We start from the raw sequence: 72,089 nt of genomic DNA on the forward strand, positions 1-72,089 counted from the left end.
AAGTCGTGTCTGACTCTTTGTAAACCCATGGATTGCAGCACACCAGGCTTCCCTGCCCTTCATTATCTCCCAGAATTTGCTCAAACTTATGTTCATCGAGTTGATGATTCCATCCAACCATCTCATCCCCTGTTGCCAAATTATCCTCCTGCCCTTAATCTTTCCAACTATCAAGATCTTTTCCATTCTAGCTTACTATTTCTGTCCAAATTCATGTGGTGTATTTCCACTTCTGGAAGTTTGCACATGCTACTCCATCTACCTATTCTTCCTCTTATATTTCAGTTGGTTGGTATCTATTCATATTTCTGGGGATTTTCCTGATCATCTAACCAAAATATATCACAAAATTGCTCTCCCATATTACAACTAGTTTTTTCTCCTTCCTAGAATATGCTTACATTTTTATTTTCCTCTTTTTCATGGCTCACTCCCTCACTAGACTCTATTTTCTATTATGGTTAAAAATACTCCCCCCCCCAAAAAAAATATCTCTAGAACTTTAAAATTACTTGGTACAAACTAGATTCTCAATAAATGTTTACTGAAGTGGGAAAGGATACTTGAAAGAATATATAAACCATAAGGAAATAAGATGGATTAGCATGGGGGGGTTGGGAATCCTAGAGGGAAATCATCTCATAGTGAGAAAAAAAAAAAAGGCAAACAAAAGCACAGAGAGGAAGGTAGGACATTATCTAAAATATACAGTTTTTGACCAGTGTGGATGGAATGAGGGGAATAGTGAGAACAGATATAGTAATGTTTAAGAATGGAGAGTCAGCTTGAGGCCAAATAGTCTTTGTTCCTATATATATCATAAGAATATGTATCATATGTGAATGAGTGATAGTTGCTCAATCATGTCCAACTCTTTGTGACCCCATGGACTGTAGCCTACCAGGCGATTCTGTCCATGGAATTCTCCAGGCAAAAATACTGAAGTGGGTAGCCATTCCATTCTCCAAGGGATCTTCCCAAACAAGGGATCAAATCCAGGTCTCCCATATTGCAGGCAGATTCTTTACCACCTGAGACACCAGGGTAGCCAAAGAATACTGGAGTGGGTAGCCTGTCCCTTCTCCAGGGGTTCCTGACCCAGAGTCTCCTGCATTGCAGGCAGATTCTTTACCAGCTGAACTACCAGGGAAGCACATGTATCACATGAAATATGTATAATCTTAAGACATACATAATAGGATATACTACCTTCAGACTACCTATATGCAGATTAAAGGCAGGAGGAGAAGGGGATGACAGAGGATGAGATGACTGGATGGCATCACTGACTGGATGGACATGAGTTTGAGCAAGCTCCGGGAGTTGGTGATGGAAAGGGAAGCCTGGAGTGCTGAGGTCCATGGGGTGACAAAGAGTCGGACATGACTGAGCAACTGAACTGCACTGACCTTCAGACATCAAACATTCAATCACAAGTTTTATTATCATTATATCTACTGTTTATTCCACTTGCTCATTTACCTGTTTACAAGCTTTCATTTTTATGTTTTAAAATACCTATAGTGAGTTATACACTTTTGAAGATTTTACAGTGTAATGTTTTCATCATCAAAAACTGTATGGGAGAGAAAATGTGACAATTTAATGCTTTGTAAATCCCCGTGGCTATAAATGAATAGTGAGTTTTTTCATAGCAGATTTATATGATTTTTTTTTTACTCCTACTGATTTCTAGGGTTGATTTTTGAAGATGCTGGGAGTTTAAGTGATCCTTCTTTGAAAATTTCTATTTTGAAAGCAAGCATGGGCAGTCTTAGCAGTTTTACATGAAGGAAGGCCATCTTTCATTAAAACAGAAAAATACTGAGACTGCTTTCTGCTGGTGTTCCCAGATACACAATGTTTAATCAGTGTCCCAGGAGCAAAATATATTAGAGTCCTCCTGTTAAAAAGGAATTAGGGAGTTCAAATAATCTAGCCACCAGCTCTCAGGTAAGATAGCATTTAACTGGAATTATCTATTCTATTATTAAACACTATAGAGCAAGGGGATACTTGGAATATACTATTTTCTTACTGTCCTGTAAAAGTGGTATATGGTTCTATTTTTAGGTGTATGTTTTAAATTAGCTTGTTCCACTCATCAATTTGGCATAGCATATATTTCCATTGATTGTGTCATCAACATTTTTCATCAAAATAGTTTTCATTTTTCAGAGTACAGGTCTTTCACCTCGTATAAATTTATTCCTAAGTATTTATTCTTTCTGATGCAATTGCAAGTGGCACTGTTTCTTAATTCTATTTTTGATAGGTGTTATTAGTGCATAAAATGACTTCAGATTTCTGTATGTTAATTTTGTATCCTGCAACTTTTCTGAATTTATTAGTTCAAAATTTTGCTGGTATATATATATAATCCCGTCATTTGCAAATAGTGACAGTTTTACTTCTTCCTTTCCAATTTGGATTTTTTTTTTAATCATTCGACTGCTATGGTTAGGATTTCCAATACCTTGTTAAATACAAGTGGCAAGAGTGGACATCCTTGTCTTGATCCTGATAGGAAATACCTTTCAGATTTTTATCTTTGAACATAATGCTAGCAGCAGATTTGTGATATATAGCCTTTCTTATGTTGAGGTGCATTCCTTCTGTTCCCACTTTGCTGGCAGAGATTTTATCATAAATGAATGCTGAATTTTATCAAAAGCTTTTTCTGCATCTCTTGAAATAATCATAATTTTTATCCTTTATTAATGTGGTTTATTACATTGATTCATTTATATATATTAAAACATCCTTACATCCCTGGGATAAATTTCACATGATCATGGTATATGCGTTTTTTAATATATTTTTTAATTCAGTCTGTCAATATTTTGGTAAGGATTTTTGCATCTATATTCACCAGGGAATATAGCCAATAGGCTTGCCATTTACTTTTTTTTTTCTTTTTTTTTAGTGTCTTTGATTTGATAATCAGGTAACATCACCCTTGAAAGTAAGTTTTAAAGTGTTCCTACCTCTTCAACTTTTTGGAATAGTTTGAAAAGGATAGGTATTAAGTCCTCTTTATATGTTTTGGTAGAATTAACCCATGAATTCATCTAATCCTAGATTTTGTTTGCTGTGAATTTTTTAATTATTCAATTTCATCACTAGTAATTAATCTGATCAGATTTTATATTTCTTCCTAATTCAGTCTTGGAAGATTCTATATTTTTAGAAATATATTCATTTTGTCTAGGTGGTCCAATTTGATGGTGTATAATATTTCATCATAAAATCTTAGGATGACTTTCTTCAGTATTATGTTTGTACTCCTTTCTCTTTTATGTGTATCTGTTATCAATTTTTGTTTTTAATTTTGATCAGAGTATAGTTGCTTTACAGTGTTGTGTTTCTGCTGTACAGCAAAGTGAAGCAGTTACTAGTAAACATATATCCCCTCTTTTCAGGATTTCCTTCCCATTTAGGTTCCCACAGAGCACTGAGTAGAGTTCCCTGTGCTATATAGTAGGTATCTATTTTATACATAGTAGTGTATATATGTCAATCCCAATCTCTTGATTGATCTCAACTGCCCTCCTCCCTGATGTCAATATGTCCATTCTCTACATCTGTGTCTCTATTTCTGCTTTGCAAATAAGTTTATCAGAATCATTTTTCTGGCTTCCACATATAAGTGACATATAATATTTTTCTATTTCTGACTTACTTTACTCTGTTTAATAGTTTCTAGATCCATGAAACTATGTCTTGAAAATGACACAATTTCATTCTTTTTTATACCTGAATAATATTACATTGTACATATGTACTGTACCTTCTGTACCCATTCCTTTGTTGATGGACATGTAGATTGCTTCCATGTCCTGGCTGTTGTAAACAATGCAGCAGTGAACGTTAGGGTGCATATATCTTTTTGAATTATGATTTTCTCCAGGTATATGTATGAATTTACATCCCCACCAACAGTGGAAGAGTGTGCCCTTTTCTCCACATTTATTATTTGCAGATTTTTTGATAATGGCCCTTCTGACCATCATGAGGTGATACCTCATTGTAGCTGCGATTTGAATTTCTCTTAATAATGAGTGATGTTGAGCATCTTTTCATGTGTTTGCTAGCTATCTATATGTCTTCTGGCTGTGCGGCACTGAGCTGGCAAGCGGCAGAGAGGAGATACCCCACGTCCAAGGTCAAGAGCAGCAGCTGCGCTTTGCCGGAGCAGCCGTGAAGAGATACCCCACGTCCAAGGTAAGAGAAACCCCACTAAGATGGTAGGCGCTGAGAGAGGGCATCAGAGGGTAGACAGACTGAAACGATAATAACAGAAAACTAGCCAAACTGATCACATGGACCACAGCCTTGTCTAACTCAATGAAACTAACCAAAGCCGTATAGGGCCAAACAGGTCATGGTGGAGAGTTCTGACAAAATGTGATCCACTGGAGAAGGGAATGGAAAACCACTTCAGTATTCTTGCCTTGAGAACCCCACGAACACTATGAAAAGACAAAAAGATAGGACAATGAAAGATGAACACCCCAGGTGGGTAGGTGCCCAATATGCTACCAGAGATTGATGGAGAAATAACTCCAGAAAGAATGAAGAGATGGAGCCAAAGCAAAACCAGCACCCAGTTGTGGATGTGACTGGTTAAAGAAGCAAGGTCCGATGCTGTAAGAGCAACATTGCATAGAAACCTGGAATGTGAGATCCATGAATCAAGGCAAATTGGAAGTGGCCGAACAGCATATAGCAAGAGTGAACGTAGACATTTTAGGAATCGGCAAACTAAAATGGACTGGAATGGGTGAATTTAACTCAGATGACAATTATATCTACTAGTATGGGCAGGAATCCATTAGAAGAAATGGAGTAGCCATCATAGTCAACAAAAGAGTCCGAAATGCAGTATTTGGATGCAATCTCAAAAATGACAGAATGATCTCTGTTCGTTTCCAAGGAAAACCATTCAATATCATGGTAATCCAAGTTTATGTCCTGATCAGTAACACTGAAGAAGCTGAAGTTAAACGGTTCTATGAATACCTATAGGACCTTTTAGAACTAACACCCAAAACAGATGTCCTTTTCATTATAGGGGACTGGAATGCAAAAGTAGGAAGTCAAGAAACATCTGGAGTAACAGGCAAATTTGACCTTGGAGTACAGAATAAAGCAGAGCAAAGGCTAATAGAGTTTAGTCAAGAGAACACACTGGTAATAGCAGGCACCCTCTTCCAACAACACAAGAGAAGACACTACACATGGACATCACCAGAGGGCCAACACTGAAATCAGATTGATTATATTCTTTGCAGCCAGAGATGGAGAAGCTCTATACAGTCAGCAAATCAAGACTGGGAGCTGACTGTGGCTCAGATCATGAACTCCTTATTGCCAAATTCAGACTTAAATTGAAGAAACTAGGGGAAACGACTAGACCATTCAGGTATGACCTAAATCAAATCCCTTATGATTATACAGTAGAAGTGACAAATAACTTCAAGGGACTAGATCTGATAGAGTGCCTGATGAACTATGGATGGAGATTTGTGACATTGTACAAGAGACAGGGATCAAGACCATCCCCAAGAAAAAGAAATGCAAAAAGCAAAATGTCTGTCTGAGGAGGCCTTACAAATAGCTGTGAAAAGAAAGAAAAGCAAAAAGCAAAGGAGAGAAGGAACGATATATCGATTTGAATGCAGAGATCCAAATAATATCAAGGAGAGATATGAAAGCCTCCCTCAGTGATAAGTGCAAAGAAATTGAGGAATATAATATAATGGGAAAGACTAAAGATATCTTCAGGATAATTAGATATACCAAGGGAGCATTTCATGCAAGATGGGCACAATAAGGACAGAAATGGTATGGACCTAACAGAAGCACAAGATATTAAGAAGAAGTGATAAGAATACACAGAAGGACTATACAAAAAAGATATTCACAACCGAGATAATCATGATGGTGTGATCACTCACCTAGAGCCACACATCCTGGAATGTGAAGTCAAGTGGGCTGTAGGAAGCATCACTACGAACAAAGCTAGTGGAAGTGATGGAAATCCAGTTGAGCTATTTCAAATCCTAAAAGATGATGCTGTGAAAGTGCTTCACTCAATATGCCAGGAAATTTGGAAAACTCAGCAGTGTCCATAGGACTGGAAAAGGTCAGTTTTCATTCCAATCCCAAAGAAAGACAATGCCAAAGATTGCTCAAGCTACTGCACAATTGCATTCACCTCACACACTAGTAAAGTAATACTCAAAATTCTCCAAGCCAGGTTTCAGTAATAGGTGAAACTGTGAGCTTCCACATGTTCAACCTGGTTTTAGAAAAGGCAGAAGAACCAGAGATTAAATTGCCAACATCTGCTGGATCATCGAAAAAGCAAGAGAGTTCCAGAAAACATCTATTTCTGCTTTATTGACTATGCCAAAGCTTTTGACTATGTGGATCACAATCAACTGTGGAAAACTCTGAAAGAGATGGGAATACCAGACAACCTGACCTGCCTCTTGAGAAATCTGTATCCAGGTCAGGAAGCAACAGTTAGAACTGGACATGGAACAACAGACTGTTTCCAAATCGGGAAAGGAGTACATCAAGGCTGTATATTGTCACCCTGCTTATTTAACTTATATGCAGAGTACATCATGAGAAATGCTGGGCTGCAGGAAACACAAGCTGGAATCAAGATTGCCGGGAGAAATATCAATAACCTCAAATATGCAGATGACACCACTCTTATGGCAGAAAGTGAAGAAGAACTAAAGAGCTTCTTGATGAAAGTGAAAGAGAAGTGTGAAAAAGTTGGCTTAAAGCTCAACACTTAGAAAACTAAGATCATGGCATCTGGTCCCATCACTTCATGGCAAATAGATGGGGAAACAGTGGAAAGAGTAGCTGACTTTATTTTGGGGGGGGCTCCATAGTCACTGTAGATGGTGACTGAAGCCATGAACTTAAAAGAGGTATACTCCTTGCAGGGAAAGTTATGACCAACCTAGATAGCATATTAAAAAGCAGAGACATTACTTTGCCAACAAAGTTCCTTCTAATCAAGGCTATGGTTTTTCCAGTGGTCATGTATGGATGTGAGAGTTGGACTGTAAAGAAAGCTGAGCACCGAAGAATTGATGCTTTTGAACTGTGGTGTTGGAGAAGTCCCTTGGACTGCAAGGAGATCCAACCAGTCCATCCTAAAGGAGATCAGTCCTGGGTGTTCATTGGAAGGACTGATGCTGAAGCTGAAACTCCAATATTTGGCCACCTGATGCGAAGAGCTGACTCATTTGAAAAGACCCTGATGCTGGGAAATATTGAGGGCAGGAAGAGAAGTGGACGACAGAGGATGAGATGGTTTTATGGCATCACCAACTCGATCGACATGAGTTTGTGTAAACTCCGGGAGTTGGTGATGGACAGGGAGGCCTGGTGTGCTGTGGTCCATGAGGTCCAAAGAGTCACACATGACTGAGTGACTGAACTGAACTGAACTGATCTCTTCTTTAGAGAGATGTCTATTTAGGGCTTCTTCCAAAGAGGATTATTCTTGAGCATTAAAAATCTAGTGAATTTGCTTTGCTAGTGGAATTTGGACTTGCTGGAGCTTTGTTCTATCTTTCATCGACTGGTTGCTCCATTCCCTTATAATCTCCCAAAGGTCCCTTTCTGCCTCAGGTGATTTCCCCACCTCCATAAGCCTTTCTGAGTGCAGAAACCTCTCCTTATCTTCAGTTCCCTGACAGGGGTGCTGTTCCTTTCCCATTCCCTCTTTTTTTTTTTTTTTCTTTCTTTCAGTATAGTTCATTGTGTGGGGGGTTTTCTTGTCTTTTTAGGTGTCCAAGGTCTTCCACCAATGTTCAGTAGGTGCTCTATGAGAATTGTTCTATTTGTAGATGTATTCTTGATGTACTTGTTAGGAGAATTCAGCATCCTCTTATTCTGCCATCTTGATGTCTCCCCCTATTATCAGTTTGTTTTGTGGTTACCATGAGATTCTTATATAACATGTGTATATAGCTGTCTAAGCTCATGCTTATATTTGAGTGCTTTCTAAAAGCACTACATTTTTACTCCCAACACAACATTTTACACTCCTGATGTTATTTTTTTATGTCTTTTTATTTTGTGTATCTCTTAACTAATTGTTTTAGATATATACATTTACTAATTTTGCCTTTTAATGTTCATACCCTATAGTTGGTTCATCCACTAACTGTATACTATATTTTTGCTTTTACTGGTAAAATTATTTACCTTTTATAATTTTTAATATTTCTCCCTTTCGTGTTTTCTGTTTAAAGATGTTTTAAACAGAACATTTTTAACATTTCTTGTGAGGTCAGTTTAATATTGATAAGCTCCCTTTCTCTTTTGCTTACCTGGAAAACTCTATCTCTCCTTCAATTCTGAATGATAACCTTCCCAGAATATTCTTGCTTGCAAGGTTTTTCTTTTTTTTTTTCCTGTTTAGTACTTTGAATATGTCATGCCATTCTCATCAGGCCTGTAAAGTTTCAGCTGAAAAGGCAGTTGGTGGTCTTAGAAGGGCCCCTCTATATGAAACTAGTTCTCCTTTTCTTACTGCTTTTAAAGTTCTTTCTTTAGCTTTAAGTTTTGACATGTTAATTATACTGTGTCTAGGTGTTGGAATTCCTAAAATATAATGTGAATATTAGTGCACTTGCTATTGTTCAAGTGATCCCTTAAATTATATACATATATTACTTTTGCTGTTCCAATGCATGATTTCACTAGCCTGTCTTCCTTACTGCTGGTCCTTTCTTTTGCATCATCTAATCTTCTGTTGGTTCCCTCTAGTGTATTTCTTCATTTCTTTTTTAATTTTTTAAAATATTAATTGGAGGCTTATTACTTTACAATATTGTGGTGGTTTTTGCCATACATTCACATGAATCAGCCATGGGTGTATATGTATTCCCCATCCTGACCCTCCCTCCCACCTCCCTCTTCATCCCATCCCTCAAGGTCATCCCAGTGCACCAGCCCTGAGTACCCTGCTTCATGCATAGAACCTGGACTGGTAATCTATTTCACACATGATAATATACACATTTCAATGCTATTCTCTCAAATCATCTGACCCTCGCCTTCTTCCACAGAGTCCAACAGTCTGTTCTTTACATCAGTGTCTCTTTTGCTGTCTCACATATAGGATCATCATTACCATCTTTCCAAATTCCACATATATGTGTTAATATACTGTATTGGTGTTTTTCTTTCTGGCTTACTTCACTCTGTATAATAGGCTCCAGTTTCATCTACCTCATTATAACTGATTCAAATACATTCTTTTTAATAGCTGAGTAATATTCCATTGTGTATATGTACCCCCACTTTCTTATCCATTCTTCTGCTGATGGACATCTAGGTTGCATCCATATTCTGGCTATTATAAACAGTACTGCGATGAACATTGGGGTACACATGTCTCTTTCAGTTCTGGGTTCCTCAGTATGTATGCCCACCAGTGGGATTTCTGGGTAGTATGGCAGTTCTATTGCAAGTTTTTAAAGGAATCTCCACACTGTTCTCCATAGTGGCTGTACTAGTTTGCATTCCCACCAACAGTGTAAGAGCATTCCTTTTTCTCTGCACCCTCTACAGCATGCATTGCTTAAAGACTTTTTGATAGCAGCCATTCTGACAGGCATGAGATGGTACCTCATTGTGGTTTTGATTTGCATTTCTCTGATAATGAGTGATGTTGAGCATTTTTTCATGTGTTTGTTATCCACGTATATGCCTTCTATGGAGAAATGTCTGTTTAGTTCTTTGGCCCATTTTTTAATTGGGTCGCTTATTTTTCTGGAATTGAGCTGCGGGAGTTGCTTGTATATTTTTGAGATTAATTCTTTGTCCATTGCTTCATTTGTTATTGTTTTCTCCCATTCTGAAGGCTGTCTTTTCACCTTGCTTATAGTTTCCTTTGTAGTGCAAAAGCTTTTAAGTTTAGTTAGGTCCCATTTGCTTATTTTTGCTTTTATTTCCATTAGTCTGGGAGGTGGGTCATAGAGGATCCTGCTATGATTTATGTCAGAGAGTATTTTGCCTATGTTTTTCTCTAAGAGTTTTATAGTTTCTGGTCTTACATTTAGATCTTTAATCCATTTTGAGTTTATTTTTGTGTATGGTGTTAGAAAGTGTTCTAGTTTCATCCTTTTACAAATGGCTGACCAGTTTTCCGAGCACCACTTGTTAAAGAGATTGTCTTTTCTCCGTTGTATATTCTTGCCTCCTTTTTCAAAGATAAGGTGTCCATAGTTGTGTGGATTTATCTCTGGGCTTTCTATTCTTTTCCATTGATCTATGTTTCTGTCTTTGTGCCAATATCATACTGTCTTGATGACTGTGGCTTTGTAGTAGAGTCTGAAGTCAGGGAGGTTGACTCCTCTGGTTCCATTCTTCTTTCTCAGAATTAGTTTGGCTATTCGGGGCTTTTTTTAATTCCATACAAATTGTGAAATTATTTGTTCTAATTCTCTGAAAAATATGGTTGCTATCTTGATAGGGATTGCATTGAATCTATGGATTGCTTTGGGGTCATATACTCATTTTCACTATATTGATTCTTCCAATCCATGAACACGTTATATTTCTCCATCTATTTGTGTCATCTTTGATTTACTTCATGAGTGTTTTATAGTTTTCTATATATAGGTCTTTTGTTTCTTTAGGTAGATTTATTCCCAAGTATTTTATTCTTTTTGTTGCAATGGTGAATGGAATTATTTCCTTAATTTCTCTTTCTGTTTTCTCATTGTTAGTGTATAGGAATGCAAGGGATTTCTGTATGTTAATTTTATATCCTGCAACTTTACTATATTCATCAATTAGCTCTAGTAATTTTCTGGTGAAGTCCTTAGGGTTTTCTGTGTAGAGGATCATGTCATCTGCTAACAGTGAGAGTTTTGCTTCTTCTTTTCCAATCTGGATTCCTTTTATTTCTTTTTCTGCTCTGATTGCTCTGGCCAACACTTCCAAAACTATGCTGAATAGCAGTGATGAGAGTGGACATCCTTGTCTTGTTCCTGACTTTAGGGGAAATGCTTTCAGTTTTTCACCATTGAGGATAATGTTTACTGTGGGTTTATCATATATGGCTTTTATTATGTTGAGGTATCTTCCTTCTATGCCTGCTTTCTGGAGGGCTTTTATCATAAATGGATGTTGAATTTTGTCAAAGACTCTCTCAGCATCTATTGAGATAATCATGTGTTTTTTATCTTTTTTTTTTTTTTAATTTGTTAATGTGGTGTATCCCATTGATTGATTTGTGAATATTGAAGAATCCTTGCATTCCTGGGATAAGGCCCACTTGGTCATGATATATGATCTTTTTAATATGTTGTTGGATTCTGTTTGCTAGAATTTTGTTAAGGATTTTTGCATCTATGTTCATCAGTGTTATTGGCCTGTATTTCTTCATTTCTGTTATTGTATTTTTCAGCTCTGATTGGCTCTTTTTATATTTTCTACCTCTTTGCTATAATTCTCTCTTCCTCCACTCTTTTCCTGAGTTCACAGAATATCTTTATGACCGTTACTCTCAACTCCTTATCTAGAACATTGGTTTTCTCCATTTAGCTTTTTTTTTTCCCCTGAGGTTTTATCTTGTTCATTCATTTGGAACATATTTGTTTCCTTATTTGGCCTGTGGTCAGGAGCCACTTTATGGGGAGGCTGATATGGGCCAAGAGCATACACTAGGTCTAGCAGGGTAGGTGGCTATTTTAGAAGGGCTCCACTGGTAGCCAATGTGGACAACTGTGACTGGTGAGGCACAGGGATGCTTGGCAGTGTGGGGTGGGTCCACTGCTGGCTAAATATGGCTGCTCGGTTTTGCAGGGTGAGGGGGCCAGTTTGGAGGAGCACTAGGTGTGTCCAGATCTGTAGTTGAACTCAGGGCAGCTCAAGTGATGACATTGGTTAGATGGTGAGAGTCAGAAATGATTCTTGCCAGTACTGAGCTGACTAAGCAGAGGATGAGCCACAAATAAACAACAACAAAAACTGGTGCCCACCATCTCTTTACCCATAGAAATTTCCAACAGAACTCTGCCTTTCATGCACACACTCTACAATTAGTCAGTGAATCTCCAAGCATGATCTAGATGCTTTACAAAGAGGTTCTTCTATGCTAGAAACTCGGAGCAAATGAGTTTTTGCATGTGCCCTTTAAGAGTGGAGCCTCCTTTTCCTATAGCCCTCCAGTTCTCCCAGACATAAGCACCACTGGTCTTCAAGGCCAAGTGTTATGGGGGCTCATATTCCTAGTGCATGTTTCCTGGGCTGAGTAGCCCAATGTGAGGTTGGAACCCTAGGCGTTCATGGGCACCTCCAAGACTATGATCTCTCCTCCAACAATGGGCCACAGTGGTGACTGATGGTGTGGGTCCTGGCCAGACTATATTTCTGTCCCTCCTACCCACTTTAGAATGACTTTTCCTTTTTATCTTTAGTGATAGAAAACCTATTCTTCTAGTCTTCAGTTTATTCTTGGGCTTCCCTGGTAACTCAGTCAGTAAAGAATCTGACTGCATGCAGGAGAGATCCCCTCAAGAAGGAAATGGCAACCCACTCCAGTATCCTTGCCTGGAAAACCTCATGGACAGTGGAGCTTGGTGGGCTGCAGTCCATGGGGTCGCAAAGAGTTGGGCATGACTGAATGACTAATACTTACTTAGTCAGGTCATTCTCAGAATTAGTTTCTCTGTAGTTAGTTAGTTGTAGTTTTGGCACGTCCAGGGGAGGATGTGATCCCAGGATCTTTCTACTCAGCCATCTTGTTCCTTAGCTCAGATGTTATTAACCATGGTTTATGATGAGTCCTAGTTACCACTCCCATTATGGGCTCTATGACTTCCACCCTCAAAATTAGATATTTATAATTGTGTTTGTGTGTGAATTATTCTTCTAAAGAGAGGAGCCATAACTCTTCCAATGATTGAATCAAAGATGTTAAATCTATGCTCTAACAGGTTTTTCCCAAGATCACATAGAGAATTACTGGAAAAGCCTATACTAGAACCCAAGAAACCAGTCATCCCAGTGTTCTTTGATTAATACCTGCTGCCTCTAGTTAATGTGCTTTGTATTTTGTTACTCTATTTCAATCCATGGCTATTATTTTGCTTTCAATCTAAAGTTGAAACTTTAATGCACTGCTCGTGGGAGTATAAATTGGTACAAACACTGGAAAACCAAGAATGCTCTACAACTACATAAAACATAGATGTATCTCACAAACATGACTTTAAGGCAATATAAAGTCAAACACAGAAGAATATGCACTTATTTACATAAAATACCCCTGAGGATTAGTGAATAAAAGAGGGCATGGGGGTGTTTTCTGGGATTCTGTTTATTAACCTAGGTATTGATTACCTAGATTTGTTTACCTTTTTAAAATACAGCACACTATACACTTATAATTTATACTCTTTATGTTATAATCTTGCATGCATGCTAATTGCTTCAGTCATGTCCAACCCTTTGTAACACTATGGGCTGTAGCCCACCAGGCTCCTCTGTCCATGGCATTTCCCAGGCAAGAATATTGGAGTGGGTTGCCATGCCCTCCTCCAGGGGATCTTCCTGACCCAGGTATTAAACCTACATCACTTTACATCTTCTGCATTGGCAAGCAGTTTCTTTACCACTATCACCACCTGGGAAGCCCATGTTATAATCTTAATATACATAAAATATTTTTAGCAAATGGGATGTTACTATCATAGACACTACCCTTTTTGTAGAGAGTATTATCAAGAAAATGAAGAGAAACTGAAATTTACTGAATACTAATGTGCACCCTGCTTATTTAACTTCTATGCAGAGTACATCATGAGAAACGCTGGGCTGAAAGAAGCACAAGCTGGAATCAAGATTGCCAGGAGAAATATCAGTAACCTCAGATATGCAGATGACACCACCCTTATGGCAGAGAGTGAAGAGGAATTAAAAAGCCTCTTGATGAAAGTGAAAGAGAGTGAAAAATTTGGCTTAAAGCTTAACATTCAGAAAACTAAGATCATGGCATCTGGTCCCATCACCTCATGGGAAATAGATGGGGAGGCAGTGGAAACAGCGTCAGACTTTACTTTTTTGGGCTCCAAAATCACTGCGGATGGTGACTGCAGCCATGAAATTAAAAGATGCTTACTCCTTGGAAGGAAAGTTATGACCAACCTAGATAGCATATTAAAAAGCAGAGACATTACTTTGCCAACAAAGGTCCGTCTGGTCAAGGCTATGGTTTTTCCAGTGGTCATGTATGGATGTGACAGTTGGACTATGAAGAAAGCTGAGCACAGAAAAATTGGTGCTTTTGAACTGCGGTGTTGGAGAAGACTCTTGAGAGTCCCTTGGACTGCAACGAGATCCAGCCTGTCCATCCTAGAGGAGATCAGTCCTGGGTGTTCATTGGAAGGACTGATGCTGAAGCTGAAACTCCAGTACATTGGCCACCTCATGTGAAGACTTGACTCATTGGAAAAGACCCTGATGCTGGGAGGGATTGGGGGCAGGAGGAGAAGGGGACGACAGAGGATGAGATGGCTGAATGGCATCACCAACTCGATGGGCATGAGTTTGAGTAAACTCTGGGAGTTGGTGATGGACAGGGAGGCCTGGCGTGCTGCGATTCATGGGGTTGCAAAGAGTCAGACACGACTGAGTGACTGAACTGGACTGAACTGAATGTGCATTGTGAAGTAAGTACTTTTTCATTTGTGACATCTCAGATAATACTGATAAATAACCTTGTGAGAGAGGTATTATCCTGATTCTCAAGAAAAATGTCTTCCCAAGGCTACACAGCTAATAACTCCATTTAGCAAATCTAGTGATCAGATTACACAGTCCTTAGAAAAAATAAGGTAAGTCCTTTGGAAATTTCAATGGACAGAGCAACATGAACCTTGAGTTCTAACCCTAACCTTATTCACCCACTGATTTATTTGACCTATATTTAAGTAGCCACTATAAGCCTGTATCTTGAAGAGATGCATGTTATTTCTCATCAGACTTTGTCTCCTTTCAAAATATATGTATTGGTCTAAATGATTTCAGAGCTCTCTTTCAACTGTAACATCAAGTCTGTCATTTCCTCACAACAGTTTTTCACAAAATGGCTTATGTGTGACTCTACTGTGCAGCATTACTTAATTATGTAACCCTTAGCATTTCTTGGGTTCTGGTGAGAACCCTCTCCTGGGTTGCAGACTGTGACTTGTATCCTCACATGGTGAAAATAAGGCTGACTAGATTGCTGGAATCTTATTGGATACAGTATATGTATATGGATATATCTTATTGGATATAGTAAGCACAATATATTGGAATATATTGTACTTACTAAGGAAAAGTTCTTTGGAGAAAGAACTAAGTACAAATTTGATCCACAGGAAACTTACCTGGAAGTTAAGATATTTCATGCTAATAATTCTTTGTGAGATGACTGCAAATGTATGTTATTATCCCCTTTTACAAATCAATTTAATTGTAGCTCTCTGCATATTCATAGAACTAGTATATGTTATATGTATATATGTTTCATATATATAGTTATATGTAAAACTATATTATCAGTTATATATATTATATATCAGTTATATATATTAGTTTTATATATATACTATACATCCATTTTATATATCAGTTTCATATATATATATAAAATATTATAACATTCTGTTCTTCTGACTACCAATGAAACATTTTGAGTTTTACTTCTTCACTATTTCAGAAGCTATAATTAGGACAATCACCCTGTATATCACAAGACAAATCTAATAAAAATACCAAAGTGAGACAATTCCCTTCATTTGTTTATCTAGACAATATTGTTAATAATTATAGAGATACAATAATTTTACTATTTATATTTTTAGGCAATTCATAATAATTAAAATAAAGGTTTAAATTTATAATTGGTTAGTAGTTGAGTGGTCAAGGTGGCACAGTGTTTTTCATCAGGAAATCATGAGTGAAAGCTTAAGTGTATCGATTTCAATTGAAATGTACATGTAATGACATTTTAGTTTTTGAATGAAATATTAAAACATACATTAAAGCTTGAAGCTCTTATACTAAAATTAATTGAATTACCATTCATTTATCTTTTAATAATTCATACTCAGATACAATCTATTCATATTAATAATATTTATTTCAGATGGTAGAAAAAAATAAGGATCACATTATGAAAATAAAAATAAGTAAGAGCTACTTCACCTTTGGATCATCAGGTAAATTCCCCTGGTCAAAGTGACCAGAAATAATTACAATGTACTTGTGATTATAAAAACTAAAGCCCAAATGTTTCATATATTGACACCTTAATCTCAGAGTGATAGTATTTGGAGCTTTGGGTAGCTCATGAGAGTGGGACCCTCATGAATGGGATTAGTGCCCTTTAAGAAGATTCCAGTGATCCAGTCAGCTTTATTTTCACCATGTGAGGATACAAGTCACAGTCTGCAACCCAGGAGAGGGTTCTCACCTGGTTCTCACCATGGTTCTCAACCATGCTGACCTCCTGATCTCAGACTTCCCAGTCTCCAGAACTGTGAGAAATATTAGTAATACATTTCTGTTCTTTATAAGCCACCTAGTCTATGGTACTTTGTTATAGCATCCTGAGCCAACTAAGCCATGGACTGTGACTTGCCACATTAGAAGGCCAAGTTGCACCATCTTCAAATTGCTAAATAATTTCTTCCTTTTCATTCGCCACTCCAAGGAACATGTTTTGCTTAGTCTGTTAAACTGAATTTGCAAGAGCTTTCCCTGTTCCCTATACCAACAGTCAGATATGTTAAGAGAGTATTCTTTTTTTGTTGTGAATTTGTCCTGATTTAATTTGGTATGCCATCTTTTACAGAAATTACCATATTACTGATTATGGTACTATGCAAAGATTAAACACAAATATTTCTAATTTATCTTATCTCCAAGGCTTTTGTACAGTTATTAAAAAAAGGCTTCACTAAATACAGAGTCAGGTACTAGCTTATAGTATGGTACTTACTAAATCCTTTTGCTAGAAATTCTTAAAATTCCATTTTATTTCTCACCGTCAATTTCACCACTAACTTTACAACATTTGATTATCTATCCTAATATTCCTTGGTTGGAACTACAATTGAAAGTCTCTCTTTTGGTGGTGAGGATAATAAGTGTTGTTTAGATGTCTTTAAGTTTCATAGATAGTCTGATCAGATTATAAAATGAAGAGTGTTTTTATTTCCTTTATGATCATAATGGAAACATTTTGAAAATTGGAAAAGATATAATTAAAATTGATATATAATTGGATTCAAAGAACACTAGGAAAACCCACCTAGTGTTAATATAACATCAAAAAATTCCCCCAACTGTTAAGTAAACATTTTGTATCCTTGGAGCTAAAGTGATTTGTTGCATAATTGGAAAGCAATACTTTGTTTTGTTTTTGTTTTAACCAATGTTCTGTTACTCAAATCCACATTCAACCTATTAGATGACGCATACAGCAATTTACTTACACCGACTGGAAGAACAAGGACAGAATTAATACCCTATCTGAAGGCCACTGACTTAAGAGAATATATATTCCCTTGCTTTGGGAGGTCTGGAACAATAATCTCAACAGTTAATAAAGAAAAAAAGAACTCCTTGTAGAAATTAGGAATTTTTTAAAAGACAAGAAAATGAAGAAATCTAAAATTACAATGGATTTCAAAAAATTAAACTTTAATCAGTTGCTTGGAAATGCTTTGAGGTTTATTCTTCATCTTCTTCTTTCTCCTATATGTAAGGTAGTTAGATAACTGCCTATGATACCCTGCACTGAGACAAAATAAGTTGAAGATGGAAGTAGTTGGAGATAACTTTAAAACTCTGAATGGTATTTAAATCAGCATGTCCTAATGATCAGCAACAAAGGATTCTAAAGGCAGTGGTGCATATTATTGCAAAGCTCTTTGCAGCTATTTTGAGAAAGTTGCTCAGAAGTGCCAGAAGTCTGAAACAGAGTTCAATGCTCAATTTTACTAAAAGGATGATCTTGTAAAATTGTAGACTTGTTAGTTTAACGTTAGTACCTGGGATAATAGTGGAAAAAGTCATTATGCTATCAGTTTGAAAATGCCTACAGACACACAAAATGCTGGCTAATGAACAACATGGCTTCACAAAGAGCAAATAACCTCAGATACATTTTATTTCCCTCTATATTAAATTGATATTATTTATAGAAAGGGGATAAAGGATCATTATTTGGCTGCAACTACCATTTAAATGTTTATATATTATTGAATCTTTATCTTTCCAATACTTTTCTCTATGGCTAGTCACTAGAGTAGGAGGTTATGGTGTTATTTCAGAGATTCTGGAAAGATTTTGCTGTCTTCCAAAACAAGCTACCAATATTTAGTACTTTTTTCTTTGATTTATGGCTCTTTGACACTACTAAAAAGCTGTGTGACTTTGAGAAAGTTAATAAATTTTTCTGAGTTTGTTTCTCTATCTATAAAAGTTGAAGCTCTCTTTCCAGCCTTCTGGATCTATCACTGAAATGAGGTACAGATTCAAGATAACATTTCAAACTGATTCATTAAGCACAAGAAGTTTCTTAAAGTGTAAGGTAATATAAACATTGACACAAACACAAATAAATTGAAGTAAAAATTACATTAGAAAATGTCTTGAGAGGAAGATCGTGATGATGAGATGTATAATAATGGCTGATATGATATAGTGCCCACTAGACATTAATCAGAACTGTATACATTAGCATTAAAAAAAAAAACAAAATAATGTTACAAAGAAAATGACTCAAGAATATGGCATGTAGGGAGAAATTGGCCAAGATGGTGGAGTTGAAACAGTACAAGCTAGCCTCCTCTCACGAGCAAACCAAAATTACAACCATCTGCAAAACAATCATCCACAGGAAAGACCAGAATCTACCAGAAAAGATTTTCTACAACTAAAGACATAAAGGAACCACAGTGAGATGGGTAGGAAGGACAGACTCGCAATACAGTCAAGTTGCATACACCCAGGTGGGAAACTAACTGAAGAATAATTACAATGCAGAGCTTCTTCCACAGGAGTGAGAGCTCTGAGCCCTAGGTCAGGCTCCGAACCATAGGGGTCCTGCACTGAAAAGATGACCCCCCAGAATATTTGGCTCTGAAAGCCAGCGGGGCTTATTTTTAAGAGTCCAAGAGGGCTGGGGGAAATAGAGACTTCACTCTTAAAGAGCCCACAGAAAACCTCACATACTCTGGGACCTAAAGCAGAAATATTTTGATAGGAACCTCGATCAAACTTACCTGTTGATATTAGGTACTTGCCCAGACAGGCAAGTGGCAACTACAGTTCACCATGGGGACATAGACACTGGTGGCAGCCATTCTTGGGAGCTCCTTCTACCATATGAACACTGGCACTGGAAAGTACCACTGCAGAATACTCCTTCTAGTTTATTAACACTAGGACACAGCCCTGCCCTGGCCTGAAAGCCTGCAGGTACCAGTGCTGGGATAATTCAGGCTAAGCAACTAGCTGGTTAGGAGCACAGCCCCAACCATCAACAAACAGGCTGCTTTAAGACCATCTGAGCCCTGAATCGCCACCTCTGGACGTGGCCCTGCCCACCAGAGGGCCCAGGATCCAGCTACACCCACCAACAGCATGCACTATCCCCGCAATCCCCTGGGCCCCAACCCTGCCCCCCAGGAAGCCTGCCATAGCCTCTAGACCAGCTCCAACTATCAGGTGGCAGACACCAAATGCAAGGAAAGCATAAGCCCTCAGTCTATAGACCCAGCCTGCCCACCACTAGGCCGGAATCTGCTCTGGGACCACAATAAGCAGTTAAGGGATATACAAAATAATTAGTATAAAAAATGATATGAAAACAGTAATGTGAGGGCAGGGGAGTATAAATACAGGGTTGTGAAAATGCGTTGACTTATATGTGGAATCTAAAAATGGTATAAATGAACTTATTTACAAAACAGAAATAGAGACACAGATGTAGAGAACAAACTTATGGTTACCAGGAAGGAAGGGAAGGGATAAATTGGGAGATAGGGACTGACATATACATACTGCTATATAAAAAATAGATAACTAATAAGGATCTACTGTGTAGCACAGGAAACTCTACTAAATACTATGTAATGACCTATATGAGAAAATGAAGAGTGGATATATGTATATGTATCAATATAACCAATTCATTTTACCATACACCTGAAACTAACACATTTTAAATCAAATGTACTGCAATAAAATTTTTAATGGATTTGAAATTAAGAGATCAGCATGTTAAAACAATCATATCCATATCTATATTACAATAGAATAACCTCATGTTAACCACAAAGCAAAAACCTTGCTAGGCACACACACAGGAGTTCAAACATAAAACTAAAGATAATCACCAAATCACAAGAAAAGAGAACAATGGAAGAAGCAAGGAAAAAAAAATCTACATAAACAACTGTCAAGCAATTAACAAAGTGGCAATAAGAACATACAATTATTTTAAATGTAAATGGATTAAATATTCCAATTAAAAGTCACTGAGAGGCTAAATGGATTAAAAATCAAGACCTGTATATGTGTTGCCTACAAAAGACTTGCTTCAGATTTCAAGACACACAAAGACTGAAAGTGACAGGATGTAAAAAGATATTCCATGCAAATAGAAAGCAAAATAAAGCCAGGATAGCAATGTTCATATCAGAAAAAAAGAGACTTTAAAATAAACACTGTTAAAAGAGATAAGGACACTACCTACAGATCAAAGTATCAATCCAAGAAAAAGGTATAACAATTGTAAATATATATTCACTCAACATAGGAGCTCCTAAATACATAAAATAAATACAAAAACACAAAAGGAGAAACTGAGAGTAACAAATAATAGTAGAGGATTTTAAACACCACTTACACTAATGGACAAATAATCCAGATAGAAATTCAGAAAGGAAACACTGGTCTTAAAGGACACATTAGATGAGATGAACATAATAGATAGATGCAGTACTTTCCATCCCAAGGCAGAATACCATTCTCTTCAACTGCACATGGAACATTCTCTAGTACAGATTGCATGTTATGACACTAAACAAGTCCCAGTAAATTTAAGGAAGCTGAAATAATATCAAGAATATTTTCCAACCACAATGCTATGAGAGTAGAAATCAAATACAAGGAAAATGTATGACAGAATGTGGTCCACTGAAGAAGGGAATGACAAACCACTTCAATATTCTTGCCTTGAGAACCCCATGAACAGTATGAAAAGGCAAAAAGATAGGACACTGAAAGATGAACTCCTCAGGTTGGTAGGTGCCCAATATGCTACTGGAGATCAGTGGAGAAATAACTCCAGAAAGAATGAACAGATGGAGGCAAAGCAAAAACAACACCCAGTTGTGGATGGGACTGGTGATAGAAGAAAGGTCCAATGCTGTAAAGAGCAATACTGCATAGGAACCTGGAATGTTAGATCCATGAATCAAGGCAAATTGGAAGTGGTCAAACAGGAGATGGCAAGAGTGAACATTGACATTCTAGGAATCAGGAAACTAAGATGGACTGGAATGGGTGAATTTAACTCAGATGACCATTATATCTACTACTGTGGGCAGGAATCCCTTAGAAGAAATGGAGTAGCCATCATAGTGAAGAAAAGAGTCCGAAATGCAGTATGTGGATGCAGTCTCAAAAAAGACGGAATGATCTCTGTTTGTTTCCAAGGCAAACCATTCAGTATCACAGTAATCCAAGTCTATGCCCCAACAAGTAACGTTGAAGAAGCTGAAGTTGAACAGTTCTATGAAGACCTATAAGATCTTCTAGAACTAACACACCCAAAAGATGTCTTTTTCATTATAGGGAACTGGAATACAAAAGTAGGAAGTCAAGAAACATCTGGAGTAACAGGCAAATTTGGCCTTGGAGTACAGAATGAAGCAGGCCAAAGGCTAATAGAATTCTGGTATGAGAATTCACTGGTCATAGCAAACACCCTCTTGCAATAACACAAGAGTAGACTCTACACATGGACATTACCAGATGGTCAACACTGAAATGAATTTGATTATATTCTTTGCAGCCAAAGATGGAGAGGCTCTATACAGTCAGCAAAAAAAGACCAGGAGCTGACTGTGGCTCAGATCATGAACTCCTTATTGCCAAATTCAGACTTAAATTGAATAAAGTAGGGAAAACCACTAGACCATTCAGGTATGACCTATATCAAATCCCTTATGACTATACAGTGAAAGTGAGAAATAGATTTAAGGGACTAGATCTGATAGACAGAGTGCCTGATGAACTATGATGGAGGTTTGTGACATTGTACAGGAGACAGGTATCATGACCATCCCCAAGAAAAACAAATGCAAAAAAGCAAAATGTCTGTCTGAGGAGGCATTACAAATAACTGTGAAAAGAAGAGAAGTGAAAAGCAATGGAGAAAAGGTAAGATATACCCATTTGAATGCAGAGTTCTGAAGAATAGCAAGGAGAGATAAGAAAGGTTTCCTCAGCAATCAATGCAAAGAATAGAGGAAAACAATAGAATGTGAAAGACTATTGATCTCTTCAAAAAAATTAGAGATACCAAGGGAACATGTCATGCAAAAATGGGCTCAATAAAGGACAGAAATGGTATGGACCTAACAGAAGCAGAAGATATTAAGAAGAGGAGGCAAGAATACACAGAAGAACTCTACAAAAAAGATCTTCATGACCCAGATAATCATGATGGTGTGATCATTCACATTCACCTAGAGCCAGACATCTGGGAATGTGAAGTCAAGTGGGCCTTAGGAAACATCACTAGGAACAAAGCTAGTGGAGGTGATGGAGTTCCAGTTGAGCTATTTCAAATCCTAAAAGATGATGCTGTGAAAATGCTACACTCAATATGCCAGCAAATTTTGAAAACTCAGCAGTGGCCACAGGTCTGGAAAAGGTCAGTTTTCATTCCAATCCCAAAGAAAAGCAATGCCAAAGAATGCTCAAACTACCGCACAATTGCACTCATCTCACACACTAGTAAAGTAATGCTCAAAATTCTCCAAGCCAGGTTTCAGCAATATATCAACCATGAACTTCCAGATGGTCAAACTGGTTTTAGGAAAGGCAGAGGAACCAGAGATCAAATTGCCAATATCTGTTGGATCATTGAAAAAGCAAGAGAGTTCCAGAAAAACATCTATTTCTGCTTTATTGACTACACCAAAAGCCTTCGACTGTGTGGATCACAATAAACTGTGGAAAATTCTGAAAGAGATGGGAATACCAGACAACCCGACCTTCTTCTTGAGAAACCTGTATGCAGATCAGGAAGCAACAGTTAGAATTGGACATGGAACAACAGATTGGTTCCAAATAGAAAAAGGAGTGCATCAAGGCTGTGTATTGTCACCCTGTTTATTTAACTTATATGCAGAGTACATCATGAGAAACACTGGGCTGGAAGAAGCACAAGCTGGAATAAAGATTAGTGAGAGAAATATCAATAACTTCAGATATGCAGATGACACCACCCTTATGGCAGAAAGTGGAGAAGGACTAAAGAGCCTCTTGATGAACATGAAAGAGGAGAGTGAAAAAGTTGGCTTAAAGCTCAACATTCAGGAAACTAAGATCATGGCATCTGGTCCCATCGCTTCATGGCAAATAGATGGGGAAACAGTGGAAAAAGTGGCTGACTTTAGTTTGGGGGGGCTCCAAAATCACTGCAGATGATGACTGCAGCCATGAAACTAAAAGACACTTACTCATTGGAAGGAAAGTTACGACCAACCCAGATAGCATATTAAAAAGCAGAGACATTACTTTGCCAACAAAGTTCCATCTTGTCAAGGCTATGGTTTTTCCAGTCGTCATGTATGGATGTGAGAGTTGGACTGTGAAGAAAGCTGAGCACCGAAGAATTGATGCTTTTGAACTGTGTTGGAGAAGACTCTTGAGAGTCCCTTGGACTGCAAGGAGATCCAACCAGTCCATCCTAAAGGAGATCAGTCCTGGGTGTTCATTGGAAGGACTGATGTTGAAGTTGAAATGCCAATATTTTGGCCACCTGATGCGAAGGGCTGACTCATTTGAGAAGACCCTGGTGCTGGGAAAAGATTGATGGCAGGAGGAGAAGGGGACGACAGAAGATGAGATGGTTGGATGGCATCACCGACTCAGTGAACATGGGTTTGGGTAGACTCCAGCAGTTCTTGATGAATAGGGAGGCCTGGTGTGCTGCAGTCCATGGGGTTGCAAAGAGTCGGACCTGGCTGAGCGATTGAACTTAACTGAACAAGGGAAAAATGCAAACAAACAAACAAAAAGACTGACAAACACATGAAGGGTAAGTAATATGCTAATAAACAGATGTTTCACTGAAAAAATAAAAGAAGACATCAAAAAATTGTGGAAACAAATGAATATGAAGACAAAATCATCCAATACTATGGGACACAGTAAAATCAGTTCTAAGAGGAAAATTTATAGTGATATAAGTTTACCACAGGAAACAAGAAAAATATCAAACATGCAACCTAGCTTTACAGTTAAAGGAATTTAAAAACAACACAAAACCCGACATTAGTATTAATAGAAAGAAATATAGCAAAAGTAAATGAAGTAAAGACCTATAAAAAAAAAAAAAAAAGGAAAGATGAATGAAACTAAAAGCTGGTGCTTTGTAAAGATAAACCTTTAGTGAGATTCTTCAAGAAAAAAGAGAGGTTCATATCAATGAAATTAGAAATGAACAAGAAATTACAACCAACACCACAGATATACAAAGGACCATAAGAGACTACTACAAGCAACTATACACCAATAAAATGGACAACCTCAAAAAAATGGACAAATTCTTAGAAATGTACATTCTCCCAAGACTGAACCAGGAATAAATAGAAAGTAAGAACAGAGCAATTACCAGCAATAAAATTGAACCAGTAATTAAAAAAACAAAACAAACAAAAAAAACAAACAAACATAAGTCCAGGACCAAATGCTTCACATGTGAATTCTACCAAGCATTTAGGAAAGAGTTAATATCTACCTTTCTCAAAATATTCCAAAATATTGTGGGAGATAAATGATTCAAAATAATCGCCTAAACCAGACAAAGATATCACACAAAGAGAAAATTAAAGGCAAATATCACTGATGAACATACATGCCAAAAAAAAAAAAAAAAAACTGCAAAAAATGCTAGGAAACTGAATCCAACAATATATTAAAAGAGATCAAATTGCCAACATCCACTGGATTATTGAAAAAGCAAAGGAGTTCCAGAAAAACATCTATTTCTGCTTTATTGACTATGCCAAAGCCTTTGACTGTGTGGATCACAATAAACTGTGGAAAACTCTGAGATGGGACTACCAGACCACCTAGCCTGCCTCTTAAGAAATCTGTATGTAGGTCAGGAAGCAACAGCTAGAACTGGACATGAAACAACAGACTGGTTCCAAATAGGAAAAGGAGTACGTCAAGGCTGTATATTGTCACCCTGCTTATTTAACTTATATGCAGAGTACATCATGAGAAACGCTGGGCTGGATGAAGCACAAGCTGGAATCAAGATTGGTGGGAGAAATATCAATAACCTCAGATATGCAGATGACAGTGTCCTTATGGCAGAAAGCAAAGAAAAACTAAGACTAGACATGACCAATTTCATTCTTTTACAAGTGGTTGACCAGTTTTCCCAGCACCACTTGTTAAAGAGGTTGTCTCTTTTCCATTGTATATCCTTGCCTCCTTTGTCGAACCTAGATGCCCATCAGCAGAAGAATGGATAAGGAAGCTGTGTTATACAGCTTGGAATATACACCATGGAATATTACTCAGCCATTAAAAAGAATTCATTTGAATCAGTTCTAATGAGATGGATGAAACTGGAGCCCATCATACAGAGTGAAGTAAGTTAGAAAGATAAAGACCATTACAGTATACTAACACATATATATGGAATTTAGAAAGATGGTAACAATAACCCTATACACAAAACAGAAAAAGAGACACAAATGTACAGAACAGACTTTTGGACTCTGTGGGAGAAGGCGAGGGTGGGATGTTTCAAGAGAACAGCATTGAAACATGTATATTATCTAGGGTGAAACAGATCACCAGCCCAGGTTGGATGCATGAGACAAGTGCTCGGGCCTGGTGCACTGGGAAGACCCAGAGGGAGCGGGTAGAGAGGGAGGTGGGAGGGGGGATCGGGATGGGGAATACATGTATATCCATGGCTAATTCAAGTCAATGTGTGACAAAAACCACTACAATATTTTAAAGTAATTAGCCTCCAACTAATTAAAAAAAAAAAAAAAAAGACATGACCAAGCTTCTAGAAAAAGATAGCAGAACACTCTGACATAACTTGTAGCAATACTTTTTTTGGATCTGTCTCCAAAGCCAAAGAAATACAAGCTAAAATAAACAAATGGGACCTAATTAAACTTAAATGCTTTTGCACAGTAAAGGAAACCAGTGACAAATTGAAAAGACAACGTATTGAATAAAAGAAAATATTTGCAAATAGTATGAGTGATAAAGGGTTAACATCTAAAATATATAAACAGCTCATGTAACTCAACATAAAAAAAGACAAACAACACAATTAATAAACGGCCCGAAGATCTGAGTAGAAATTTTCCCAAAGAGGACATTCAAATAGTCAACAGGCACATGAAAAGATGCTAAACATCATTAATCAGAGAAAAGCATACTAAAACCAAAATGAAATATTATTTTACATCTGTCAAAATGGCTATCATCAAAAAGGACACATATATAATAAATGTTGGTGAGATTGTGGAGAAAAGGGATCCCTCATAAACTGTTGGTGGGACTGTATCAAAAAATTGCTCTAGCCACTGTGGAAATCAGTATGGAAGTTTCTCTAAAAACTAAAATTAGAACTACCATAGGACCCAGAAATGAAATTTCTGGGTATGTATTTGAAAAAAAAAAAATATGTACCCCAATGTTCATAGCAGTCATATATACAATTGCTCTAGAGTCCAGGAACTGCAAGTACTGAGCCCATGCGCCATAATTACTGAAGCCCACACCTTCTAGAAACCACATGAGAAGTTCACACACTGCAACAAGAGAGTAGCCCACACTCACCACAACTAGAGAAAAGCCTGACTTGCAACAAAACCCCAGGAGAGCCAAAAATAAATAAAATTATTTTTAAAAAAGAGTATGGAATGTCACTATGAACAAAGCTACTGGAGGTGGTGGACTTCCAGTTGAGCTATTTCAAATCCTAAAAGATGATGCTGTGAAAATGCTACACTCAATATGCCAGCAAATTTGGAAAACTCAGCAGTGGCCACGGGTCTGGAAGAGGTCATTTTTCATTCCAATCCCAAAGAAAGGCAATGCCAAAGAATGTTCAAACTACCGCACAATTGCACTCATCTCACAGGTTAGGAAAGTAATGCTCAAAATTCTCCAAGCCAGACTTCAACAGTACGTGAAATGTGAACTTTCAGATGTTCAAGCTGGATTTAGAAAAGGCAGAGGAACCAGAGATCAAATGGCCAACATCCGTTGGAACATCAAAAAAACAAGGGAGTTCCAGAGAAACATCGATTTCTGCTTTGTTGACTGTGCCAAAGTCTTTAACTGTGTGGATCACAACAGACTGTGGAAAATTCTTCAAGAGATGAGACTACCAGACCACCTGACCTGCCTTTTGAGAAATCTGTATGCAGGTCAAGAAGCAACAGTTAGAACTGGATATGGAACAACAGACTGGTTCCAAATTGGGAAAGGAGTACATCAAGGCTGTATATTGTTGAAGGGGACCACAGAGGATGAGATGGTTGGATGGCACCAATGACTCAATGGACATGAGAATTTGAGCAAGCTCCAGGAGTTGGTGAAGGACAGGGAAGCCTGTTGTACTGCAGTTCATGGAGTCACAAAGAGTCGGACATGACTGAGCAACTGAACTGAACTGATTCAATGTACAGCTTTCATAATTTACAAATATAAAAATGGTACATAATGATAGAAACAAGCAATATGTAAAACTCAGTAAGCAATATCCTATCTGTACTTGACATTGATTAAAACCTTACTATGGAACATGGACCCGTATTGAGTTTAGGATTCTGTATTGAGAAAATAATTTAGGTATTATATAGTTGTTTTAGAAGAGTATAAATAAAAAAAAGCTTAAATAAAAAAGATTGAAAGTTTAAAGCACTTTTTTCTTTGCTGTGTGTGTGAGAGAGTGAGTGAGAGGAGAAAGTAGAGAGAGGGAGCAGGAAGGGGGGAGGGAGACAGAAAGTTGAGAATCTTGACCAAATTAATTCAGTAAATTAATGCAGTTGGACATGACTGAGCAACTGAACAATACCTCTAATACACATATGGAAACTCACAGAAAAGTGTTAAGTACTATACCATATTATCTCTGTACTTAGGATCTATGCTGGTTCCATGAAAGATAGGATTGAGAATGAAAGAGGGCAGAAAAGCATCCTCACAAAATCCTTACTATGCAACATGACATGAGCTGAAGAATATAATGATGTGCAAAAACAACATTAATAGAATAATATAGTTGATACTGTTTTGAAAGTTTTTTTATTGGGAAGTAGTGGCAGACAGACTTGGATAGATAAATTATAAGATTATAGTAGAACTGAATGAGAAAATATAGAGTTTAGGCTAAACAAGAAGAGTAGGAGCACAGTAGATTTTTGAGTGAGTGACATGATACAATAATTTTTGGAAAGACTGATGTCAGGGTATGTGCACAATCAAAAAGGGTACAGAGAACTTCTAACCTGCTGGGGTTTTAAGGTCAATATTAATTCGGTAATTTCCCTAACACCCAAGATCCACCTGTTACATCTAAACATGTAGAAAATCTCTGGGCTTCAATATTAAGGATGAAGAAGAGAAGGGTTCCAAGTAGAAAAATGTAACATTTCAAAAGGATTTGAGATGGGAGAGCTAGTACTATGTTCAGAGAACTGAAAGTTCTCTATTACTGGAACAGAGAGGGAAAGTAACATGAGATTATATCAGAGAAAAGACTACAGCTAGATTTCAAAGATCCTAAAAAACATTAAAAATATTTTTATTCTAAATGTTATCAGAAATTATTGGAGAGTTTTAATAATTCAGTGATCAGTTCATATGATCAGTTCATGTGATTTGCTTTACTATGTTTAAAAACACTTCTCAGACATACTCTTCCAATAGACTGGTGGACTGTATAAGTTTACTTGTTCATCATGCCAATTAAAATTGCTGAACTACATTTTTTCTATATGTATTGGTGAGGAATTAAGGAATACACAGTAAAATAAATAAATAAATAAATAAAAGGGGGGGGGAATTAAGAGGCAGTCCAGTGGTTACGTCTCCACACATGCCATTTACAGTAACATGGATGGACCTAGAGACTGTTCTACTGAATGAAGTAAGTCAGAGAAGGAGAAATATCTTATGATATCCTTATATGCAGAATCCTAAAAAATGGTATAAATGAACTAGCTTACAAAACAGAAAGAAACCACATATGTAGAAAACAAACTTATGTTTACCAAAGGGGAAAGGTAAGGGGAGGTATAAATTGGTAGACTGGGATTGTCACATACACACTCAGTTCAGTTTAGTTGCTCAGTCCTGTCCAACTCTTTGCGACCCCATGGACTGAAGCATGCCAGGCTTCCCTGTCCATTACCAAATCCCAGAACTCACTTAAATTTATGTCCATAGAGTTGGTGATACCATTCAACCGTCTCATCCTCTGTGTCCCCTTCTCTTCCTGCCTTCATTCTTTCTCAGAATCAGGGTCTTTTCCAATGAGTCAGTTCTTCACATTAGGTAGCCAAAGTATTGGAGTTTCAGCTTCAGCATCAGTCCTTCCAATGAATATTCAGGACTGATTTCTCTTAGGATTGACTGGTTGGATTTCCTTACTGTCCAAGGGACTCTCAACAGTCTTCTCCAATAGCACAGTTCAAAAACATCAATTCTTCAGCACTCAGCTTTCTTTATAGTTCAATTCTCACATCCATATATGACTACTGTAAAAACCACAGCTTTGACTAGATGGACCTTGGTTGGTAAAGTAATGTCTCTGCTTTTTAATATGCTATCAGCTTGGTCATAGCTTTTCTTCCAATGAGCAAGTTATTTAAACTTCATGGCTGCAGTCACCATCTGCAGTGATTTTGGAGTCCAAAAAAATAAAGTGTCTCACTGTTTCCATTATTTCCCCATCTATTTGCCATGAAGTGATGGGACCAGATGCCATGATCTTAGTTTCCTGAATGTTGAGCTTTAAGCCAACTTTTTCACTCTCCTCTATCGCTTTCATCAAGAGGCTTTTTGGTTCTTCTTCACTCTCTGCCATAAAGGGGGGGGGGTCATCTGCATATCTGAGATTAGTGATATTTCTCCCAGCAATCTTGATTCAGCTTGTGTTTCATCCAGCCTGGAATTTCACATGATGTACTCTGCATATAAGTTAAATAAACAGTGACAATATACAGCCTTGATGAACTCCTTTTCTGATTTGGAACCAGTCTGTTGTTCCATGTCCAGTTCTAACTGTTGTTTCTTGACCTGCATACAGATTTCTCAGGAGGCAGGTCAGGTGGCCTGGTAGTTCAAGCTCTTTAAGAATTTCCCATAGTTTGTTGTGATCCAAACAGTTAAAGGCTTTGGCATAGTCAGTAAAGCAGAAATATATGTTTCTCTGGAACTCTCTTGCTTTTTCATCTCTGGTTTCTCCGCCTTTTCTAAATCCAGATTAATCATCTGGTTCACTTACTCTTGTAGCCTGGCTTGGAAAATTTTGAGTATACTTTACTAGTGTGTGAGATGAGTGCAATTGTGCAGTAGTTTGAACATTCTTTGGCAATGCCTTTCTTTGGGATTGGATTGAAAACTGACTTTTTCCAGACCTGTGGCCATTGCTGAGTTTTCCAAATTTGCTGGCACATTGAGTCGAGCAGTTTCACAGCATCATCTCTCAGGATTTGAAATGGCTCAACTGGAATTCCAGTTGCTTTAGATTCAGCTCCACTAGCTTTGTTTGTAGTGATGCTCTGTATGTCCCACTTGACTTCAGATTCCAGGATGTCTGGCTCTAGTTGAGTAATTACACCATCGTGGTCATCTGGGTCATGAAGATCTTTTTTGTATAGCTCTTCTGTGTATTCTTGCCACTTCTTCTTAGTATCTTCTGCTTCTGTTAGGTCCATAACATTTCTGTCCTTTATTGTGCCCATCTTTCCATGAAATATTCCATTAGTATCTCTAATTTTCTTGAAGATATCTCTAGTCTTTCCATTCTACTGTTTTCCTCTATTTCTTTGCACTGATCACTGAGGAAGGTTTTCTTATCTCTCCATGCTATTCTTTGGAACTCTGCATTCAAATGGGTATAGCTTTCCTTTTCTCCTTTGCCTTTCACTTCTCTTTGTTTCACAGCTATTTGTAAGGCCTCCTCAGACAACCATTTTGTCTTTTAGCATTTATTTTTCTTAAGGGTGGTCTTGATCCCTGCCTCCTGTACAGTGTCATGAACCTCTGTCCCTAGTTCTTCAGGCACTCTTTCTATCAGATCTAATCTCTTGAATCTATTTCTCACTTCCACAGTATAATCATAAGGGATTTGATTTAGGTCAAACCTGAATGGTTTAGTGGTTTTCCCTACTTTCTTCCGGAGAAGGCAATGGCAACCCACTCCAGTATTCTTGCCTGGAAAATCCTATGGATGGAGGAGCCTGGTAGGCTGCAGTCCATGAGGTCGCTAAGAGTTGGACACGACTGAGCGACTTCAGTTTCACTTTTCACTTTCATGCATTGGAGTAGGAAATGGCAACCCACTCCAGTGTTCTTGCCTGGAGAATCCCACGGATGGGGAAGCCTTGTGGGCTGCCGTCTATGGGGTTGTACAGAGTTGGACACGACTGAAGTGACTTAGCAGCAGCAGCAGCAGCAGCTACTTTCTTCAATTTAAGTCTGAATTTGGCAATAAGGAGTTCATGATCTGAACCAGTCAGTTCCCAGTCTTGCTTTTGCTGACTGTGTAGAGCTTCTCCATCTTTGGCTGCAAAGAGTATAATCAATCTGATTTCAGTATTGGCCATCTGGTGATGTCCATGTGTAGAGTCTTCTCTTGTGTTGTTGGAAGAGTGTGTTTGCTATGACCTGTGCATTCTCTTGGCAAAACTCTACTAGCCTTTACCCTGCTTCATTCTGTACTCCAAGGCCAAATTTGCCTGTTACTCTAGGTACCTCTTGACCTCCTACTTTTGCATTCTAGTCCCCTATAAGGAAAAGGACATATTTTATGGGTTTTAGTTCTAGAAGGTCTTGTAGGTCTTCATAGAACAGTTTTAACTTCAGTTTCTTCAGCATTACTGGTCAGGACATAGACTTGGATTACTGTGATATTGAATTTCGGATATGAACAGAGATCATATTGTCGTTTTTGAGATTGTATCCATGTACTGCATTTTGGATTCTTTTGTTTACTATGATGGCTACTGCATTTCTTCTAAAGGATTCTTGCCTGCAGTAGTAGATATAATGGTCATCTGAGTTAAATTCACCCATTCCAATCCATTTTAGTTTGCTGATTCCTAAAATGTTGGTGTTCACTCTTGCCATCTCCTGTTCGACCACTTCCAATTTTCCTTGATTCATGAACCTAACATTCCGGGTTCCTATGCAATATTGCTCTTTAGAGCATCGGACTTGACTTCCATCACCAGTCACATCCACCACTGGTTGTTGTTTTTGCTTTGGCTCTGTCTCTTCATTCTTTCTGGAGTTATATATCCACTGATCTCCAATAGCATATTGGGGGACCACCCTTAAGACCACCTACCAACCTGGGGGAGTTCATCTTTCAGTGTCCTATCCTTTTGCCTTTTCATACTGCTCATGGGTTTCCCAAGGCAAGAATATTGAAGTGGTTTGCCATTCCCTTCTCCAGTGGCGCTCGATTTGTCAGAACTATCCACCATAACCTGTCCATCTTGGGTGGCCCTACATGGCATGGCTCATAGTTTCTTTGAGTTAGTCAAGGCTGTGGTCCATGTGATCAGATTGGTTAGTTTTCTGTGATTGTGGTTTTCAGTCTCTCTGCCTTCTGATGAAGAAGGATAAGAGGCTTATGGAAGCTTCCTGATGGTAGAGACTGACTGAAGGGGAAACTGGGTCTTGTTCTCATGGGTGGTGTCATGCTCAGTAAATCTTTAATCCATTTTACTGTTGATGGGTTGGACTGTGTACCCTCCCTGTTGTTTGACCTGAAGCCAAACTATAGCGGAGGTAATGAAGATAGTGGTGACCTCCTTCAAAAGGTCCCATGCATGCACTGCTGCACTGAGTGACCCCTACCCTGCAGCAGGCCACTGCTGACCCACGCCTGTGCCAGAGACTCCTGGACACTCACGGGCAAGTCTGGGTCAGTCTCTTTTGGGGTCACTGCTCCTTTCTTCTGGGTCCTGTTGCACACAAGGTTCTGTTTGTGCCCTCCAAGCGTCTGTTTCCCCAGTCCTGTGTAAGTTCTGACCGCTCCATGATGGGGATACTGGTGACATCCTCCACAAGGGCTTATGCCATACCCTGGTCTGCTGTACTCAGAGGCCCTGCCCCTGCGACAGGCCACTGCTAACCTGTACCTCCACAGGAGACACTCAGGCACAGTTCTGGCTTAGTCTCAGGCTATCTATTTTATAGATAGTCAACATTAACCAACTCCATAGCACAGGGGACTCTACTCAATATTGTGTAATGGCCTATATGGGAAAATAATCCTAAAAAGGAGTGTATATATGTATATGTATAATTGATTCACTTTGTCACACACCTGAAACTAACACAACCTTGTAAATCAATTATACTCCAATATATTTTTTTAAATTAATGATAGTAGGAAACAGATGAGTAAAGCACAGAATAAACTTAAACATGAGGAGGATCTTCCAAATATGATGAACTTGAACTTTAGTTTTCATGGCCTCATGGGGCTTAAGAAACAGGTCATAAATCTCAGTTCAGTTTGGTCACTCAGTTGTGTCCGACTCTTTGCAATCCCATGGACTACAGCACGCCAGGCTTCCCTGTCCATCACCAACTCCTGGAGCTTGCTCTAACTAATGTCCGTCAAGTCGGTGATGCCACCCAACTGTCTCTTCCTCTGTTGTCCCCTTTTCCTCCTGCCTTCAATCTTTCCCAGCATGAGGGTCTTTTCCAAAGTGTCATTACTTCACACCAGGTGGCCAAAGTATTGGAGTTTCAGCTTCAGCATCAGACCTTTCAATGAATATTAAGGACTGATGTCCTTTAGGATGAACTGGCAGGATCTCCTTGCAGTCCAAGGGACTCTCGAGAGTCTTCTCCAACACATTTCAAAAGCATCAATTCTTTGGCACTGAGCTTTCTAAACTTCATATATCTTATAAATGTAAAATGCCCAGTCTTTAGATTTCACAAATTTCAATATAAAGACTGTTATAAGAACCCCACAGAAACTGTTAATGCCAAAGAAATAAAGCGATTCTGAGAGATTTAGAAATAAGCCAGTCTAGAATATTAATTTAACCTCTAGATTGTACTTCTGGAAATGACTGAATAGAATATGTTAGACTAATCATCCTGAAAATTAAGAAAAAAGAAACAGCTATAAACTCTAGAAAATACGTTAAAAAAAAAAAAACTACTTGAAGACATTGGCAAGTGAACAAAAAAGATAGAGTTGACAGTTGGATGGAAGGAGTAGTAATGAATATCGCATTTTGTATGGCATTTAGCCTAAAGAGAAGAAGTCCCAAGTCTAGTACTGGAAGACCAAAATACACATAGGAACCTGACAATTTTCCTGGCTTAACCAGAAAACAAAATCTGGGATAATTACACCAGCTGAAAAATAGGGGAGGAAATTCCATGAAAGATAAATCCATAGACAGGGAGCTTTAATTCTGTGTATAAGATCAACTTAAAACTCTGGCTGACTTTTGAACAATGTGTACATAGGACAGAGTTCGAGCAGCCAAGCTAAGCTAGAAGAACTAAGCAAATGTTTCTGAATTTAGGCTTTGAGTTCAGACAAATCAAATAAACAAAAATTAGTGACCGTCAGAGAAGAGACAATAAAATCCAGAATTTCTATAGTATTTCAACCATAGAGTACAAGATACAATAAAATATTACTAGTTATAGGAAGAAACAGGAAAATAAAACCCTTATGAAAAGAAAAGGTAGCCAAAGAATCTTAAAACCAAGACAATCAGAAGTTTTAATTATCAGAGAAAGATTTTAAAACAGCTATTATAACTATATTCAAGTACATAAATAAAAATATGCACCCAATATATGGAATATAAACAATCTTAACCAAGAATAGAAACTATTAAAAAGAATTAAATGGAAAATCTAATACTTTAAAATACCGTAAATGTTTACTACAAGATTTAACAACAAGTTAAAGATTATTTAGGAAAGACATAGTAAATTTGATAGATCAGTAAAAATCTAGTCTCGAGGAGAGGGAGAGAGGAGATTGAAAAACTGATTTTTTTACTCAGTGATCTTCAAGGATAAGTATATTGTAAAAGAAGGAAATAACTTCTTTTAGAATTTATAACCATGAGCAAGCCATGTGTGGGCTTTTATCCAGAATTTGATTACCTTTCTGGTCCAAAAACAATTCATTACTAGAATTAAAGTACTCTACAACTGTTAGTGTTCACAAAAGAATGACCCGACCAGAAGCAACCATAAAAATTAATCTAGAGGAATTCATGTTCACTCATGCCCCCAAGAAATGACAATGGGTACCTTTTTAAGGAAAAACCACTAGTACCACAATACATGCAAGGTAAAACACAAAAATTTAAAAATCGAACAAGATACTAAGACCAAGGGTCAGCAGAAACAAACAGCAAATCACACATGCAATGTCTTCAGATAGCAGAATTCTCAGGTTCAAAATATGTGCTGTATATTTGAAATTTTAAATAATTTTTTAAACTTTTGAAAATGTTATTACCAAGTAAAAGACTATAAAATTAGTTAAGCAGGCTGGAAAATATATGTATAACTAAATATAATAATATAAAATAATCACTCATGGACAGGATATCAGATTTGACTCAGCTTAGGAGAGAATCAGTAAGCTCAAAGATATATGTCAAGAGATTATCCAGATTTGGAACACAAAAGACAATAAGGAAAAAGGGATATGAGGATGATATAATCTCTAATTCTCAAGAGTGGAAAGGAAGACAGAGAACATTTGCTACTGACTGAATCTAACTAAAGGAGATTCTGCCAAATATAGTTCAGTAAAAGGATGACAGCTAAGAAAAGTGGTAGAACAGTAGAGAGATTACTGAATAAAAAGATGTTCAGGTTATAAATCGTACATAAAAGTCTTGCCCAACATGGTGACAAAAAGTAGACACCGTTTTTTATGTTCATGGATTCTGTGGGACAAGAATTCAGACAAGGCACAGTAGGGATGGCTTAGCTTTTCTCTGAGATAGCTGGAGCCTCAACTTGAAAGACTTGAATGGCTAGGATAACTTGAACAATTGGGGACTGAAGTTATCTGAAGTCTTTTTCATTCATATCTGTTGCAAGAACTGTTTCAACTCAAAGACTGGTCTCACCGAGGACTGTCTTTCAAAGAGAATGCATAGAACTTCACATGTCATGAACTTTTCACAACATGTCAACTGGATTCTGAGAGGAAGTGTCCTAAGAGAGAACAGCAAGAAAAGGAGTATGTCAAGAGGCAAAAAACAAACTAAAACTCCTCAAGACTTTTTCAAAACTAAGCTGATTTGTCACAGAATGTTACTGCTATCACATAATGGTTCAGCAAGTCACAAACACTAGTCCATCATCTAAGGGAGGGTAAAGAAACTCCACTTATTGATGGCAGGGTAGTAATATCACAGTCTGTAATAAACAAAAATAAATGAGAGGAAATGACAAACTCAAAATTCAGCATAGTAAATTACCTCAGAGTTAGGAGAACAAGGTATGAGATCAGAAAAGAAACTACAGAGACACTGTTTTGTTTTCTTAACTTGTGTAGTAGGTACATAGGTGATACTCTTGCATGCTTCTTTATAATTTACATATATTTATTTTTTTATCTGCCAAGTATTTACTAAAAGAAATTTTTAAATGTATGTAATTCTGCCTACTTTGTGAAGAGTAGAACAAAGATGATCCACAGTAGAAATGGGCAGACTTCTACAAGAAGATGTTACAGTACTCAAGGTGAAAGATGTTGTGGCTTGATGATGGGTAGGTGTAAACACAAGTATTATGTTCAGGATTCATTTTAGAAGTAGAAGCAAGATATTCAGTTGAATGAAAGAAGAAAGAAGTCCTAAAATTTTCCTTAACAAATAGATTAAAGTAGAGTGATTTACATGTGTTCCCCATCCATGGTTGATTCATGTCAATGTATGACAAAAACCACTACAATATTGTAAAGTAATTAGCCTCCAACTAATAAAAATAAATGAAAAAAAAAAAAAGTAGAGTGATTTAAGGGATGGGGGTATAGTGAAAGGAATGTGTTCAAATGGGAAATGGAAGCTTCCAGAAATAGGCTATAAACAGAGGTATCATGTACTGGGGATGGGGGTTAGGTGTGAAGTGGTAAATCTTTCCACAGTTAAAGCTTATGGTTTACAAAACTCTGAGCCCTCTGTGCAGCAAGCCTGCATCGTTTTATATTCAGGTAGTGATTTTGGATGTTATGCAACTTGAAAATTTGAACAGAATTTTCTGGGTTGTCTATAAGCTATAGGAAGGGATATTGATGGATAGTGAACTTGCACTGAAAAAAAAAAAGAGGAAAGGAAGAATTCTGTTTCTGACCTTACATTTTGAGGAGTCTATGGAAATATCACTTTTGTTGCTTAGTTGCTAAGTTATATCCAACTCTTTGTGACCCCAAGGACTTGTGGCCTGACAAGCTCCTCTTTCCATGACACTTCCCAGGCAAGAATACTGAAGGGGGTTGCCGTTTCCTTCTCCAGGGGATCTTCCCAACACAGGGATCTAACTCAGATCTCCTGCACTGCAGGTGGATTCTTTACTGCTGTGCCACCCTCACTAGGCAGTTGCTATTTATGTGTTTACTACATCAATGGAAACATAGGAACCAAAATATCATTGATCCAGAAAAGAATTCTGAATCCATTCCTCACTTTAAACTTGGTAAAAGATAATTAAGATGGTTTCTTAGTACCCACACCTCTCCAGTAACTATTGGTCTGTTTGGGAATTGCCAGCAGCAATCTTTTCTTTCAGGCAAGTCTCTGCTTTTTTCCACTAACCTACCAAAGCAAAGGTTTCGTCTACTGAGATTTTTCTCACCTGAGTGAAATGTATTTCCTGCCTTTATTCAGAATGCCCTGTCTCTGACTTCAATACTGTTTCAATAAGGTTATGGTGAAGAAAGATGATAGAGTAGACAGCTGGATAGAAGGAATAGTAATGAGTATCCCATTTTGTATGGCATTTAGCCTGAAAAGAAGTCCAAGTCTAGTGCTGGAAGACCAAAATACACATAGAAACCTGAGAGGTTTCTTGGCTTAACCAGAAAACAAAATCTGGGATAATCACAGCATCTGAAAAGTAGGGGAGGAAATTCCATAAAAGAAAAAAAAAAAAACATAAATAAGGAGGTCTATCTAATTCTATATACAAGGTCAACTTAAATCTCTGACTGACTTTTGAACAACTTTTGAACAATAGGACAGAATTCAAGCACCCAAGTGAAAGTTAGAAGAACTAATGTTTCTGAATTTAGGTTTTGAGTTCGGACAAATCAACTATTTACCCATATAAAAAAAATTAGTATCCTTCAGAGAAAAGAAAATACAATCCAGAATCTCTATAATATTTCAACCATAGTGTACAAGATAGAATAGAGTATTTTAACTGTAGAGCTGAAATCCCCTTATGTTAGGACTGTACTTTGGAGAACACAATATGCTTTCTCATACATCACTTCATTTACACCTTCTAATACTTTTGTGAGATAGTTTGGAAGGTGGCAGTTACCCCCAATTTTTAAGATGAGGCAATCAAGATGTTTACTGGTAATGTGAATTGCCCAAGATCATAATAATTATTAAGTGGTAGAGCATAATCTCAACTCCTTGAGATCTTGTGTTTCTTTTATATCTTATAGTGGTTTGCATGTTGAAGAAAAGTACTAGTTCTTGTGTACTGGATATTTGTACTCTAAGGACATTTGTTGTAACTTTTTAGATTTGCATAATGAGATGAGTAAATAGAATATTTGCTCCAAATAACAAAAGTAACATCACCAATATTGCAACTAAAATTAAAAGAAAGACTGTAGTTATTCATTTTTTCCTTCAAATCATTTCAAAACATTTTCTACTCTTTAACTCATCAGTTACTGATAACAATTTTATAAACTGGCCATGTCAGATAATTTTATCATTTAAAAAAATGAAGAAATGGAGCCAGAGCAAGGTGAAGCTAGTTGCAAAACAACTACAAACAGAGCCTCATGAGTCTCAAAATTGAGATATTTTTCTAAGACCTACTTTCATTTTGATTGAAATTTCCTTTAGAAAATCACTGCATTGAAAGGTTGTATAAACGTGAACCCAAAACAACAAAGTAAATGGAAACGGGACCATACCTATCAATAATTACCTTAAATGTAAATGGGTTGAATGCCCCAACCAAAAGACAAAGATTGGCTGAATGGATACAAAAACAAGACCCCTATATATGCTGTCTACAAGAGGCCCACCTCGAAACAAGAGACACATACAGACTAAAAGTGAAGGGCTGGAAAAAAATATTTCACGCAAACGGAGACCAAAAAAAGCAGGAGTCGCAATACTCATATCAGATAAAATAGACTTTCAAATAAAGGATGTGAAAAGAGACAAAGAAGGACACTACATAATGATCAAAGGATCAATCCAAGAAGAAGATATAACAATTATAAATATATATGCACCCAACATAGTAGCACCACAATATGTACGGCAAACGCTAACGAGTATGAAAGAGGAAATTAATAGTAACACAATAATAATGGGAGACTTTAATACCCCACTCACAACTATGGATAGATCAACTAAACAGAAAATTAACAAGGAAACACAAACCTTAAATGACACAATGGACCAGCTAGACCTAATTGATATCTAGAGGACATTTCACCCCAAAACAATCAACTTCACATTTTTCTCAAGTGCACACGGAACCTTCTCCAGAATAGATCACATCCTGGGCCATAAATCTGGTCTTGGAAAATTTAAAAAAAATGAAATCATTCCAGTTATCTTTTCTGACCACAGTGCAGTAAGATTAGATCTCAATTACAGGAAAAAAATTGTTAAAAATTCAAACATATGGAGGCTAAATAACACACTTCTGAATAACCAACAAATTATAGAAGAAATCAAAAAAGAAATAAAAATATGCATAGAAATGAATGAAAATGAAAACACAACAGCACAAAACCTATGGGACACTGTAAAAGCAGTGCTAAGGGGAAGGTCCATAGCATTACAGGCTTACCTCAAGAAACAAGAAAAAAGCCAAATAAATAACCTAACTCTACACCTAAAGCAACTAGAGAAGGAAGAAATAAAGAACCCCAGGGTTAGTAGAAGGAAAGAAATCTTAAAAATTAGGGCAGAAATAAATGCAAAAGAAACTAAAGAGACCATAGCAAAAATCAACAAAGCTAAAAGTTGGTTTTTTGAAAAAATAAACAAAATTGACAAACCATTAGCAAGACTCATCAAGAAACAAAGGGAGAAGAACCAAATTAACAAAATTAGAAATGAAAATGGAGAGATCACAACAGACAACTCTGAAATACAAAGGATCATAAGAGACTACTACCAGCAGCTCTATGCCAATAAAATGGACAAGTTGGAAGAAATGGACAAATTCTTAGAAAAGTTTAACTTTCCAAAACTGAACCAGGAAGAAATAGAAGATCTTAACAGAGCCATCACAAGCAAGGAAATCGAAACTGTAATCAGAAATCTTCCAGCAAACAAAAGCCCAGGACCAGATGGCTTCACAGCTGAATTCTACCAAAAATTTAGAGAAGAGCTAACACCTATCCTCCTAAAACTCTTCCAGAAAATTGCAGAAGAAGGTAAACTTCCAAACTCATTCTATGAGACCACCATCACCCTAATTCCAAAACCAGACAAAGATGCCACAAAAAAAGAAAACTACAGGGCAATATCACTGATGAACATAGATGCAAAAATCCTTAACAAAATTCTAGCAAACAGAATCCAACAACATATTAAAAAGATCATACACCTTGACCAACTGGGCTTCATCCCACTTGGGATTATCTCAACAGATGCAGAGAAAGCCTTTGACAAAATTCAACACTCATTTATCATTAAAACTCACCAGAAAGCAGGAATAGAAGGAACATACCTCAACATAATAAAAGCTATATATGACAAACCCACAGCAAACCTTACCCTTGATGGGGAAAATTGAAAGCATTTCCCCTGAAATCAGGAACAAGACAAGGGTGACCACTCTCACCACTACTAGTCAACATAGTTTTGGAAGTTTTGGCCACAGCAATCAGAGGAGAAAAAGAAGTAAAGGGAATCCAGATAGGAAAAGAAGAAGTGAAACTCTCGCTGTTTGCAGATGACATGATCCTCTATAGAGGATCCTAAAGACTCCAGAAAACCCTAAAGACTCTACCAGAAAATTACTATAGCTAATCAATGAATATAGTAAAGTTGCAGGATATAAAATTAACACACAGAAATCCCTTGCATTCCTATACACTAACAATGAGAAAACAGAAAGAGAAATTAAGGAAACAATACCATTCACCATTGCAACAAAAAGAATAAAATACTTAGGAGTATATCTACCTAAAGAAACAAAAGACCTATACATAGAAAACTATAAAATGCTGATGAAAGAAATCAAAGAGGACACAAACAGATGGAGAAACATACCGTGTTCATGGATTGGAAGAATCAATATTGTGAAAATGAGTATATGAACTAAAGCAATCTATAGATTCAATGCAATCCCTATCAAGCTACCAACGGTATTTTTCACAGAACTAGACCAAAGAATTTCACAATTTGTATGGAAACACAAAAAAACCTCGAATAGCCAAAGTAATCTTGAGAAAGAAGAATGGAACTGGAGGAATCAACCTGCCTGACTTCAGGCTCTACTACAAAGCCACAGTCATCAAGAAAGTATGGTACTGGCACAAAGACAGAAATATAGATCCATGGAACAGAATAGAAAGCCCAGAGATAAATCCACGAACCTATGGACACCTTATCTTCGACAAAGGAGGCAAGGATATACAATGGAAAAAAGACAACCTCTTTAACAAGTGGTGCTGGGAAAGCTGGTCAACCACTTGTAAAAGAATGAAACTAGAACACTTTCTAACACCATACACAAAAATAAACTCAAAATGGATTAAAGATCTAAATGTAAGACCAGAAACTATAAAACTCCTAGAGGAGAACATAGGCAAAACACTCTCTGACATAAATCACAACAGGATCCTCTATGACCCACCTCCCAGAATATTGGAAATAAAAGCAAGAATAAACAAATGGGACCTAATGAAACTCAAAAGCTTTTGCACAGCAAAGGAAACTATAAGTAAGGTGAAAAGACAGCCCTCAGATTGGGAGAAAATAATAGCAAATGAAGAAACAGACAAAGGATTAGTCTCAAAAATATACAAGCAACTCCTGCAGCTCAATTCCAGAAAAATAAATGACCCAATCAAAAAATGGGCCAAAGAACTAAACAGACATTTCTCCAAAGAAGACATACAGATGGCTAACAAACACATGAAAAGATGCTCAACATCATTCATTATCAGAGAAATGCAAATCAAAACCACAATGAGGTACCATTACCCGCCAGTCAGGATGGCTGCTATCCAAAAGTCTACAAGCAATAAATGCTGGGGAGGGTGTGGAGAAAAGGGAACCCTCTTACACTGTTGGTGGGAATGCAAACGAGTACAGCCACTATGGAAAACAGTGTGGAGATTTCTTAAAAAACTGGAAATAGAACTGCCATATGACCCAGCAATCCCACTTCTGGGCATACACACTGAGAAAACCTGATCTGAAAGAGACACGTGCACCCCAATGTTCATCACAACACTGTTTATAATAACCAGGACATGGAAGCAACCTAGATGCCCATCAGCAGATGAATGGATAAGGAAGCTGTGGTACATATACACCATGGAATATTACTCAGCCATTAAAAAGAATTCGTTTGAATCAGTTCTAATGAGATGGATGAAACTGGAACCCATTACACAGAGTGAAGTAAGCCAGAAAGATAAAGAACATTACAGCATACTAACACATATATATGGAATTTGGAAAGATGGTAATGATAACCCTATATGCAAAACAGAAAAAGAGACACAGATGTACAGAACAGACTTTTGGACTCTGTGGGAGAAGGCGAGGGTGGGTTGTTTCGAGAGAACAGCATGTATATTATCTATAGTGAAACAGATCACTAGCCCAGGTGGGATGCATGAGACAAGCGCTCGGGCCTGGTGCACTGGGAAGACCCAGAGGAATCCGGTGGAGAGGAAGGTGGGAAGGGGGATCGGGATTGGGAATACATGTAACTCCATTACTGATTCATGTCAATGTATGACAAAACCCACTGCAATGTTGTGAAGTAATTAGCCTCTAATTAGCAACTAATAAAAATAAATAAACAAAGAAAGAAAGAAAATCACTGCATTATGCTAAAAATCATACTACAATGAAAGTGTATCCTAGGTGCTGTCTTATGCATAATTTTAATGCTTAAAGAGAACAATTTCTGTATATTATTATATTAAGAACACAAGGATCATTTTCAAAGGTAGAAATTCCTTAAATAACAGTGAATTTTTTTCCAGAATGAATTTTAATATGTTAGCGAAAAAACAAATTGATTTTGATTTATTCAAGAAGCTTTTGTTTCTCTAAATCTCACCAAAAAACATGTGCTTAGTCGTGTCCGACTCTTTGCAATCCCATGGACTGTAGCCCGCCAGGCTTCTCTGTCCATAGGGATTCTCCAGGCAGGAATACTGGAGTGGGTTGCCATGCCTTCCTCCAGAGGATCTTCCAGCCCAGGAATCAAACCCAGGTCTCCTGCATTGCAAGTAGATTCTTAATGTCTGAGCAATCAAGCCAAGAAAGTTTTAATTAAAAAAATTCCCTTCCTAAGCTTTTTCTTACCTCTGTTGCCCAGAGTTTGAAATACTATTTCAAGTGGTTATTTTGGGTGAAAATTATAGATTACTTTTCATTTTTTGCCTTATATATTTCTCTACTTTTTTAAGTTAAATTTTCATAAAACACATATCATTTTTGTAATCAGAAAAATGTAGAAATAAAAGATTATTTAAAATGTTTTGAATTGTGATGTCTTCTCTAGAATTTTTCAGAAACAACCATTTCATTTTGGTATGATAGCTGAATGTGGGATAATGTAGTAGAAGTTATTAGATTTGAAGTAATATTTCTGTAACTCCTTGTAAGTATTATGATTCATTGAATGTTTGCTGTGTTTTTATGCTAATCCAATCAGATTATTTTAGAAAAATACAGGACCAGGAATCCTAACGATACATTTTGAAACAAACACAGTTTTTGAAATACACAAAAATAGATGTCACAAAGATTTTATTGGAAACATTTCTGCCAGCAATCTGGTTATGACTTCATTTACTCTTAAATTTATTAATCATGATAAGGATACCCATCTTTACAATATTCTCTGGCAGATAGATGCTAGAAAACATAGCTAAACATATTCTTAGTTCTATGATGTTGAATCTAGATTCAGTTCTGAAACTCTGATTCAACTTCTTTATATTAAACCCCTTTAACCAGTGTTTGTTTCAAGCTATTTCAAACCTGGCAGAACTTTAGAGGCTAAAGGCTAGTCTTCAATGACATTAGAGAGAACAGTGATTTGGGGAATCCCTTCAGTGTGTGTAGGAAAGTCTGGAATACAGAATGAACACTTTATTATAGAAACAGAAAACCTTAGATAAATAGTATTTTTTGGCTGCTACATGTGTGGATTTTTCCCCTTTTTATTCCAAATGCCCACAAATGTCCTTGCTTTTCTATTGTACTTTTGTAAAAGACAAAATTATTCATGATGCTTGCTAAAGATAGTAAGGAAGACTTTATTCAAAGAGGGGCTATTGTGATAGGTATAGGGATATTATAGTGGGGGAGAAATATTGGGTTCAACCCTGAATACAAGAAAAAATGGGAAATATAGTCAGGGAACAAGTTGTGGTCAAGTGGGTGAAAAATTACTAAGAAGAAACATCATGGGTAAGGGGTGATTCTGGTTAAACTGACTTAACAGGATTCTTGCTGAAGGCAGGTCAGAATGATTGGTTAGACATCACTCAGGAGAGGGTGAAACATAAGGGACCCAACTAGATATCAAGAGTGATCAAATACAGAGGATGGGGGATTCTTGTTAAACTGATTAGGATTCTGACTAAAATTTGACAATGCACACATGAACACAGAACTCTAATAGTTGAGGTCTAGTTGAAAAAGAACTCAGAGGAGCCTGTGCAGACTTTGTCATTGCACTCAGTTTTAAATTTGATTTGGAGCTATGGTACTCCTATGGGGCAAATAAGAAGAGACCTTTATACTTTATGGTTAATAAAAATCATTGCTGTCATTCTCTCTTAGATACTGTTGGTAATCAAATATAAAGCAAAATAAAATTTTAAATTACACATTTTTAAGCCCTATGACATCTAAGTTATCCAATCATACAATTGTCCAAAGCTTATATCTGTTGACTAGTGATGGTACTTTGTTCCCTTTACCTAGAAAAGCCTGTCCTCAGAGGCCCCATCTAATTGGGCAGTTTATCCTAAAGATAAAGGGTAATTTTTGTACAAAATGAGGTGCTATAGCTTCATATGTGGTAACAAATGTATAATTTGAGCAGCAACACTCAGGTAAAGCCTAAGTAGGGAATATTATTCTAGTAATCACCAATTAGTACTGAAAATGTAAGATAGAGATGAGAAGAACATAAAATGGAGACCAGTCTCTGACAAATCTTCCATCCAACCAAAGAAAATCCAAATACAGAGCAGTAGTCTATAAAAAGTTATATCTTTGTCAAGAAAAACTTAACTTACAGTCAAGAGAAGGTTATTGGGAGCTCTTAGTTTTTAAAAATCAGAGTAAATGAAGGCATTAAAAAGATAATTTAACCCCAATTGTTTAAAGAACAATGTTACTTTGAATTTCTGCTTGATAGAGTTAATTCCTACATTCAAACACACAGAATGTAGGCTGCCCCAGTGGCCTGACCATGTCACAAACTTAAATCTAAGTCAGCCTATGTTTATGGGAAGCCACTGTCAAGAAAATTTATACTCCAATCACAATCCTCCAACTCAACTTTAGCTGGCTCATCTTACCCTACAAAACAGGACTCACTAGACTTACCAGGAAATCACTGACCTCCTAGCCAATGATGCAGTTTCCATGTTGCTATTTTTAATGCTTTGTAAAACTCACTCTTGCCCAAAACTCAAGAGGTCTGATCTACTGCTTGTGAGGCATGTACTCTCCCAATTCATGGATTTTCCCCCTTAAATAAAGGATATAAAACTTGCCACCAAATTGTTTTACTGTTGTCATTTGACATAGTTGTCACTTTCCCTCATATTGGAATGGCTCCAGATAATTTTAGAATCCAGTTCAGAAGAGGTAACAGATAAGGTGACACATTTAGTTTGGTTTTAGTGGGATATGTTTCTGTTTGCCAATTATCGTGGCAAATAGTTAAGCTATTGCTAACTGTCTCAGTGAAGGAAGAATTTGATGAATTATCCTGCTTATCCTGTCACTCAACTATCATGACATAAGTGCAGGGAGAGAGATTATTTCACCCAGCACCATTAGTATATAGATGATAGAGGTACAACAGAAGCAGAAAATTCCATTTTATCTTACAACTTATATAGGAAAAAAAATCTATACAGGTTTTCCAAATTTGACAAGAATTTAAAATACAATATGAAGTATTATATAACTTTTAAAGCTTAAAGAAAAATTTCTAATTGTCAAAAACAACTTCTGAACAACCATTCTAAAAGAGGGAAAAGCCAAAAAGATGAACAGAAAATGTAAATAAATATATTGGACAACAGTAATTTTTTTCTTCATTTTATTTTTTACATTATATGAGACTGAAAATTTGCATCTATGATTGTAGACTCTAAAAATTATTTTTATTCTCTTAACTAATTCCATTAAGGAACTGGAATTAAAAGCAAAATGTTGATAGTGAGCTTTCAAATACCCACTCAGCCCAAAGGAAAAGCAATATATTTAAAGTAAAAAATCACAGGTATCAGATCCTACTGCATTCTAAAAATACACTAACTATAACATACCTAAAGACAATTATTTTATCTTTTTCACATCAAATATGTTTTTTTGGGGTAGGGGCTAATAAGGGTCTGGAATTCCATGGAGAAAAAGATATGCTAATATTTAATGTATTTATGTATCAAGAAGTATCAGCCATACTCTGATGCTCTGAGATTACATTAGAACAACTTTGTTTTTCTGAATTGGGAAATTCAAGAAAGGGAATATAGTGTTTATCTTGGAAATCTTCTAAAGATTATTTTTAGAGAGTTACAGTTCTATAAGGAACGACATTTTTTTTCTTAGGGCCAGGCCAGTTGTCTGTGAGACTTTTATACCTTAGAACTAACTGGTACTTTTAATAATGGAACTGAAAAAAAGATTTTTTTCAATGTGATACTTTCTGCTGCTTTGCGTTTTTTGATGGGATGCAAACTGCAAGCTATTTTACATACTCAAAGTGCTGTTAGAAAAAGCTATCATTAGCATTTAGAATGTCTTTAAAAATCCTATCCAGTATGATGGCATATGTATGGGATGATAATGAAGTAAAAGGAATGATTTAACGAATGAATAATGTTTTTCTATTCATAGTACCATATCTACAATGACAACTAGAGCTGGGTAAATGGCCATGGAATAGTTTTATTCAAGCAGGCAGAAATTATTGGTGTGGGGTTTGAGGAAAAAAATATAACTTGAATTCCTCCAATGTTGTACCTGTTAAGAAAAATAACACTGTAGAGTAAGACAGCATTGCTGGGAAATTCCAATTTTTATTGGAGTGTGCAAAATGAATTTTCCTTATCAGTTATACAAACAATTGGAGATATCAAAATGTTTAAAGAGAATTGGGAAAGAATGAAAACTAACTTTAAATGTGTCATATTCAAGAGGGCGAGACAAGATGGTAGAGTATGAAGATCCTGGGTTCTCCTCCTAGGAACACACCAAAATTACAACTATATATGGACAGTCTATTTCTGAGAATGACCTGAAGACTAACAAAAGATCTTCCACAAGTAAAAAGTAAAAGCCACAATGAGATAGGTAGGAGGGGCAGAGATACAGTCTGGCCAGGCCCCACACTCCCAGCACTGCAACCCATAATGCAGAAGAGATGCCACAGCTTCAGAGGCTCCTCTGAACTGAGGGCTCCATGCGGCACTTATGTTCCCCAGGCCAGGTAAATTGCACCAGGAAGACTACTAGCCTGCATAATATCTGTCTTTGGAAACTCACAAGGCTTACATCCAAGAGAGCCAGAGGGTTGCAGGAAACCAAGACTCTGCTCTTAAAAAGCAGATGCAAAACTTCAGTCAACCATGTTCTAGCTCAGAGGCAGCAGTCTGAAAAGCAACTGAGTCATAGGTGGAGATTCATCGACTAATTCTAGACTGTGCTTAAGGGGCAGAGGGATCTGTTGGAACTTTCTCTGGGTATAGAAGAGCTGATGGGTATCATTTTTTGTTGGTTTGTTTATGGCTCATCCTCTACCAAGCTGATATAATTTCTCTCTCTCCACCTAATAAATTAGCACTACTCAACCTGATCTGTATTAACCTGTGGATCTGACAGCCAGGGCTCCTCCAAAGTGGCTCCCCCTACTCCACCAGGAACCAGTAGCTGTTCTTAATCAAAAGCAGAGCCCCTCCAAAGAAGTCCCCCATCTCCATAGTCCTAGCTGGCAGCCTCAGCCAGCAGTGGAGCCCCTTCACTGTAACCCCATGCTGCATCAATCCTGGCAAACACTAGAGCCACACTCTAAAGGGGCACCCTACCCTGCCAGAACCAACAGATGCCTTAGGCAGCAACATTGCCCCTCTAAGGGCCAGCCTTGCACACCAGAGAACTAGCAAGAGTTGTGACCAGTCCTTACAGCCTGCTGCTTCAGGGACAGCCCCACATAATAATGGCCCTGCAGCAAGTGTGGCCTTGCTACAACAGAAGGACAAATACAGTCCACACAGGGGACGCTCCTGGATCACCTGGCTCTGGTGACTGAGGGGAACAAACTATTGGATCCCACAGGACACATTCTATACAAAACCACTCTTTTAAGACTAAGAGATGTAGCTGATTTACCTAATACATAGAATACAGAGAATTAGGAAAAATGAGGAGACAAAGGAATATGGTTCAAATGAAAGAACAACAAAAAATCTCACAAAAAGAACTACAAACAACAACAACAACAACAACAGAGGAAAACAACCTTCCAGGTAAGAAATTCAAAATAATGACCATATAAATTTAATGAGCTCAAGGGAAGAATGGAGGAACAGATTGAGAATTTCAACAAAGAGAAAATATAAGAAAGAACCAATCAGAGCTGTAGAACATAGTAAAGAAAACTATGCTAGAAACAATGAACAGTGGATTAGATGGCACAGAAGGATCAGAAATCTGGAAGAAAGGTGAATGAATTTTCCCAGTTTGAACAAGAAGAAAAAAGAAACCAAAAAATGAGGTTAGTTTAAGGAACATCATGGACAACATCAAGTGTAGTAACATTCACATTACAGGAGTCCCAGAAGGCAAAGAGAGAGAAAAGGACAGAAAATCTGTCCTTTCTGAAAATACAATGACTGAAAACTTTCCTAAGCTGGTGAAAGAAATAGACATTTAAGTAAAGGAAACACAGAGCACCAAAGCAAGATGAACTCAAAGAGACCCACACTAAGATAAAATATAATGACAAAAGTTAAAGACAGAATCTTAAAAAGAGCAAGTTAAAGCAACTAGTTACATATAGTGAACTAGTGAAAGTTGCTCAGTCACGTCCATACAGTCCATGGAATTCTCCAGGCCAGAATACTGGAGTGGGTAGTCTTTCCCTTCTTCAAGGAATCTTCCCAATCCAGGGATCGAGCCCAGGTCTCCCATATTGCAGGCAGATTCTTTACCAGCTGAGCCACAAGGGAAGCCCAAGAATACTGGAGTGGGTAACCTATCCCTTCTCCAGTGGATCTTCCTGAACCAGGAATCAAACCAGGTTCTCCTGCGTTGCAGGTGGATTCTTTACCAACTGAGCTGTCAGGGTATCACTATCAGCTGACTTTCCAGCAGAAACTTTACAGGGCCAGAAGGAATTAGCACATGTTCAAAGTACTGAAAGGAAAAAACTTACAACCAAGAGTATTCTATCTAGCAAGTTTATCATTCAGAGTTGAAGGAGAGATAAAGAGTTTCTGAGACAAACAAAAACTAAAGGAGTTACTGCTAAACTGACCTCACAGGAGACATTAAAAAGACTTCTTTAAACAGAAAACAAACATAATTAGAAGTATGAAAGTTATGAAAGAAAAAACTCACTGATAAAGGCAAAAATTCACTAAAGTTAGCAGATCAACTATATAACCAGTATGCAGATTAAGAGATGAAACAACTAAAATTATATCCACACATTAGTAAGATATACACAAAATAAAAGATGTAAAAGATGCTGTCAAAAACATAAAACATGCAGGATGGGGCCATTAAATACTTAGTGCTTTTAGAACACACTCTGCAAGACCATTATCATTTTGATAACAAATTCAGACAAAGACACCACACACAAACAGAGAACTGCATGCAAATATCCCTGGTGAACATAGATGCAAGAATCCTCAATGAAATACTGGCAAATGGAATCCAACAATATATAAAAAGGATCATACACCATGATCAAGTGGGATTTATCCTAGGGATGCAAGGATATTTTAATATCTGTAAATCAATCAACAGGATACACCATATTAACAAAATGAAAGATAAAAGTCATATGATCATCTCAATAGATACATAAAAAGCTTCTGCCAAAATTCAACATTCACATATAAAAAAAAAAAAAAAAAACCTCTTAACTAAGTGGGTATAGGTAGAATAAACCTCAATATAATAAAGGCCATACATGACAAACCCTCAGCTAACAGCATACTCAAAGGTGAAAAGCTGAAAGCATTTCTTCTAAACTCAGAAACGAGACAAAACACTTTTTTCAACATAATATTGGAAGTCCTAGCCACAGCAATTAGATAATAAAAATAAATGGCATTGAAATTGGAAAGAAGTAAAAATGTCAATGTTTGCAAATGACTTGATAATATACACAGAAAACACTAAGAACTCTACAAAAAAAACTATTAGAATAAATGAATTCATAAAATTTGCAGGATACAAAATTAATATACAGAAATCTGTAGAATTTCTATATAAAATAGTGATTTATCAGAAAGAAAAATAAAGAAAATGATCCTATTTACAATGTTATTGAAAAGAATAAAATACTTTGGAATACATTTAACCAAGAAGGTGAAAGACCTGTAATTTTAAGAACTGTAATTGATGAAAAGAAATAGAAGATGACAAAGGTCAGTGGAAAGATGTACTATGGTCATCAACCAGAAGAATTAATATAGTTAAAATGACCATACTAGCCAGAGTAATATAAAGATTTAATGTAATTCCTAACAAAAGTATCAATAGCATTTTTCAGAGAACTGGAAAAAAAAAATCCTAAAATTTGTATGAAAACACAAAGACCCAGGATAGTCAAGGCAATCTTGAGAAAGAACAAAGCTGGATGTGTCACACTACTTGATTGTAAACTATCATACAAAGCTATACCAATCAAAGCAGTGTGTGAAAAGTGAAAGTGTTAGTTGCTCAGTCGTGTCTGAGTCTTTGTAACCCCATGGACTGTAACCCTTCAGGCTCCTTTGTCCATGGGATTTTCCAGGCAAGAATACTGGAGTGGGGACTCCCTTCTCCAGGGGATCTTCCCAACTCAGGGACTGAACCCAGGTCTCCCACATTACAAGCAGATTCTTTACCACTGAACCATTAGGCATGCCCTGAATAGTACTAGCATAAAAACAAACTCATACATCAATGGAACAGAATAGAAAGCCCAGAAATAAAAGTACACTTATATGGTCAATTAGTTTTTGACACAGGAGGCAAGAATATACAATGGGGAGAAAACAGTTTCTTTAATAAAAGGTGTAGGGGAAACTGGACAGCTACATGTAAAAGAATGAAACTGAACCATTCCTTGCATGATATACAAAAAAACTCAATCTACTAAAGACTTAAATATAAGACCTGAAACCATAAATGTCCTAGAAGAAAAAAATAGGTAGCACATGCTTTGACATCAGTCTTGTGTGCTAAGTTGCTTCAGTCATGTCCAACTCTTTGTGACCCTATGGACTATAGCCTGCCAGGCTCCTCTGTCCATGGGATTTTCCAGCAAGAATACTGGACTGGGTTGCTATTTCCTACTCCAGAGGATCTTCCCAATGCAGGAATCAAACTGGTATCTCTTACATCTCCTGCACTGGCAGGTAGGTTCTTTACCATTAGTGCCACCTGATATCAGTCTTAGCAATACTTTTTGGATCTGTTTCCTCAGGCAAGGGCGACAATAAATAAGTGGAAGTACATCAAACAAAAAAGTTTTTGAACAGCAAAGGAAACCATCAACAGCTTATGAAATGGGAAAAGATTTTTTTGTAAATGATACATCTGATAGTAGTTTAATATCTAAATTATGTAAAGAAATCACAAAATTAAGTATTTTAAAAAATCCAGTTAATAATAGTCAGAGGACCTCAATATACATTTCTAGAAGGAAGCCATACAGATTGCCATTAGACACATGAAAAGATGCTCAGCATCACTAGTTATGTAAATAAACTAATGTAAATAAAAGCCACAATGAGATATTACCTCACACCTGTCAGAATGGCTGTCATCAATAAGACAAATAGCACATGTTGGTAAGGATGTGGAGGGAAAAAAAAAAATGCAACCTTCCTGCACTGCTGATGGCAATGTAAATTATTGCTACCAATAAATTGAAAACAGAACTATTGCACCATCCAGCAATTCCACTCGAATAAATGTGTATGGTGTGGTAACAGATGGTTACCAAACTAATAGTGGTGATCATTTCATAGTGTATTTGAATGTTTGATCACTATGTCATGCACCTGAAACTAACATTATATTGTATGTCAACTATACTTCAATTTAGAAAAAGGACTGATTTAAAACCACATCTTGCAACCTCAAGGGAAAAAAAAAAAAAACTTAGAGAAACAGACCAGATTTGGGATTAACAGAGGCAGGGGGTGGGATAGGAGACAATAAGTAAAGGTGGTCGAATGTGTATTATCATATATGAAACAGATCACCAGTCCAGGTTTGATGCATGAGTCAGGGTGCTCAGGGCTGGTGCACTGGGATGACCCAGAGGGATGGGATGGGGAGGGAAGTGGGAGGGGGGTTCAGGATGAGGAACACATGTAAACCCATGGCTGATTCATGTCAATGTATGGCAAAAACCACTACAATATTGTAAAGTAATTAGCCTCCAACTAAAATGAATAAATTAAAAATAAATAAAATTAAATAAAAACTAAATAAAATAAAATACAGGTGGTCGAAAAGTACAAACTTCCAGTTATAAAATAAGTACTAGGGATATAGACTTATTGTGTCAGTCATTTCACAATATATGTATGCAAAGTGATCATGTGGTACATCTTAAACTTATACAGAGTTATATGTCAACTATATCTCAATAAAATTGAAAAAAAATTAAAATTAAAAAGCAAAAGAAAGCGTCCAACTAAAACATATAGTATAAGTTGGAGGGAAGAGATTTCAATATTATATTGCTACTCAGTTAACAAAGGTTTCTCACCAGGCTAAAAAACAACAAATTCAAATTAAGTGGTAGAATTTAATCAATTTGTAAACCTGGGAAAATTCCTGGAGGGGAGCAGATTTTACCATCTCAAAATGTGCCTCTTTGTTGTATTGTTTATATTAAGCTTGTTGTTAAAAGCAAAACAGCAGACATGAGAGAATCTGTGAAAACTGAGTAGAAATTTACTTTTTTATAAGAAATTTATATTTATAAGGGAAATCTCCATATTAAGAGTATCTCCCTCTGTGTGCGAGGAAGAGATGAATGAATAAATCTCTAGAAATTCTTCATTAGTGGAGAAGGCAGTGACCTAAATCTGCATAACAACTCTACTCTTGTTTACTGTTCTTTGCATGGTCACTTCCCATAACTGACTTCCCACCTCCAACATCTTTTTCCTTTAGCTGAAGAAGGGGTTTCCCAGGTCTAGCACCAACCTGTCTGCCAAGAGACACGGTTTTGATCCCTGGGTGGGGAAGATCCCCTGGAGAAGGAAATGGCAACCCACTCCAGTATTCTTCCCTAGATAATCCCATGGACAGAGGAGCCTGGTGGGCTACTGTCCATAGGGTTGCACAGAGTCAGACCAACTGAAATGATTTAGCATGCACAAATGCATGGTAATGGCTTCAGCTATTTCAGGAAGTTAGTTTTCTTGGGTCTTTCTCATGTGTGCAAGTAGTATATATGGTATTACATTTTGTTTGATTTTTCTCCTGTTAATATGACATATCAATTTAATTATTAGAGCAGTCAAAACAACCTAGAAGGGAAAAGGGAAATTTTTTTCATTTCTACATTCCCTCCCTGTGAGCATGGAATATACGTGTACAAACGTATGCTGTTGGCCAACTCCAAATGGCTTTGGGCAAAACTAAATGCTTTGAAGCAAGTATCTAAGGGCACTCACCTTAAGGGGTAGCAGTATCAGTTCTGTCAACTTTTTAAAACAAAAGGGTTATTTCTTAAGCTTCCATAACTTTTTTTTAAATGAGAGAATTAACTTTGAAACATGACTGCAACCAGGACTTCCCTGGTGGTCCAGCAATTAAACCCCACCTTCCAGTGCAGAGGAGGTGGGTTTGATCCCTGATCAGGAAACTATTAATAAGATCCCACATGAAAAAAAAAAAAAAAAAAAGATCCCACATGCTGCAGGACAACTAAGCCCACGCACTGCAACTACTGAGCGCACATGCTCCCACATGCCACATTAGAGAGAAATCTGTGTGCCACAACTAAGGCCCAATGCAGCCAAATAAATATATATTTTTTAAAATGCCTGCAACCATTTGAGTTATATGGGAAACACTTTATTCCTATCATTTTATTGCTTCAGTTCAGTTCAGTCACTCAGTCATGTCTGACTCTTTGCGACCCCATGAACTGCAGCACGCCAGGCCTCCCTGTCCATCACAAACTCCCAGAGTTTACCCAAACCCATGTCGATCGAGTTGATGATGCCATCCAGCCATCTCATCCTCTGTCGTCCCCTTCTCCTCCTGACCCCAATCCCTCCCAGTATCAGGGTCTTTTCCAATGAGTCAACTCTTTGCATTAGGTGGCCAAAGTATTGGAGTCAGCTTCAGCATCCATCCTTCCAATGAACATCCAGGACTGATCTCCTTTAGGTTGGACTGGTTGGATCTCCTTGCAGTCCAAGGGACTCTCAAGAGTCTTCTCCAACACCACAGTTCAAAAGCATCAATGCTTCGGCACTCAGCTTTCTTTATAGTCCAGCTCTCACATCGATACATGACCACTGGGAAAACCATAGCCTTGACTAGATGGACTTTTGTTGACAAAGTAATGTCTCTGCTTTTTAATATGCTATCTAGATTGGTCATAACTTTCCTTCCAAGGAGTAAGCATCTTTTAATTTCATGGCTGCAATCACCATCTGCAGTGATTTTGGAGCCCAAAAAAATAAAGTCTGACACTGTTTCCTCATCTGTTTGCCATGAAATGATGGGGCCAGATGCCATGGTCTTAGTTTTCTGAATGTTGAGCTTTAAGCCAACTTTTTCACTCTTTCACTTTCATCAAGAGGCTTTTTAGTTCCTTTTCACTTTCTGCCATAAGGGTGATATAATCTGCATATCTGAGGTTATTGACATTTCTCCTGGCAACCTTGATTTCAGCTTGTGCTTCTCCCAGCCCAGGGTTTCTCATGATGTACTCTGCCTATAAGTTAAATAAGCAGGGTGACAATATACAGGCTTGACGCACTCCTTTTCCTATTTGGAACCAGTGTGTTGTTACATGGCCAGTTCTAACTGTTGCTTTCTGACCTGCATACAGGTTTCTCAAGAGGCAGGTCAGGTAGTCTGGTATTCTCATCTCTTTCAGAATTTTCCACAGTTTATTGTGATCCACACAGTCAAAGGCTTTGGCATAGTCAATAAAGCAGAAACAGATGGTTTTCTGGAACTCTCTTGCTTTTTCAATGATCCAGCAGATGTTGGCAATTTGATCTCTGGTTCCTCTGCCTTTTCTAAATCCAGCTTGAACATCTGGAAGTTTACAGTTCATGTATTTCTGAAGCCTGTCTTGGAGAATTTTGAGCATTACTTTACTAGTGTGTGAGATGAATGCAATTGTGCGGTAGTTTGAGCATTTGGGATTGGAATGAAAACGGACCTTTTCCAGTCCTGTGGCCACTGCTGAGTTTTCCAAATTTGCTGGCATATTGAGTGCAGCACTTTCATAGCATCATCTTTCAGGATTTGAAATAGCTCAACTGGAATTCCATCACCTCCACTAGCTTTGTTCATAGTGATGCTTTCTAAGGCCCACTTGACTTCACATTCCAGGATGTCTGGCTCTAGGTGACTGATCACACCATCATAATTATCTGGGTTGAAGATCTTTTTTGTACAGTTCTTGGCACATTTTATTGGTAGTTTTAATTAAATCTTAAAAAGCTTATGATCTCATTTCATTCTCCTGACAGACACTGCAGACTATATAAGTGGATATCATGATCAATTACTTATAGGATTTCCTGCTTTGATGGCATACTTAATTTTGATTATACAAAATATAATGACTCTACTTTTGCATAACATAGTTGGAAAAGACACGGTCTCACATTTGTATGTTGTGATACCATTTTTCCTCTCAAGGTCACAAATACTGAGTAAATGACAGTGATCTTCCTTTTCAGTTCAGATGTCTTTCCTGTTTTATAAATAGAAGTGTCTTCTCTGGCCAGATAGATAAAATTTAACAGTATGGAATTATTTGTATTGCTTGTAACCTTCAGTCAGACACTGAACTTTTTTTTTAATTATTAAAGTAGTTTATCTCAAAAATGCGTATTGAATATCAACTAGTTAGCTTCTGGTACAAAAGCTATTTACTCTATTATTCTGAGCAAAAACATGGCAGTCACAATATTTGCTAGTTAACTTGTATTGTCTAAGACCAATTTATTATATGTTTTAAAGGCAATAGCATTTTTTGTTTTCTTTTTCAGCAATATAAACAAAGTTGGTGTCCTACTAACGCTGGCATGAAAAAGATCTAAGAACATTCATAAAGTATCAACTTTTTCAGATATCTCAAGTTTTTATTATCATTGTTTCATTTTATAATATAGAATGTGTGTACCTTTGTACTTGATTATGTTTTCATTAAAATGGAAGCATTAAACTCCTATAGAATCTGGTTTATAATGTCACTCATGGGAACTTAGATTTGATTATTCCACTCTCTCAACTTAAAACCTATGATATAGAAAATTTTGGTATTATATCGTTCACCTCTGAGGAAAATATAATTCACTTTTCTTCACATTAGCATGGCGAAGGACAATTTTTCTGTGATATATTTATGTGTAATACAACTATTTACTTGCAGCTCATTATACAGGGTGGGAGAGAAATTAAATTTCATCCTTTCCTCAGAGATGAATACACAGATTTGACTGTGACCACATTCTAGAGTAAGTGAAGCTCTTTTAAAAATAATTTATAGGACAGCTCTTTGAAACATTATAGGTATTTTCCTTTATTCTTTGACAAAGTAGAACTTTCAAAAACTTAAAAACATAATGCATGTAAATGTAAAATTAACACATCGAATATTTATTCAAATCATTCATTGATGTGGGAACCAGTAAGTTGGTAAACTGGTTCCAAGAGAATCTGGAGAGCTAGATATTGATAAGCAAGTGGATGGGGTTCAGAACCCACAACTCCCCAAAATATGACATCTTGGTATATTGAATATTTTTAAGCTGAAAGAGTTTGAGAACACAGCAGAAGTAGGAAGGCCACTCTGATCTTCCCCTTCCCCTACCTCAACCCTGCCCATCTCCTTAGAAAGTCCTAAGATCCTCGTGTGAGAGGTGTTGTCCCTCTTCCTGGGTGAAAGGAACATTTTCATCTCCAAATACAAAGGGAGACTAAGAATTCTAACAAACAGAACTTGCTAAGTTTTCCCCAGTTGATTATACTCACCCCATACTCCTTAACCTATCCTATTCCTCCACATCTGTCCACTCTTCATCAAGCCTAGTATGAAAAAAACAAACAAAAAAGAAAAACAACTCATCTGTTTCTTTGGGTCATCATTTCCTTATGAAGGCTCCCACTTCACATAAAACTTACATTAAATAAATTTAAATGATTTTCCATTAAGTAGTTTTCATCAGTTTAATTTTCAGACCCAAAGACCCTAAGAAGGGCCAATGAAAATGTTTTCTTACCATATAATGTTAATAAAAGAAGCCTAGGATACAATTGTTAAGTTAAAACCAAAAGTAGTCAGTGTCCTTCAAAATTAAAAAACTCTGGGGGTGATTTTTGATAGAAGGTATACTTATTTACATTTTCACTAGAAAATTTAGCATTTGCATGCATGCTGTCACTCGTTCAGTTGTGTCTGACTCTTTGTGATCCCATGGACTGTAGTCCACCAAGCTCTTCTGCCCATGGAATTTTCCAGGCAAGAATACTGGAGGGTCTTGCCATTTCTTACTCCAAGGAAATTTGCATATTAACATGCAATTTCATTAACTCTGGGTCCTTGAACCATAGTAAGCAGTGAGTTAAAGTATATAAACTTAAATAATTATTGCATGACACTGAAAAACATTGCCTCCATATGGTATTGAAAGAGCATTCTTTCCTTTTACCTTATTTCTATGTGTTGGATAAAGCTTCTCAACAATTCTCTTCATATGCAAAGCTTGAACAAAGATATCAGAAAACAAAGCCTTCACATTTAAAAGAGTTGTTTTTCTAGATTTTTAAAGTGTCATTCTAACCATGGCTTTCTAAACAATCCGTTTGATCCAATAAGTAAAGTAGATACAGCCTCCTTGAAAGAAACAGAGGTGAAAAAGGGAGCTGAATATGGTACTAAGAATCTGAGCAAAATGATCAAGCTAATAAAATTGTGTCCCCTTTAAATTTCAGTATAATCTATGGTTTTTATTGTTGTAGGACACTTGGGGTTGACCACAGAAAAGTAAATCTATAACAGACATTCATTCAACATAAACTTGGGTAAAGTTTATTTAAAATTGAACAGTATGAACTTTCATAAGAAAGTCAGTAGAAAATTTAATCTTTCCTCACTTGTGTAATTACACAATTGTGTAATCTTTAACAATTATATTATTCTATTGTTCATATTTTCTCATAAAAACACATAGGGATTCATTTAGGCAATAATTTAACTTCATTTATATGTTCCTAGGACCTACTGCAATGTTTGATCCATAATCGGTACTGAGAAAAATTATATGAATAGATGGTGGATGGACGAGTAAATGAGTCATAGTCATTGGTGTCTCTGTCCCATGCTGAAGGCAGCTTTCCCTTCTCTAATTTTATAGCAGTAAGAGTCCTGTCCCTTTATTACTATATATAACTATATTAAATACAAAAAGAATGTTGGCTAGTCCCCATACATTCATGATTATTTTCTTTACCTTCCCTATTTTCCTTTCTTCCCTCCTCCCTCCTTCATTCTCTTCTTCCTTCCCTTTCTCGAATTAGCTCTTTATTTGCATTGCTAGGTCTGCATTTCTAAGAAACAGTCAATCTGATCCAAAAAAGTATCTTTCATAATAACAGGATATCTGAAGGGCTTTTAAAAACAGTTTTGTGGGATTTAATGGGGAACAAAGAGGCTGAAACAAAGAATGAAGATACCAGAAGTCTAAAATTCAAGAATCATTTCTCCAGTTTTGCTGAGGACTGTGCAGAAAATGTACATAGGAAGCTTTGATAAGCCACCTGTACAAAGTTTAACAAAGGTTGACTTGGACTATATCAAACTAATTTTTACAAGAAAAATCATTTCAAGTTGTTGATAACACGTGGATTCAGAATATGTAGCCAAATAAGTTGAGAAATTTCAAACTTTCTAAACTTGCAATCCATTCTTAAGAAGTTTGATGGCTGGGAATTCAAATATAGCAAGAAAAAGAACCAAAAGAAAAAGATCTTTACCAGGTTTAGGCGTTTTTCTTGATTGGACTTTTATTTGGTTGCCATAGTTATTTGATTACTAGAGCTACCATTAAGTTATTTTCGTGCATTTCTTGTTGCTTAGTGTTTCTGTGATGAAACAAGGGCCTAGAGCCTCCTCATCCACCATCCTACTGATGTTTCTATTTATAGTGCCTTTTGTAATTACACAATTACCCTCAACAGTTTTCTTTTTTCATGTGAATTTGAATTAGTGCCTGGGAATACTTGCTTTCAGCCTCAAGAACTTCCTCCAGTATTTTTTATAAGGCACGTCAGCTAACAGTGAATTCTCTCAGTTTTTGGTTTATCTCAGTATGCCTTTATTTCACCTTCAATTTTGAAATACAGAATTCTTGGTTGACAATTTACTTTGACTACAGTGACTCTGTTGTTCCACTGCCTTTTGGATTACATTGGTTCTAATGAGACGTCAACTGCTAATGAGGTCCTCTTGTTTGTGATGATTCTTTTTCTAAAATTTTTCAAATGACTATTTTATTGTGATTTATAAGCATTGTCAGCTATACATTTCAAATGCCTTTGTTTAATGGTCTTGACAATTTAAGGAAAGCTAAGTAAGTTCTTTCTCTTGCTGCATTCAAGATTTTAATTACCTTTGGAATTCACCATTTGTATTATGAGGCGTGTGCTTTTGAATCTCTTTGTATTTATTCTACATGAAGTTCACTGGGCTTTTGAATGTGTGGATTAATGTTTTGCTTTCAACTTGGAAAAAAATGAGTTGTTACCTTGAATAGTTTTCTTTTTCCTCTTCTGACACATCCATCACACATGTATTGCTACACTAATGGTGTTCCACATTTCTTTAAAACTTTGTTCATTTTTTCTTATTCATTTTTCTCTTTCTAGATGGAATTATCTCAATTGATCTACAATCTACAATTTTCCCTATTCAAATCCAATTCAAATCTACTGTTCAAAAAAAAAAAAAAAATCTACTGTTCAGCCCATCTAGTGAATTTTCATTTTGGTTACTATCCCTTGTAGCTCCAGAATTTCCATTTGCTTCTTTTAAGAAAAAAAAAATTCTCTCATTATTGATATTCTCTATTTGATGAGATTTTAATATAATATCTTCCTTTACTCTTTTAGGTATGGTTTCCTTTCATCCTTTGGTAACCGTACTGGTTACTTTAACGTGTTTTGGTTGTTGTTAAATCCCAATCTATTCATGTTCAGGTTGTTTACATCATCTTTTATTCCTCTGGGTGTAGGCCAGACAATGAGTTTATTTTTTGGCATGTCTCATGTTTTGGGGTTCTTTTTGGTGGAGGACTGGACACTTCATAGCAACTCTCAGTACTGGTCTTCCAACTTCTAGGACTTCTTGTTTTCATTTGCCTATTTGCGTATTGTCTGGTTGGATTATTTAGTAAAGCCTACCTACACTCCTTCCCACCCTGTGTGAGGACTTTGACTTTGTTCACTGCAGAGTTCAGCCTTGGGTATGTGCATAGTCATTATGAAATGACAAGGTTTTGACTGGACTCTTTCACTATCTCTTAAGCTCCAGTAATTGCTGGCTGATGGCTTTATTGTTTTGACAATATCTAGGGCATAAATCACTCCCCAGATGGACCTGATTAAATTCAAGCTCTTTTAAAAGTATAGTTTTTGAAGTCTCTGAGATTTTTCCTGAACCTAGGAAGGCTATTCTTAAGCTACGTCATTCCCTGGTTCTCCCTGGTAAACTAGATGGTCTATGGTTGAGTTTTTGCCTCTAATGAATCTATCTGTCTCCTCTTCAGTTGTTTTTTGGCACAACTTCCATTGTTTTCAAGAGACTCCTTAGGCTAGAAACTCCCCTACAGTCTGTGGCAAATGAAATAAGTTCCTTTTAGGAAATCTTCAGTCTTCCTCCATCCATTGGTAAAATCTCAAAGACTTGGCCCTAAAGCTAGGGGTGGGGACAGTGGCAGACTTCTGAGTGAAACTCCCACTGTAGTTGATAAGAGCTTAACCAGGGGTGTAGAACCCGTCTATTTGCTAATATTTTCAATGGCCCTTCCTAGTAGGGAACTTTGTTGTCTTTATGATGGAGCCAGGGTGAGAGTGATCAATAATAGCCTCAGTATTCTCATTGCACTTCACCCAAGGAGAGCCTGCTGCTGCTGCTGCTAAGTCGCTTCAGTTGTGTCCGACTCTGTGCAACCTCACAGACGGCAGCCCACCAGGCTCCGCCATCTCTGGGATTCTCCAGGCAAGAACAGTGGAATGGGTTGCCATTTCCTTCTCCAATGCATGAAAGTGATTAGTGAAAGTGAAGTCTCTCAGTCGTGTCTGACTCCCTATAACTAGGGACTGGATGGAAAAAAAAAAGAAAAAAGAAAAGAGCCCTTATGTCTTGGCATCACTTAGACTATGTAAATTGTAGCTGGGACAGAATGAGAAAGTCTAAAGTCCTGCCCTCTTCCTTCTATATTAAAACATTTGTGATATTGTCCCATGGCTCATAGATGCTCTGTTCTATTTTTGTTCATTTCTTATTTTTTCTTTCAGTTTGGGTAATTTCCATTCAATTATCTTCAAGTTTAAAGATTCTTTCCTTGGCTGTGTTCAGCCCACTGAAGACATTCAACTCTCATGTCTGTATTTCTAAAATTTCCATTTGACATTTTTCTTATAGTGTTATTTCTCTGCTAAAATACCCTCATCTGTTCATCCAATTGTTCACCTTTTCCTCTAAATCCTTTAATATGTTAATCATAGTTAATGTTATTGTTTCAAAGTTCTTATGTCTTCTTTGTATCTGGTTATATTGACTGATTTGCGTTTTATAAACAGAACATTTTCTTGCCTTTGTGGAGCTCATTTTTTTTTTTAATTTAATGCTTGATATCAGGTGTAGAATATTAGGGACTAAGGCAAATGTTATTTTTGCCTGTAAATGGGCAAGTCTCTATTTAGGCTGTTAGCATAGGAGATTAAAAAAATCTAGTCTGAAATTTATCTGTGTTTTGGTTTTGCTGCTGCTATTGTTTCCTGCGATACACACAGATTGTCACTGATTTATGCTTAGACTGGAGGCAGATTTGGCAGTTGGTGTTTTTCCCTGTTAGTTCTCAGTCTTAAGATTCCAATCATGTCTGCACACCTTTTGAGGCTCAGGCAATACTACCTGCTTAAGAAGGAAGCTACACAAGGACAGCAGATGTTCTTCCCTGTGGCCTCTACCACAAATCTAGCACCTAACAACAAGGTACAAAAGTTTGCTGGTAGGGGAGGGGAAAATATCAGAAGAGTGAGCCACTCTGCACCACTTAGCCTTTGGAGAAACCCATGTAGGGTTGCCAGATAAAATACAGGATGCCCAGTAATTTGGATTTCAGATAAAAAATGAAAAAAAAAATAGTATATATCCCATGCAGTATTTGGGATATATATTAAAATTGTTTGTTGCTTTTTCTGAAATTGAAATTTAACTGATCATCCTGTATTTCTATTTGACAAATCCAACAACCCTAAACCTACCCCAAGTATATAGTAGTTCAATCACTGTACTCTCATTTGTACTTGCTAAAATATTTACATGTAATAAAGTAGTGCTTATTTCCTTCCCAAATACAAAAGATTTTATCATTTATCAATGAGAATTTATTGGAAAAATATGGAAGAGATATTTACTCAGCACAAGATTCTGCTAAAGATTGTTAGTTTCCTTTTCTCCACCCCTTTTAAGAAAATGGACTATCTGTGCAGGAAAAACTAGTCACATTGCTTTGTTGAATTCATGATAAATTTAGAGGAAATATTCTAGCTTTTTAGAGAGCAGGGCAATTACATAAATGGTGTCCTTGTTTGACCATGTGAATTAAATACTTTGATACAGAAGTTATGATTTTCTTTGCTTCTTTCCTATGGCAATTAAGCTGATTTGCAAAACAACAACAACAAAAAAATCCTAACTAAAGAGTTTAATATATTAGTCCCTGCTAAGCTGCCTCAAATCCTGTCACATATTTCTATAGATCTACACTGTAGGAGTCTTGATTAATAGTTCTTTAAAATATTGCCAAACTTTCTCAATATTAATCTTTAGATACTTGTAGTTATTTCATTCCCTTTCAGCAATAGTTCAGGAGCAGATATTTACAAAAACCTTCAAAGTTAATTTTAATTTTTGTATTTTAAAATGTTGAAAGCTTGCCAAGTGAAGTAATGAGAACAAATTTATATGCTGATCACCCTGCAAGGTGTGGGCACTTGTCAATTAAAAAAAAAAAAAATCTTTGCCCTTTGAAAGAGCGAAATGCTGAATCCCTGTTTCAAATGATACTGGACCTTTTGAAGTATTAGGAATAGAGGACGTTATGGATCTAGAAAGGCAGGTACAAAGCTACACAGTGAACATGGAGTTGGGACTACCAGATGTCTAAACAGGCAGACTTTAGAAAAAATCTAGAGATAAAGAAGTTGTTTGGCCCAGTAGGAGAAAGGGCAGAGTCCCCAGCACATGTCAATGCTGACATTCTCAGAGGTCTGCTTGATGATGACAAGGAATATCTTGATAGACAGACAAATGAGAAAAGATACATAGACAAGACGTGACAGGTATTCGACAAGCATCAGATAATATGTAAATAGATGACATGACAGGTGATGTGTGACAGACGACATGTGAAAAAGACTGCATGCAGTAGATGATCTACAGACAACATAGACAACAGGTGACATAGGTAGACAACAGGCGACGTGACAAGGTGACATAGGACAGGTGGCATGTGACAGGCAACAGATGACAGGTGAAGAAATTTTTTCTACAACTTGGCCATAGCTTTAAGTTAAAATAATTCTAGCACCTCCCTGCAGCAATTTTGCTTCACTCCCCCAGGAACCTTTTGTCTATCACCCCTTATGAAGGAGCAGAAGAGATAGAACTAGATCCCATTTGACTCACAATGCCTCATTGCATTTAGAACAGAATGTTCTACAATGTACTTTTAAATTTCTATCTCAATGTATCTACAATGCAAGTTTGCCAAGTTATCTTGAAGTTCACTTACCAGATTATTAAAACCTAAGAAATATTTTAATTTTTTTCTCTTTATTTGGGAATTAACTTGAGGAAGATAGGAGTTATAAATCAGAATCCCTTGGTTTCTTTTATGCTTTTTCACACATTTTGCCTAATATAACTTTTGAGTACAAAATAGTATGTTCTTCTAGTTATAAAGTCACGCTTCCAGACCATACTTTGAGAACTAGTTCTTTCTAATGCTGATCTACTGTTCAGTTTCTAGAGCCCGAGTATATTTCAAGATAAAACAAAATTAAAATATGCCTTAACTATGTACTTTGAAAATATGCATTTAATGTAAACATCAGGATATTTAAATTTAAACATATACAGGAAAATTATTGTTTGGATTGAAAAAATAGAGATTCATTTTTCACTGAAAAGAATTGATGGATTTCCATTGTAAATCTTAATGCTCTGCCTCTTGGCTGAACACTAGAAGATAACTATGGCTGGGTGAAGCATTTACTGATTTCTTCGGTTACTAGCTATTCTTCTCTACTTCTTATTTTGCAAGATTTTTGTACTCTTCCTTCCTTCAAGATGATTTTCATCTTTACCATCTTATTTGTGCAAGTAAGTCCAACTTATTCTTTTCCTTTTTCATATGGACAAAGAATACAACCAATCCAGCTTGCTACTTATGCATGTTCATGACACATGCTAGAAATTTTAAAGCACCTAGAAGGCTGTTTTGTCCATAAATATCATTTATCTACTTCTGCCACCAAATCTAAATTTTTCCCTTTACTCGTTCCTTGTAAGCTAACACATTGAAGAAGCTGCTTGAAATGAACAGGTTAGCAGGGACTTGTTCAATCTATTACATTACTATCAGGCATTACTACCTCAGTTCTTAGAGCATCCTATTTTCAGTAACCCAGTAGACATTTAACGGAATAAGATAAAGGGAAAGAGAATGAGTCTTAGTGAAGGGAAAGGCTCCAGAAGGGTAATACAAAAAGGGGATTTATGAAAATTCCTTCCTCTGCCAATCCAATCCTATTACTTCAGAATTAAAGTAGGTATTCTTCCTGCCATTACAACCATTAAATCATTGAATATACTACTGTCAGTGGATCTCTCCTTCCTTCTTCATGTATATTCATACCAACCTCTTTCCCAATTTTTATTCCCCATCAAGCTACCACATATTTCCTTTATGATAAGTTAACAAAACTATTTAAAGAAAATATCAAATTAAATTTGAACAAATCAAAGGCATCTAAAGAATTGATCTTAAAAATGAAGATAATGCACAATAAGAAAATTTATCAGAAGGAAACACAGCAAATGTGGTTTGTATAAGTTTCCTGTTGACTCAACTTTAAAAGCTGTTACCTCAGCAAAGGATGGATAGAAAAAATCTGAGTTGGTTCTAATGGGGAGGGTTCCTGTTGTTAGAAGGGCAGATGAGATGGTTTTATAGGGGCACAGAGGAAATATGTACCTAGATCAACATAGAAAAGAGTCACAGAAAACAAGTGACCACTAGGCCACAGGAAACAAGAGAGGATTCTTCACAGCTTCAAGAAGAAAAAACAACTAGAAGGGAAGACTAGAGGCAGAAATGCTAGAAATCGTCATATAATTTCTTTGCCAAAATAGAAAGAGATATACATTAAATGCTCAATTTTGAAAAGCAAAAGATGAAAAAGAACTTGGCAGCATTAAGGAAAATTGCATATTAAGGTGCTCATTTCTTAATTCTGATTTAATTCTGCATGCAGGTGCTTTTCCTAAAAAGCCTTTTGCATCTTGGGTACATCCTTTAATGCCCTGGTACATGGTAAGGAAATAAATGAAAACAGTCAGTAAGTTTTAACAGCTAAGAAAATTAGTATTTATCAGTAACTATAGGATTTAATAACTACTGACACTCATCAAAAGTAATTTATGTCAGGGAGGGTTTAGAATCAAGTGTGCAAAGGAACACTAGAGGACAAAAGGGAAAATGTCCATTTCATGGTTGACAGAGATAATACTGTTAACTGAAAAAAAAAAAAAAAGGTTCCATGAAAAGGCTTAGCATATTTAAAAGTAAGACCATTCTGATAGAAGAGAGCCAGGACATGAGAGTTTCATCATGCCATGCCCCAACTAAAACCCTTCAGTGTCTCCCCATACAGGGCTGTGCATGATTTGGTCCTTGCCTACCTCTATATTTCATGTCTCACTAGTCTTCTTCCTCCCTCTTAGTACTCTAACCATGGTAAACATCAGTACCTTTGCATAAGTTGCTATCTCCTTTTGCTGCTTTGCTTCCTCCAAGTCAAATGCTGAACACTTATTCTTCAGATCTCAGTTAACCACACATTGGATTTGATTTGCTTCCCATTATATCATCAGGATAGATCAGTTCAGTTCAGTCACTCAGTTGTGTCTGATTCATTGTGACCCCATGGACTGCAGCACGCCAGGCCTCCCTGTCCATCACCAACTCCGAGAGCTTACTCAAACTCAAGTCCATCAAGTCAATGATGCCATCTATAGTCCATCTCTATCTGTATGCCATATACCATCTGTCATCCCCTTGTCCTCCTGCCTTCAATCTTTCCCAGCATCAGGGTCTTATCCAATTAGTCAGTTCTTCACATCAGTGGCCAAAGTATTGGAGTTTCAGCTTTAGCATCAGTCCTTCCAATCAATATTCAGGACTGATTTCCTTTAGGATGGACTGGTTAGATCTCCTTGCAGTCCAAGGGACTCTCAAGAGTCTTCTCCAACACCACAGTTCAAAAGCATCAATTTTTTGGTGCTCAGCTTTCTTTCTCCAACTCTCACATCCATGCATGACCACTGGAAAAACCATAGCTTTGACTAGATAGACCTTCGTTGGCGAAGTAATGTCTCTGCTTTTTAATATGCTGTCTAGGTTGGTCATAACTTTTCTCCCAAGGAGCAAGTCTCTTTTAATTTCATGGCTGCAGTGATTTTGGAACCCCAAGAAATAAAGTCTGTCACTGTTTCCCCATCTATTTGCCATGAAGTGATGGTACTGGATGCCATGATCTTTGTTTTTGAATGTTGAGTTTTAAGCCAGCTTTTTCACTCTCCTCCTTCACCTTAATCAAGAGGTTCTTTAATTCCTCTTTGATTTCTGCCATAAGGGTGGTGTCACCTGCATATCTGAGGTTTTTGATATTTCTCCTCAGAATCTTGATTCCAGCTTTAGCTTCAACCAGCCCAGCATTTTGCGTGATGTACTGTGCATATAAGTTAAATGAGTAGGGTAACAATATACAGCCTTGATGTACTCCTTTCCCAATTTTGAACTAGTCTGTTGTTCCATATCCAGGTCTAACTGTTGCTTCTTGGCCTGCATATAGGTTTCTCAGGAGGCAGGTAAGGTGGTCTGAAATTCCCATCTCTTGAAGAATTTTTCACAGTTATTTTGTGATCCACACAGTCAAAGGCTTTAGAGTAATCATTGAAGCAGAGTAAATGTTTTTCTAGAATTATCTTGCTTTTTCAATGATCCAATGAATGTTGGCAATTTAATCTCTGGTTCCCCTGCCTTTTCTAAATCCAGCTTGTACATCTGGAAATTCTTGGTTCACATACTGTAGAAGCCTAGCTTGAAGGATTTTGAGCATTACTTTGCTAGGATTTGAAATGAGTGCAATTGTGAGGTAGTTTGAACATTCTTTGAAATTGCCCTTTTTTGTGATTGGAATGAAAACTGACCTTTTCCAGTCCTGTGGCAACTCCTGAGTTTTTCAAATTTGCTGGCATATTGAGTGCAGCACTTTATTAGCATCATCTTTTAGGATTTGAAATAGCTCAACTGGAATTCCACCTCCACTAATTTTGTTGGTAGTGATGCTTGCTAAGGGCCACTTGACTGTGCATTCCAGGATGTGTGGCTCTAGGTGAGCGATCACACCATCATGGTTATCTGGGTCATGAAGATCTATTTTGTATAGTTCTTCTGTGTATTCTTGGCCCCTCTTCTTAATATCTTCTGCTTCTGCTAGGTCCACACCATTTCTATTCTTTATTGTGCCCATCTTTGCATGAAATGTTCCTTGCTATCTCTAATTTTCTTGAAGAGATTTCTTTCCCATTCTATTGTTTTTGTCCATTTCTTTGCATTGATCACTGAAGAAGGTTTCCTTATCTCTCCATGCTATTCTTTGGAACTCTGCATTCAGATGGGTATATCTTTCCTTTTCTCCTTTGCCTTTTGCTTCTCTTCTTTTCTCAGCTATCTGTAAGGCCTCCTCAGACAACCATTTTGCCTTTTCGCATTTCTTTTTCTTGGGAATGGTCTTGATCACTGCCTCCTGTACAATGTTGTGAACCTCTGTCCATAGTTCTTCAAGCACTCTGTTTATCAGGATCTAATCCCTTGAATCTATTTGTCACTTCCACTGTATAACAGTAAGGGATTTGATTTAGGTCATACCTGAGTGGTCTAGGGGTTTTCCCTACTTTTTTCAATTGATCCAATTTTATCAGTATAAATAGATAACATATTTATTATATATAATATGCCTAGATATACTAATCAGATATCAGGGATAAATGAACAAATATCCCAGTTTCTCAAATAGAAAATTTTTGAAGAAACAAAATCTAATAGAGTGATACTACAGTATGGTTAGTTATTTTTAAAGAATATAACTACCATTCTGCTTTTATTAGAATTTTCACTATATGTTTTTATTGTTCCATTAAAAAAACAAACAAACAAAAAAAAAACAAGTTCTGCAGCAATTAAGAGGTTGTGGATCAGGGGGTTGGTAGGTATAGTTCCATATTCAAGCTCCTTGCCAAAGTACATGGTAATGAAGTGACAGTCTCAGATGCTTTAGGGCTTGACATCTTGAAATAAGCAGCAGCAGAATATACTCAGTACAACTTTTTTCACTTGTGTGTGCTGAAAATAAATGATTCAAAGTTCCCCACCACCGACTGGGGCATGCGTTGTTATGTACCTAATGCAAACAGACCATTTCAATGTATTTACACAGAACTGGCCCTGGAGGTTTTCAACAACTTTCAATTTCTAGCAGACAGTGTAATAAGAATAAAACCATTTGTTGAACGAAATAAGTGCCAGACATTGTGCAAAAAGCATTACAGGAAAAGTGAAAGTCGCTCAGTCGTATCCGACACTTTACGACCCCATGGACTATACAGTCCAAGGAATTCTCCAGGACAGAATACTGGAATGCGTAGCCTTTCCCTTCTCTAGGGATCTTCCCAATCCAGGGATTGAACCCAGGTCTCCCACATTGCAGGCGGATTCTTTACCAGCTGAGCCACAAGGGAAACCCAAGGTAGGCATGAGATTAAATAGATTATTTTTTTCCCAGTTATTTTTATTAGTTGGAGGCTAATTACGTTACAATATTGTAGTGGTTTTTGCCATACATTGACATGAGTCAGCCATGGATTTACAAGTGCTCCCCATCCTGAACCCCCCTCCCACCTCCCTCCCCATCCCATCCCTCTGGGTCATCCCAGTGCACCAGCCCCGAACACATGTCTCATGCATCCAACCTGGACTGGCGATCTGTTTCACACTTGATAATATTCATGTTTTGATGCTGTTCTCTCAGATCATCCCACCCTCACCTTCTCCCATAGAGTCCAAAAGTCTGTTCTATACATCTGTGTCTCTTTTTCTGTCTTGCATATAGGGTTATCATTACCATCTTTCTAAATTCCATATATATGCGTTAGTATGCTGTATTGGTGTTATTCTTTCTGGCTTACTTCACTCTGTATAATGGGCTCCAGTTTCATCCACCTCATTAGAACTGATTCAAATGAATTCTTTTTAATGGTTGAGTAATATCCCATTGTGTATATGTACCACAGCTTTCTAATCCATTTGTCTGCTGATGGGCATCTAGGTTGCTTCCATGTCCTGGCTATTATAAACAGTGCTGTGATGAACATTGGGGTGCATGTGTCTCTTTCAGATCTAGTTTCCTTGGTATGTATGCCCAGGAGTGGGACTGCTGGGTCATATGGCAGTTCTATTTCCAGTTTTTTAAGGCATCTCCACACTGTCCTCCATAGTGGCTGTACTCTTTTGCATTCCCACCAACAGTGTAAGAGGGTTCCCTTTTCTCCACACCCTCTCCAGCATTTATTGCTTGTAGACTTTTGGATAGCAGCCATTCTGACTGGCGTGTAATGGCACCTCATTGAGGTTTTGATTTGCATTTCTCTGATAATGAATGATGTTGAGCATCTTTTCATGTGTTTGTTAGCCATCTGTATGTCTTCTTTGGAGAAATGTCTGTTTAGTTCTTTGGCCCATTTTTTGATTGGGTCATTTATTTTTCTGGAATTGAGCTGCAGGAGCTGCTTGTATATTTTTTAGATTA

The sequence above is a fragment of the Dama dama genome, chromosome X (assembly GCF_033118175.1).
Source record: "Dama dama isolate Ldn47 chromosome X, ASM3311817v1, whole genome shotgun sequence".
NCBI lineage: Eukaryota > Metazoa > Chordata > Mammalia > Artiodactyla > Cervidae > Dama > Dama dama.